The sequence below is a fragment of the Bombina bombina genome, chromosome 7 (genome assembly GCF_027579735.1).
Source record: "Bombina bombina isolate aBomBom1 chromosome 7, aBomBom1.pri, whole genome shotgun sequence".
Taxonomy (NCBI): Eukaryota; Metazoa; Chordata; class Amphibia; order Anura; family Bombinatoridae; genus Bombina; species Bombina bombina.
In genome coordinates this window covers 252121981-252194069 of record NC_069505.1, presented here as the reverse complement: position 1 = coordinate 252194069, position 72089 = coordinate 252121981, and positions in this window count along the sequence as shown.

Here is a 72089-nt window from a genome sequence, read left to right as displayed (position 1 = left end):
TTTCGGACCCCCCCTTTCCGGCCTGCTCACGTAGGCTGGTCACCTCCACTTTCCTTTTTCCCTTCCAACAGGTCGTACCCCCCCTTCCCCGGGTCCGAGGGGGAATATCCTATTTAGCCATAGCTTAGGTCTTCCATCATAAACCATAGGAAAATAACAGCAGGCTCCACTGGGCCCCTGTCCCCGCGTGGGTCGTGAGTTGTGTAGCAGCGTTCTGCTCCTGGGCGCCGCCATGAGGAGATAGAGGTCATAAGTGGACGGTCGGCCCCACTCAGTCATGTAATACCAATCTGCAAGTGTATTCTTTTTTTTTTTTTTCTTCTCCATTTTTTTTTTCTTTTTTACTCAAGTTGTCAACTTATAGGGCCTACACTTCTCCTTAGCAATTTCTAAACACCAGTTTTGCCTGTCAAGATTAGGTTATTCTTGCCTGATTTGAAAATGCCTAATAATACCAAAAGACACTCGAAAACACTAGGCCAGGGGCAGAAAACCGTCCGAGACCACTTCACACATCCAAATAAACTCCGGAAGGAAGATCCTCTCGAGGATCAGAGTGACTCTGAATCTCTTGGGGATGGATCTCAACCTGACCTTACACCTCAGGTCAGATCACAACACCTGATAACTGAGGACACTCTCAAAAGAATGTTAGCAAACCAAACTATCTCCATAACTAAGGAAATTCAGCGCAATCATGCTGAACTCCGCAAGGACATCTCTGAGATTGGGGACAGAGTGGACTCCCTGGAAAGGAAACAGGACGATCTTGCCACCGATCATACCAACCTGTTGGCATACTCTGAATCTCTGGCAGACCAGATCAGCCAACTAGAATTTAAACTGGCTGATGTAGAGGATAGGTCTCGTAGAAACAACATAAGATTCAGAGGAATTCCAGAAGATGTCCAACCTGCAGAACTTCAAACTTTCCTGAAGGACCTATTTAGGGACCTGCTGGGCCCAACAGACGGAGTTAACGATACCATGGAAAGAGCTCACAGAGCTTTACGACCTAGAACTGTCTCACAGGAGAAACCGAGAGACGTCATAGTCTGCTTTCATAGCTTTCCATTCAAAGACAGGCTCATGCAGGCGGCCTTCAGGAAACCGCAGATCTCAGAAAGGTTCAAAGAAATACAGTTGCTGCCCGATCTATCTGCACACACTCTTCAACATCGTAGATACTTTCAGCCGGTCACACAGATTCTCCGTAGAGAGAACATCAAATACAGATGGGGTTACCCTACTAAATTAATAATTACAAAGGACAACAAGTCATTCACGGTAACCTCTCTGTCTCAGGGTACGACCCTCTTGGGTCAGTGGGGCCTTATGGCAGTGGACCCCAGGGGACCCCCCGCGACCCAATCCAAGCTGAGAGCCTCGGCCCCTGAGTGGTCGGTGAAAGAACAAGGACTGAAGAGACTTAAAACATCGCAGCCCCCAGATCTTACCCAATTGGAGTCCCGGCCCTCATGATAAGTGACACTTGTGGTTTTCCACACCTCAGGAACCTGACGGGTTACAGGAATGCCCACTTTGGCCTACCTGCTAAGTTTTGCTATTGGGCAGAGAAATTGTGACGGTTTGGCCTCTCATATGCCCCTTCCAAGGTCTCCCCGGCCATTTCTTATGGATTCACATATGCTAGGGTTAGGTGTTTAGAAATGTAATTACGATCTCTGTACTATTTTGACAGACCTATAGGCCCAACGTATTTTACAGGCCTAATGTGATTAGACAAGTATACCTCGCCCTAGCTAGCTCTATCCTATGAGATCATCAAATGTGGTGAGGAATATGTTGATAAATGTGACTACTAACTGTATGGGTCCGCGTTCCACCGCCTCACGACAGGCCTGGGTACTTTCTACCCCCTTTATGACCAACGCAATTTACCTGGCCTTCGTATTTTTTACGCCAGGGGCCCCTTGGCCGTGATGTGGTGGAACGTCTTTCCCTTTTTTCCCACCCCTATTTTAGAGGGTTATACCAATGCCATAGTGAGTGGGGCCTACATTGTCTTAAATATGCATCTATATATTCATATGTGCCTTCACTCCATTTTATATATTATGTTTATGTGTTTAGACCTTATTGCATTTTCTGTTCCTTGTCAGGTTTCCATGTTCAACTTGAAGTTTTTGTTTGGGTTATGCCCTTAACGGGTATATAGGTTCATACCCGCCCACTTGCACTTTTGTTTACCTCCTTATAGATTACCTATATAGATAATGGAGTGGGGCTGGACTTTCCAGCTCCCCTCGTCACATATTAGCTCTTAGCTCCCCCCCCCCACTGGTTAACCCACGCCAGGGTTCCAACTTGGTGGACTATTTCCACCTGTGCTGTCAGTACATTTTCTTCTCACGTGCTAACCACTCACCCCAACCCCTTACCCCTTCACACTTCCTACAGACAAGAGGATCTAAGTATCCTAAAAATTTCTCCGGCACACTAATTTCCCTAGCCAGGAGGTAGAGAATGTCCCACTTACGACTATGCACACATAACTCCAGAGGCTTAAATTCCCCCTACAAGAGGAGTTTACTTTCACGAATGTTACGTCACCACAACCCCGACGTAGTGTTTCTACAAGAAACACTAACGGCTAGATTTGGAGTTTGGCGGTAAAAGGGCTGTTAACGCTCCGCGGGTTTTTTTCTGGCCGCACCATAAATTTAACTCTGGTATCGAGAGTTCAAACAAATGCTGCGTTAGGCTCCAAAAAAGGAGCGTAGAGCATTTTTACCGCAAATACAACTCTCGATACCAGAGTTGCTTACGGACGCGGCCGGCCTCAAAAACGTGCTCGTGCACGATTCTCCCATAGGAAACAATGGGGCTGTTTGAGCTGAAAAAAAACCTAACACCTGCAAAAAAGCAGCGTTCAGCTCCTAACGCAGCCCCATTGTTTCCTATGGGGAAACACTTCCTACGTCTGCACCTAACACTCTAACATGTACCCCGAGTCTAAACACCCCTAACCTTACACTTATTAACCCCTAATCTGCCGCCCCCGCTATCGCTGACCCCTGCATTACACTTTTAACCCCTAATCTGCCGCTCCGTAAACCGCCGCCACCTACGTTATCCCTATGTACCCCTAATCTGCTGCCCTAACATCGCCGACCCCTATGTTATATTTATTAACCCCTAATCTGCCCCCCACAACGTCGCCGACACCTACCTACACTTATTAACCCCTAATCTGCCGACCGGACCTGAGCGCTACTATAATAAAGTTATTAACCCCTAATCCGCCTCACTAACCCTATCATAAATAGTATTAACCCCTAATCTGCCCTCCCTAACATCGCCGACACCTACCTTCAATTATTAACCCCTAATCTGCCGACCGGAGCTCACCGCTATTCTAATAAATGTATTAACCCCTAAAGCTAAGTCTAACCCTAACACTAACACCCCCCTAAGTTAAATATAATTTTTATCTAACGAAATAAATTAACTCTTATTAAATAAATGATTCCTATTTAAAGCTAAATACTTACCTGTAAAATAAATCCTAATATAGCTACAATATAAATTACATTTATATTATAGCTATTTTAGGATTAATATTTATTTTACAGGTAACTTTGTATTTATTTTAACCAGGTACAATAGCTATTAAATAGTTAAGAACTATTTAATAGTTACCTAGTTAAAATAATTACAAATTTACCTGTAAAATAAATCCTAACCTAAGTTATAATTAAACCTAACACTACCCTATCAATAAAATAATTAAATAAACTACCTACAATTACCTACAATTAACCTAACACTACACTATCAATAAATTAATTAAACACAATTGCTACAAATAAATACAATTAAATAAACTATCTAAAGTACAAAAAATAAAAAAGAACTAAGTTACAGAAAATAAAAAAATATTTACAAACATAAGAAAAATATTACAACAATTTTAAACTAATTACACCTACTCTAAGCCCCCTAATAAAATAACAAAGACCCCCAAAATAAAAAATTCCCTACCCTATTCTAAATTTAAAAAGTTACAAGCTCTTTTACCTTACCAGCCCTGAACAGGGCCCTTTGCGGGGCATGCCCCAAGAAGTTCAGCTCTTTTGCCTGTAAAAGAAAACATACAATACCCCCCCCCCCAACATTACAACCCACCACCCACATACCCCTAATCTAACCCAAACCCCCCTTAAATAAACCTAACACTAAGCCCCTGATGATCTTCCTACCTTGTCTTCACCATGCCAGGTTCACCGATCCGTCCTGGCTCCAAGATCTTCATCCAACCCAAGCGGGGGCTAGACATCCACTGAAGAAGTCCAGAAGAGGGTCCAAAGTCTTCCTCCTATCCGGCAAGAAGAGGACATCCGGACCGGCAAACATCTTCTCCAAGCGGCATCTTCTATGTTCTTCCATCCGATGACGACCGGCTCCATCTTGAAGACCTCCAGCGCGGATCCATCCTCTTCTTCCGACGACTAGACGACGAATGACGGTTCCTTTAAGGGACGTCATCCAAGATGGCGTCCCTCGAATTCCGATTGGCTGATAGGATTCTATCAGCCAATCGGAATTAAGGTAGGAATTTTCTGATTGGCTGATGGAATCAGCCAATCAGAATCAAGTTCAATCCGATTGGCTGATCCAATCAGCCAATCAGATTGAGCTCGCATTCTATTGGCTGATCGGAACAGCCAATAGAATGCGAGCTCAATCTGATTGGCTGATTGGATCAGCCAATCGGATTGAACTTGATTCTGATTGGCTGATTCCATCAGCCAATCAGAAAATTCCTACCTTAATTCCGATTGGCTGATAGAATCCTATCAGCCAATCGGAATTCGAGGGACGCCATCTTGGATGACGTCCCTTAAAGGAACCGTCATTCGTCGTCTAGTCGTCGGAAGAAGAGGATGGATCCGCGCTGGAGGTCTTCAAGATGGAGCCGGTCGTCATCGGATGGAAGAACATAGAAGATGCCGCTTGGAGAAGATGTTTGCCGGTCCGGATGTCCTCTTCTTGCCGGATAGGAGGAAGACTTTGGACCCTCTTCTGGACTTCTTCAGTGGATGTCTAGCCCCCGCTTGGGTTGGATGAAGATCTTGGAGCCAGGACGGATCGGTGAACCTGGCATGGTGAAGACAAGGTAGGAAGATCATCAGGGGCTTAGTGTTAGGTTTATTTAAGGGGGGTTTGGGTTAGATTAGGGGTATGTGGGTGGTGGGTTGTAATGTTGGGGGGGGGGTATTGTATGTTTTCTTTTACAGGCAAAAGAGCTGAACTTCTTGGGGCATGCCCCGCAAAGGGCCCTGTTCAGGGCTGGTAAGGTAAAAGAGCTTGTAACTTTTTAAATTTAGAATAGGGTAGGGAATTTTTTATTTTGGGGGTCTTTGTTATTTTATTAGGGGGCTTAGAGTAGGTGTAATTAGTTTAAAATTGTTGTAATATTTTTCTTATGTTTGTAAATATTTTTTTATTTTCTGTAACTTAGTTCTTTTTTATTTTTTGTACTTTAGATAGTTTATTTAATTGTATTTATTTGTAGCAATTGTGTTTAATTAATTTATTGATAGTGTAGTGTTAGGTTAATTGTAGGTAATTGTAGGTAGTTTATTTAATTATTTTATTGATAGGGTAGTGTTAGGCTTAATTATATCTTAGGTTAGGATTTATTTTACAGGTAAATTTGTAATTATTTTAACTAGGTAACTATTAAATAGTTCTTAACTATTTAATAGCTATTGTACCTGGTTAAAATAAATACAAAGTTACCTGTAAAATAAATATTAATCCTAAAATAGCTATAATATAAATGTAATTTATATTGTAGCTATATTAGGATTTATTTTACAGGTAAGTATTTAGCTTTAAATAGGAATCATTTATTTAATAAGAGTTAATTTATTTCGTTAGATAAAAATTATATTTAACTTAGGGGGGTGTTAGTGTTAGGGTTAGACTTAGCTTTAGGGGTTAATACATTTATTAGAATAGCGGTGAGCTCCGGTCGGCAGATTAGGGGTTAATAAGTGTAGGTAGGTGTCGGCGACGTTGTGGGGGGCAGATTAGGGGTTAATAAATATAACATAGGGGTCGGCGATGTTAGGGGCAGAAGATTAGGGGTACATAGGGATAACGTAGGTGGCGGCGATTTGCGGTCGGAAGATTAGGGGTTAATTATTTTAAGTAGCTTGCGGCGACGTTGTGTGGGGCAAGTTAGGGGTTAATAAATATAATATAGGGGTCGGCGGGGTTAGGGGCAGCAGATTAGGGTACATAAGTATAACGTAGGTGGCGGTCGGCAGATTAGGGGTTAAAAATTTTAATCGAGTGGCGGCGATGTGGGGGGACCTCGGTTTAGGGGTACATAGGTAGTTTATGGGTGTTAGTGTAGTTTAGGGTACAGTAGTTAAGAGCTTTATGAACCGGCGTTAGCCAGAAAGCTCTTAACTCCTGCTTTTTTCAGGCGGCTGGAATCTTGTCGTTAGAGCTCTAACGCTCACTGCAGAAACGACTCTAAATACCAGCGTTAGAAAGATCCCATTGAAAAGATAGGCTACGCAAATGGCGTAGGGGGATCTGCGGTATGGAAAAGTCGCGGCTGTAAAGTGAGCGTTAGACCCTTTAATCACTGACTCCAAATACCAGCGGGCGGCCAAAACCAGCGTTAGGAGCCTCTAACGCTGGTTTTGACGGCTACCGCCGAACTCTAAATCTAGGCCTTAGGCTGTTATCTTCCCCCACTAGATTCCACTCCAGATCGTACACGACCATTGAGTGCTCCTCATTTATAAAAAAAGCGAGAGGGACCGCTATCATGATTCACAGGAGGATAGCCTATGAGGAAATCCAGGTACTTCGGGACCCCCAGGCCAGATTCACAATAGTAGTATGTAAACTAGACCACATCCCGCACACCCTTGTCTCGATTTACTTGCCCAATTCCCGACAGCCTGCCTGTCTCAGGAAAATTCTGAGGTTGATTGACCATCATAAACAGGGCAGAGTCATAATTGCAGGGGACTATAACATGATTTGGGACGTCGACCTTGATCGTAAGGCATTAAACCCAAATAGACCCTCCCCCCAACTGACCCTTCTCTCTACGAGATTTAAAGCAATCATGTCTGAGTTTGGATATTATGATATCTGGCGATCTCTACACACTACAGACAGAGACTTCACTCACTTCTCTCAGGTCCACAAAACCTATTCTAGGTTGGACCATATTTTTTGCTCGTCTGGGACCCTGGATTCAGTACTCCAATCCAACATTCCTCTATGCCCATGGTCTGACCATGACCCGGTGCTTGTTGATTTACAACTTAGTGACCCTTGTCCCCATAAAAGCAGATGGTCTCTCCCACGTAACATTCTAGCGGACATCCCTTTCAGGGAAGACCTACGAAGAGATCTTATAGATCTCATCCAACTCAATGATAATAGCCAGACTGCGGATGACACACTCTGGGGAGCCATTAAGGCGGTTACCAGAGGCTACATCATCCGTAAGCAAGCCCACATCAGGAAACTAGCTGGGCTCTCCCTAGCCCAAGCCCACTGTAAACTAAGACTATTGGAGTCTGCTAACAGAACCACAGTCACGGAAGCGCTATCTTCCCAGATCTCTGAGGTGCGCTCGCATATCAACCATCTTGAGTTGAGACGCACTCAAGAGAATCTCACCAGGCTCAAACAGATGTTTTATTATAAGGGCAATAGGGCAGATACACTGTTGGCGAATAAACTACGCCAACGGAACAGTACGTCCCGCATTCACCAAATCTTTTATAACAACCAGACTCACAAACTCCCCTCACAGATAGGGGACTGCTTTTCAGACTACTACTCAAAGCTTTACGATCTTGAGGGTAATGAGATCAAGGCCCCTGCCTCCACTCAACAGATTAGAGACTTTCTCGATTCCTTAAATCTACCCTCCCTTTCGACGGAACAACAGGAGTACCTGGCTACCCCGTTCACTCAGTTGGAAGTCAAACAGGTCATCCAGCGACTCAAATCGCTTAAGGTCCCTGGTCCTGACGGGTTTCCTGCACAGTTCTACAAAACCTACAATCAAGAACTAGTGCCGCTTCTCCTTAGGTTTTTTAACAGTGCCAGGCAAGGAGGAAGCTTTAAAAGAGAATTTTTGGAAGCTGAGATCATTATGATCCCGAAACCAAATAAAGACCCCTCTCTTTGCCCCAACTATAGGCCTATTTCGCTTATAAATGTGGACATAAAAATTTATTCCAAGCTTATTGCGAATCGAATTTGCAAACTTCTGCCTACCCTGGTCAACCCAGACCAAGTGGGGTTTATACACAACCGGGAGGGCCCAGATAACACCAAGCGCCTTATTAACATAGTTTGTGAATCGACAAGAATGAACAAGCCTTTCTCGGTTATCTCTTTAGATGCCGAGAAGGCCTTCGATAGGGTTAGATGGAGCTACCTCTGGGAGACCCTCGAAGTCCTTAAATTCCCCCGTGAGATATGCCTCGCTATCCAAGCCCTATATTCCAACCCCACAGCTTCGGTCAGGGGAATGGGGTTCCATTCAACTCCGTTCCCCATCCGAAATGGCACGAGGCAGGGATGTCCTCTATCCCCACTTCTGTTCGCCCTAGCAATAGAACCACTTGCAGAAACTATACGCACTAACAAGGCCCTGATGGGTATTACACTCTCTGGCTCTAAACATAGCATTGCCCTGTTTGCTGATGACGTGACAGTGTTTTCAGCGGACCCTCTCCACACCATCCCTAAACTTCTGGATATACTTGAGGCCTTTGGCTCTCTTTCCTTTTATAAACTTAACGTCCCTAAAACAGAAATTTACTGGTGGGGCTTCCCCCAAAAATATATCTCGGCCCTCCAGAGGCAATTTGATTTTAAATGGTCTAGTAAAAATATCACACACCTTGGAGTCAAAATATCAAATGACCCGAAACAAATGGTCAAAGATAACTTTCCACCTTTGCTGGCAGACTTGCGAGCGCTAAAAAACACCTGGGACCATAAGAACATCTCTTGGATGGGCCGCATAGCCTCTCTCAAGATGTCCTTCCTCCCACGGCTCACCTATCTGTTTAGGTGCCTACCGATCAGGGTACCCTCCCATTTACTGTTGCAATTCCAAAGCGAATGCACCAAATTCATTTGGCAGAATAAAACCCCGAGGATAGCCCACAAAACGCTCCAGTTCCCGGTTCATTTGGGGGGGATTGGCCTCCCCATCCATACTTAAGTATTACGAGGGAGCCATGCTTACGCATATATCCCAGTGGGGAGTTTTACAATCTCAAGACAGGTGGAGAGATATCGAACAAGCTTCACTGCCCTTTGATATCTACTTAAAAGATTTAATCTGGACTCCGGCCCACAGCCGCAGATCCTTGAACATCCATAACCTAGTAATCATAGAATGCCTGGAGGTTTGGAATAAGATCCGGCATCGTAAGCTTATCGCGCCGCATCCCTCCCCAATTACTTCTATCCCCGGCCTCTTTAAGGGCCTCCCAGATACACACCCCAACACATGGGCCAGAATGGGGGTGTCACAAGTCTCGGACTTCTGGTCTACGGCCAGCGAAGATGGTTATATCAGTTTGTCTAGGGACAGTCTTGGTAAAGACGTCCCACCCCATCTACACTTTGAGCTTACTAGGATTAAGAGTTTCCTATCTAGCTGGGGTTTTTCCCCCTCCGCTACGCGCCCACTTACTCCATGGGAGTCTACTTGGAAGGGAGGACGTAGACTATACAAACCTCTGTCGAGGCATTACTGTCTACTTGAGGGCACTGTGCCCCCAGACCTGGCCCCGCATTTGAATAAGTGGGACACCATTCTCCACACTAAAATCCCGGCTAGTGCCTGGCAGGGATCTCTTACCCTGACTAGGAAATCCTTGCATTGTGTGACAATGTTTGAGACACACTATAAAGTTATCTCTCAATGGTACCTAGTCCCAGTCCGTTTAGCCAAGATGTTCCCGACGTCCTCCCCACAATGCTGGAGGGAATGTGGGGCCCAGGGGAGCATGATCCACATCTGGTGGGACTGCCCCAAGCTGTCTCACTTGTGGAACTTATGTTTCCGCACTCTATCTGCTCTTAAGATACAACTGCCCAAAAGCCCTGCCACAGCACTCCTACACTTGAACTTACATACCCTCCCCAAACACCAACAGATCTTTTGTATCTATCTTCTGACCTCGGTTAAAACCTGCATTGCTAGATGCTGGAAGAAAACCTCCCCCCCTGGATGGTCTGATATCCTTAGGAACATGGCCTACTTACAGACCATGGAAAGGGATATATTCTATAGTCTGGACAAAAGCGACCTGTTTGAGATGGTCTGGGCCGACTGGACGGAAATTCACGACACCACATGGCTCCCCCAGGTCAGGGTATAGTAACGCACATATCTCCCGCTCTTGACGAATTCTGATAGCTATTTTCCTTCCCCTTCCTCCCTCCCCACCCATAAGGATGACCCCTACCCCTTCATCCCCCCCCCTCTTTTCTCTTATGTAATATCTCATGTAATGTACTGACTTCTATCTTGGATACTTAACAATTTAGCTGTATCCTCTTCAACGATCTATCTCCCTTTTGTTTGATTGCATTTCATTCTAACAATCTAGGATTTGCTTTGTACCATGATATGCAGGGGATCTGCGAATCCCCAGAAAAAAAAAAAAAACCTCCCAATGTTTCCTGTGGGCCTTACAATGACTGGAAGAGGTGGAGTCACATGTAGTTGAAGCTGGTCATGGGCAGAGTTTTGCAGTATGTGTTTTTCTATAATAAAATTGGTATGAATGTAACTGAATACTTTTTGCATACAAAAAAAAAAAAAAAAAAAAAAACCACCACCCACACAACCAACCCTACTCTAAAACCCACCCAATCCCCCCCTTAAAAAAACCTAACACTAACCCCCTGAAGATCACCCTACCATGAGATGTCTTCACCCAACGGGCAGTAGTGGTCCTCCAGACGGGCAGAAGTCTACATCCATCCGGTGCGGAGCGGGTCCATCTTCAAGACATCCGACGCAGATCATCCTTTTCTGACGACGGCCGACGACTGAATGAAGGTTCCTTTAAGTGATGTCACCCAAGAGGCGCCCCTTCAATTCCGATTGACTGATAGAATTCTATCAGCCAATCGGAATTAAGGTAGGAAAAATCCTATTGGCTGATGCAATAGAATGCCAGCTACAGTTTAGGGGTTAATAAATGTAGTTAGGTTGCGGCGACATTGGGGGCAGCAAGATTAGGGGTTAATAAATATAATGTAGGTGTCGGCGATGTTGGGGGCAGCAGATTAGGGGTTCATAAGTATAAGTAGGTGATGGCGGTGTCCGGAAGAGGGCAGATTAGGGGTTAATAATATAATTAGGTGTCGGCGATGTCGGGGGCGGCAGATTAGGGGTTAATAATTGTAAGATTAGGGGTGTTTAGACTTGGGTTCATGTTAGGGTGTTTAGGTGTAGACCAGTGATGTGCAGTCACTACAGGCAGGTGAGGCAATGCTTCACCTCTCATATGGGCAAAAATAAATATTTTTTTTTTTATTGGCATTAAAAAAATAAAAAAAAAATTGCTATTTTTTCCCCAGCAATTTTTTTTTTCACAGCTACATGTTGTGCAATGGAGAGGCACAAGCAGGTCTGCCCACCATCTACACAACATGCTGCGTCATCTACTGGATTGAAAGTGGTTAAGATCATTGCATGGCCCATTATCTGCTTATTTGAGGCATGTCCTTATTTGGGCTGACCCAATTCAGTGAGAGGCATTAGTAAGTGGAATTTAGGGTTGGGGCTGGATGTTAAATCATATAAAACAAAACAAAAACGGAAAAAAATCAACTTTCATTTATTTTGTTATTGTCCTGTGAAGCTGACAGCTTTGCTGAAGTGAAAAAGAGAGTTCTGTTCTTCCCCTCTAAGTGCAGTGGAATGTGCCACTGTCACTTCCTGAATCCTTACAGAGCAGGGAAAGGGAGAGAGCAGAGAGAACAATGTTTCAGCCACATTTTATTGTAGTAAGTGCTGCAGCTGTAGATTTTACTGAAATGGATTCTGTTAGTGAAAATGATCATTTAATGAATGTGGTTTAGTGTTTTTGTTGAATTGTGTTCAGATACAGCTCATTAACAGGGGGGACAGTAAGTGAGCATAACCCAATACTGACAGGAAGTCAAAGGGTCAATTCAAATTTAAATCCATAATTTAAAACCCAGAGTTTGAAGTTAAGTGTGCAGTGTCCCACATTATTTAAATTAAAGTTTTTGACATTGAATATTGCTAAGCCCTCCTTTTTTCATGGTTATTTGATTAAATTAGGTACAAACTCCATATATGTTATGTCTGTTCAGTCAGAGGATGCAGTATCTATTTTTATTTTTCTCTGTGTCTCCATTTATTTAAAGACTCGCTGATAACTTGTAATTCACAAATCAATTGAAAGCTGTGTGCATTGTGTTTTTAGTATGTGCTGCTTTTATACAAGTTAATATTAATTAAAGGAGATAATGAGTCATTTAAAAAATATATGTAATTATTGCAGTTAAATGTTTTTAGAAATAATGCCACTGTAAAGTAACTGGTTAAACACATAGTCAAAGGGAGACATTTAAAATTAAACTTTCATGATTGAGGTAGAGCATGCTATTTTAATAGACTTTTCTAGTTATTTATATGTTGAGAATTAGCATCAACTGTTACTGGCCCCATGTCAAGCAAATCAAATTAGTTTTTGAAAGGAACATGAAAGTCATAATTACATTTCCATCATTCAGATAGAAATTGCACACAAAAAACAAAAAAAAAACTTTCTATTTTACTTTTATTATTATGTACTTCATTCTTTTGGTATCCTTGGTGTCCATTGTTGAAGAGCATACCTAAGTGGGATGTGTACGTGCATATGAACCCCATATTGCAGCAGCTGTGTTGGTAGTATTGATAACTTTGTGTAAAACTTGTATGGTAAATTATTTCTATTTTTACAATACAGTAGTGAGTAGAGAAGAGATTGTGTATCATTCTAATATGCTTAGTAACTGGCACTGTGCCACAGAATTGTGTGAGTGTGTATGTGAGCAGAGTGTGTGTGGGTGTCAGTGAGCAGAGTAAGTGTGCTTTATTCTCCAGGTAATCAATACATTTCCGATGAGCTGGTGCTTTAGTGCAGTGTTTCTCAACAAATGGTCCTCAGGTAGCCCCCAACAGGCCAGGTTTTCATTATAGCCAAATCAGTGCACAGGTGAAGTAATCAGCTGATCAGTAACTCGGTGGGTTACTAACTTGCTCTCACCCATCACATGATTATGTCACCTGTGCACTGGTTCAGCTATCATTTAAACCTGCCCTGTTGGGGTACTTGCGGCCCTCTGTACATGTGTTTCTCCGGGCGTATCATATCTAGTGCCTCACCAGCCGCTGACCTCACTGCACATCACTGGTGTAGACATAAATGTATTTCCCCATAGGAATCAATGGGGCTGCGTTAGAAGCTGAACGCTGCTTTTTTGCAGGTGTTAGTTTTTTTTTTAGCCGGCTCTCCCCCATTGATTCCTATGGGGAAATCATGCACAAGCACGTTTAGCCAGCTCACCACTAACGTAAGCAGCGCTGTTATTGAGGTGAGATGTGGAGGAAAATTTTGCTCTTCGCTCACTTTTTTGCGGCTAACGCCAGGTTTGTAAAAACCCATAATACCAGCGCTGTCTGCAAGTGAGTGGTGAGCATAAACTGCTCGTTAGCACCTCACCCCACTTAATGCCAAACTCGTAATCTAGGCGATTGTGCATAATCACTAGCGCTTTTATTTTTGCTCTCATATAACAAGTTAAAAGTAAGATTTAGTACTAAAGTGTGTCTAGGGTGTGCTATTATCTGCATGACGGATAGCGTGGGTGCAGTAAATGTCAGTGCGCTAACATCTGCATGGCAGATAACACAAGTGCACTAAATATCAGTGCGCTAACATCTGCATGACGGATTGCGCGGGGTGCAGTAAATGTCAGTGCGTTAACATCTGCATGATGGTTTGCACGGGTACCCAAAATTTCAGTGCGCTAACATCTGCATGACGAATAGCGCAGGTGAACTAAATGCCAGGTGCGCTAACATCTGCATGACAGATTGCACAAGTGCGCTAAATGTCAGTGTGCTAACATCTGCATGACATATAGTGTGGGTGCACTAAATGTCTGTGCACTAACATCTGCATGACATATAACACAAGTGCACTAAATATAAGTGCGCTAACATCTGCATGACGGATTGTGCAGGTGCACTAAATGTCAGTGCGCTAACATCTGCATGACAGATTGCACAGGTGCACTAAATGTCAGTGCACTAACATCTGCATAACAGATAGCGGGGGTGCACTAAATGTCTGTGCGCTAACATCTGCATGACTGATAGCACGGGTGCACTAAATTTCAGTGCGCTAACATCTGCATGACAGATAGCTCGGGTGCACTAATTGTCAGTGCGCTAACAAATGCATGACGGATAGCGCGGGGTGAACTAAATGAAAGTGCGCTAACATCTGCATGACAGATAACACAAGTGAACTAAATGTCAGTGCGCTAACATCTGCATGACAGATAATACAAGTGCACTAAATATCAGTGCGCTAACATCTGCATGACGGATTGCACGGGTGCAGTAAATGTTAGTGCGCTAACATCTGCATGACGGATTGCACGGGTACCCTAAATTTCAGTGCGCTAGCATCAGCATGACGAATAGCGCAGGTGAACTAAATGCCAGTGCGCTAACATCTGCATAACAGATTTCTCGGGTGCACTAAATGTCAGTACGCTAACATCTGCATGACATATAGGGCGGGTGCACTAAATGTCAGTGCACTAACATCTGCATGACGGATTGCGCAGGTGCACTAAATGTCAGTGCACTAACATTTGTATGACGGATTTCGCGTGTGCCCTAAATTTCAGTGCGCTAACATCAGCATGACGGATTGCGTGGAAGAACGAAATGTCAGTGCGCTAACATCTACATGACAGATAGCACCGGTGCACTAAATGTCAGTGCGCTAACCTCTACATGACATATAGTGTGGGTGCACTAAATGTCAGTGCTCTAACATCTGCATGACAGATAGCGCGAGTGCACTAAATATCAGTGCGCTAACATCTGCATGACAGATATTGTGGGTGCACTAAATGTCAGTGCGCTAACAGCTGCATTACAGATAGCGCGGGTGCACAAAATGTCCATGCGCTAACATCTGCATGACAGATAGCGTAAGTGCACTAAATGTCAGTGCGCTAACATCTGAATGAAGTTAGCGCGGGTGCACTAATGTTGGTGTGGCTAACATCTGCATGACAGCATGGGTGCACTAAATTTCAGTACGCTAAAATATGCATGACAGATAGCTCGGGTTCCCTAATTGTCAGTGCACTAACATCTGCATGACGGATAGCGTGGGTGCACTAAATGTCAGTGCACTAACATCTGCATGATGGATAGCGCAGGTGCACTAAATGTCAGTGCGCTAACATCTGCATGACAGATTGCATGGGTGCACTAAATTTCAGTACGCTAAAATATGCATGACAGATAGCTCAGGTGCACTAATTGTTAGTGCATTAACATCTGCATGATGGATAGTGCGGGTGAACTAAATGTCAGTGCGCTAACATCTGCATGATGGATAGTGTGGGTGCACTAAATGTCGGTTTGATAACATCTGCATGACGGATTGTGCGAGTGCACTAAATATCAGTGAGCTAACATCTTCATGACGGATTGCGCGGGTGCACTAAATGTCAGTGTGCTAGCATCTGCATGACAGATAGCACAGGAACACTAAATTTCAGTGCGCTAAAATATGCATGACAGATAGCTCGGGTGCAATATTTGTTAGTGCACTAACATTTGCATGACGGATTATGCAGGTGCATTAAATGTCAGTGCGCTAACATCTGCATGACAGATAGCACAGGTGCACTAAATGTCAGTGCGCTAACATCTGCATGACAGATATCGTGGGTGCACTAAATGTCAGTGCGCTAACAGCTGCATGACAGATAGCGCGGGTGCACAAAATGTCCATGCGCTAACATCTGCATGATAGATAGCGTAAGTGTACTACATGTCAGTGCGCTAACATCTGAATGAAGTTAGCGTGGGTGCACTAAATGTCAGTGCGCTAACATCTGCATGACAGCATGGGTGCACTAAATTTCAGTACGCTAAAATATGCATGACAGATAGCTCGGGTTCCCTAATTGTCAGTGCACTAACATCTGCATGACGGATAGCGTGGGTGCACTAAATGTCAGTGCACTAACATCTGCATGATGGATAGCGCAGGTGCACTAAATGTCAGTGCGCTAACATCTGCATGACAGATTGCATGGGTGCACTAAATTTCAGTACGCTAAAATATGCATGACAGATAGCTCGGGTGCCCTAATTGTCAGTACACTAACATCTGCATGACGGATAGCATAGGTGCACTAGATGTCAGTGTGCTAACATCTGCTTGATGGATAGCGCGGATGAACTAAATGTCAGTGGGCTAACATCTGCATGACAGTTAGCATGGATGCACTAAATATCAGTGCACTAACATCTGCATGACGGATTATGCAGGTGCATTAAATGTCAATGCGCTAACATCTGCATGACAGATAGCACAGGTGCACTAAATGTCAGTGCGCTAACATCTGCACGGCAGATAACACAAGTGCACTAAATATCAGTGCGCTAACATCTGCATGACGGATTGCGCGGATGCAGTAAATGTCAGTGCATTAACATCTGCATGACGGATTGCATGGGTACCCTAAATTTCAGTGCGCTAACATCAGCGTGACGAATAGTGCAGGTGCACTAAATGCCAGTGCGCTAACATCTGCATGACAGATTGCACAAGTGCGCTAAATGTCAGTGCGCTAACATCTGCATGACAGATCTCGGGTGCACTAAATGTCAGTAGGCTAACATCTGCATGACAGATCTCGGGTGCACTAAATGTCAGTACGCTAACATCTGCATGACATATAGCGCGGGTGCAGTAAAGGTCAGTGGGCTAACATCTGCATGACGGATTACGCAGGTGCACTAAATGTCAGTGAGCTAACATCTGTATGACAGATTCAGTGGGTGCCCTAAATTTCAGTGTGCTAACATCAGCATGACGGATAGCGTGGAAGAAATAAATGTCAGTGCGCAAACATCTGCATGACAGCGCTAGTGCACTAAATATCAGTGCGCTAACATCTGCATGACAGATAGCGCGGGGGCACTAAATGTCAGTGCGCTAACAGCTGCATGACAGATAGCGCGGGTGCACAAAATGTCCATGCGCTAACATCTGCATGACAGATAGCGCAAGTGCACTAAATGCCTTTATTACCCATTCACCAGTTTTGCATAACCAACACTTTTATATTAATAAACTTTTTACATCTGTGATTACCTTGTATCTAAGCCTCTGCAGACTGCCCCTTATCTCATTTCTTTTTGCAGACTTGCATTTTAGCCAATCAGTGCTGACTCATAAATAACTCCAAGGGGCATAAGCACAATGTTATCTATATGGCCACATGAACTAGTCCTGTCTAGCTGTGAAAAACTGTCAAAATGCCCTGAGATAAGAGGCCGCCTTCAAGGGCTTAGACATTAGCATATGAGCTTACCTAGGTTTAGTTTTCAAAGAGGAATATATCTAACAGCGCTGAAAAGAGTGTCCTATAGCTCCTAAAGAGAAATGGGTCCTTAGCCACCCAACATTGACACACCCATCGTATGATATTGTTTTTATATTCTTAATTGTTTTAATTAGCATGTACTTGTGATATTCTATGTGATATTAAATATATTTTTACTAAGTATTATAGTACCCTATCTTTACAGTTTTAACCTTTTAGTCGCTCTTTATTTTTTGTGAACACACAATTTTATTCTTATTAGATCCTTTTAGGAGTACTGGTTAACTTTAGATACTCGAGTACTAGTCCTTGCCTCCAGAGAGGCGCTCCTTTTGAACCATTCTCTAGGTTTAGTTTTCAACAAAGAATATCAAGAGAACAAGCAAATTTGATTATAAAATTAAATGGCAATGTTGTTTAAAATGACATGCCCTATCTGAATCATGAAAGTTTAATTTGGACTAGACTGTCCCTTTAATAGACACTCAAAAGACTTTCTGCTGTAATATATGCAAAAGTTGCTTCCACAAAGTTTTAATTAGGTAGGGTGTGCAGACTTATACTTAGATGTGTTTTTCCTAATAATTAACTTTTTTTTTTTTCTCTGAATTTTTGTTTGTTAGAAAATCCAATTACAGATGGAAGAATTCTGACATTTACATTGTTGTTATTTCTGTCTTTACATTTCATAAGGGTGTAGACTTTTTATATCCACTGTAAATTTTTACATTTCTTGCATTGTGGGTGTTTTTTTTTCATATTTCAATGAGTATCTGATTCTTCTTATCTTTCTAGGGAAACATTATTCATCATTCCTTTTATTCCACACAACTTAATTATAGGGACAATACAGTCAAAATTAAACATTCAGATAGAGCAGCAATTGTAAACAGTTTTCCAATTCAATTATCTAATTTGCTTTGTTTGCTTGGTATTTCTTTGTTGAAAAGCATATCTAGGTAGGCTCAGGAGCTGAAATGTACTTCTGTGAGCTAGCTGCTGATTGGTGACTGCGCATATATTGGCACACCTGATGTGCTCAGCTAGCTTCTAGTAGTGTATTGCTGCTGTTCAACAAATAATACAAAGAGAATGAAGCAAAATTGAAATCAGAAGTAAAGCTGGAAAATTGTCTTTAATTGCTCTATTTGAAACATGAAAAAGTTGGGTTTAATAGTCCTTTAACAAATCAATAGTTATATCAGATGTCGTCCCCCCCACACACAGATTAAAGGGACATATATTTTTTCTTTCATGATTCAGATAGAATATACCATTTTAAACAGCTTTCCAGTTTACTTCTATTATCAAATTTTCGTTGTTTTCTTGTTATCATTTGTTGAAAAGCAGGGATGTAAGTTCAGGAGCGTGCAGATGTCTGCAGCACTATATGGCAGTGGTTTCACAACAATGTTATACATTAGCAAGAGCCCTAGATGGCAGCAGTTGTACAATGTTATACATTAGCAAGAGCACTAGATGGCAGCAGTTGTACAATGTTATACATTAGCAAGAGCACTAGATGGCAGCAGTAGTACAGTGTTATACATTAGCAAGAGCACTAGATGGCAACAGTTGTACAATGTTATACATTAGCAAGAGCACTAGATGGCAGCAGTTGCACAATGTTATACATTAGCAAGAGCACTAGATGGCAGCAGTTGTACAATGTTATACATTAGCAAGAGCACTAGATGGCAGCAGTTGTACAATGTTATATATTAGCAAGAGCACTAGATGGCAGCAGTTGTACAATGTTATACATTAGCAAGAGCACTAGATGGCAGCAGTTGTACAATGTTATACATTAGCAAGAGCACTAGATGGCAGCAGTTGTACAATGTTATACATTAGCAAGAGCACTAGATGGCAGCAGTTGTACAATGTTATATATTAGCAAGAGCACTAGATGGCAGCAGTTGTACAATGTTATATATTAGCAAGAGCACTAGATGCAGCAGTTGTACAATTTTTATACATTAGCAAGAGCACTAGATGCAGCAGTTGTACAATGTTATACATTAGCAAGAGCACTAGATGGCAGCAGTTGTACAATGTTATACATTAGCAAGAGCACTAGATGGCAGCAGTTGTACAATGGAATACATTAGCAAGAGCACTAGATGGCAGCAGTTGTACAATGTTATACATTAGCAAGAGCACTAGATGGCAGCAGTTGTACAATGTTATACTTTAGCAAGAGCACTAGATGGCAGCGGTTGTACAATGTTATACATTAGCAAGAGCACTAGATGGCAGCAGTTGTACAATGTTATACATTAGCAGAAGCACTAGATGGCAGCAGTTGTACAATGTTATACTTTAGCAAGAGCACTAGATGGCAGCAGTTGTACAATGTTATACATTAGCAAGAGCACTAGATGGCAGCAGTTGTACAATGTTATACATTAGCAGGAGCACTAGATGGCAGAACTATTTCCTGTCATGTAGTTCTCCAGACATGCACACGCTACCTATCTAGATATCTCTTCAACAAAGCTTAACATGTGAATAAAGCAATTAAGGTAATATAAGTAAATTGTAAACTTTTTTAAAATTGTATTCTCTGTCTGAATCAAGAAAATTTTGGGTGTCATGTCCTGCACTAAAGTTAGTGTGTTTAGCCTGCTGTTAGCGTGGCCAGGGCTCTGGTAAGAAGAGAATCAGATTAGCGTGATCTCCAGTGTGCAAAGGGTAAATATAAAGCTACAGGTGAACTTTTAACTAAAATTCAGTATTTGTTTTGTTAAATGAATACAGAATAGTGCAGCCAATGAATATTCAGGAAAACAAATTTTCCAAATATTCAGTCTGAAAAAAAAAATCAAAACAAATTTTTCCTGGCTTCACAAGTCCAATGTCTACTGCCTATGTGAACATGACCAGTATTTCCCATGATAAATACAAACATCACTGGCCTTACCATTACTAGCTGTTATATACATATCCCAGGATGTGAAGTTGCTAACGCCTTAATACCTGAACCCATTGGCCTCTAGTTATCAAGTTGTCTACTTACCTGCATTCGCCGGCCCAATACGCTCGCCTAAGCTCGCCTTACATCGCCGCTGAGGACCTGAATACGTTCGCCAAAGTTATCAAGAAAGCTGTCAAGAAGCCGCGCACCAAGTACGGAGCGATGAGCAGCGGACTGTTGTTAACTGACAGTCATCGATCTCGCTGCTCATCGGCTTCTTCACAGCTTTCTTGCTAGCCTGTCACTAAACACCCACACTAAACTATACTGTTTTACCCCCTAACCCGCCACTCCCGGAGCCCCCCGCACCTAAATAAAGTTATTAACCCCTAAACCGCTGCTCCTGGGCCTTTTGCGGGGCATTGCCCCAAAGTAATCAGTTCTTTTACCTGTAAAAAAAAAGAAATACAATACCCCCCAACATTACAACCCACCACCCACACACCCCTACTCTTAAACCCACCCGACCCCCCCTTAAATAAACCTAACACTACCCCATTGAAGATCACCCTACCTTGAGCCGTGTTCACCCAGCCGGGCACCACTGGTCATCCGATGCGGCAGAAGAGGACATCCGGACCGGCAGAAGTCTTCATCCGATTGGGGCAGAAGAGGTCCTCCATCTGGCAGAAATCTTCATCCAAGCAGCATCTTCTATCTTCATCCTTGCGGATGTAATCAGCCAATTGGATTGAAGTTCAATCTGATTGGCTGATTGGATGAGCCAATAGAATTGACCTCGCATTCTATTGGCTCATCCAATCAGCCATTCAGCCATTCGGATTGAACTTCAATCCGATTGGCTGATTACATCAGCAAATCGGATTTTTCCTACCTTAATTCCAATTGGCTGATAGAATCCTATCAGCCAATAGGAATTCGAGGGACGCCAGTCATTCATCGGGTAGTCGTCGGCCAAGGAGGATGTTCCGCGCCGGAGGTCTTCAAGATCGATCCGCTCATCACCGCAAGGATGAAGATAGAAGATGCCGCTTGGATGAAGATTTCTGCCGGATGGAGGACCTCTTCTGCCCCAATCAGATGAAGACTTCTGCCGGTCCGGATGTCCTCTTCTGCCGCATCGGATGACCAGTGGTGCCCGGCTGGGTGAACACGGCTCCAGGTAGGGTGATCTTCAATGGGGTAGTGTTAGGTTTATTTAAGGGGGTATCGGGTGGGGTTTTAGAGTAGGGGGTGTGTGGGTGGTGGGTTGTAATGTTGGGGGGGGTATTGTATTTCTTTTTTTTACAGGTAAAAGAGCTGATTACTTTGGGGCAATGCCCCGCAAAAGGCCCTTTTAAGGGCTGGTAAAAGAGCTGATTACTACTATTTGTAATTTAGTTTAGGATAGGGAATCTTATTATTTTGGGGGGATTTTTTATTTTATTAGGGCGCTTAGATTAGGTGTAATTAGATTAAACTTCTTGTAATATTTTTTTATTTTTTATAATTTAGTGTTTGTTTTTTTGTAATATAGTTTAGTTTATTTAATTGTATTTTATTATAGATAATTGTAGTTAATTATTTAATTAATTTATTGATAGTGTAGTGTTAGGTGTATTTGTAACTTAGGTTAGGATTTATTTTACAGGGTAATTTTGTAGTTATTTTAGCTAGGTAGCTATTAAATAGTTAATAACTATTTAATAGCTATTGTACCTTGTTAAAATAAATACAAAGTTACCTGTAAAATAAAAATAAACCTAAAATAGCTATAATGTAATTATTAGTTATATTGTAGCTATCTTAGGGTTTATTTTATAGGTAAGTATTTAGTTTTAAATAGGAATAATTTATTTAATTATAAGATATTTATTTAGATTCATTTAAATAATATTTAAGTTAGGGGGGTGTTAGGGTTAGGTTAGACTTAGGTTTTGGGTTAATTCATTTAATATATTGGCGGCGGTGTAGGGGGGGTAGATTAGGGGTTAATCAATGTACTGTAGGGGGCGGCGGTGTAGGGGGTGCAGGATAGGGGTTAATAAATGTAATGTAGGTGGCGGCAGGGTCCGGTGCGGCAGTTTAGGGGTTAAACAATTTATTTGCAGCGGGGTCCGGGATCGGCAGGATAGGGGTTAATAACTTTATGTAGGTGGCGGCGTTATAGGGGTGGCAGATTAGGGGTTAATGGGTATAATGTAGGTGGTGGAGGGTCCGGGAGCGGTTGTTAGGTGTTAATAAGTTTATTATAGTTGCTGCGGGGTCCGGGAGCGGCGGTTTAGGGGGGTAATAAGTTTATTTAGTTGCGGCGGGGTCCGGGAGCAGCGGTTAAGGGGTTAATAAGTATAAAGTAGGGCCGGCGGTGTAGGGGGAGCAGATTAGGGTGGTTTACACTCGGGGTAACATGTTAGGGTGTTAGGTGCAGACACTTCCCATAGAAATCAATGGGATATCGGGCAGCAGCGAACATAAGCTCTCGCTGCTGTCAGACTCCCATTGATTCCTATGGGATCAGCCGCCTCTAGGGCGGCGGATTGAAAACCAGGTATGCTGGGCCGGAATAGTGGCAAGTGTACATGGTAGGTATTTGATAACCATCAAAAGTAGTCAGATTGTGCCGAACTTGCGTTCGGAACATCTGTAGTGACTTAACCATCGATCTGTGTCGGACTGAGTCCGGCGGATTGTATGTTACGTCACTAAATTCTACTTTTGCTGGGCTGTAGGGCTTGATAACTACGGCGAATCAGCCTCCCCACAAATACGCTGCAGAATTCCAGCGTATTTGCGGTTGATGGCTTGATAACTAGAGGCCATAGTCTCCAATCATTGGCTTTTTCCTGCCAAGGAATAGCACAGAAGGGATACCAACTTTACAGGGACACTAAATAAGTGATAGGATAATGTATTTACAGCAAAGATTAGCCTTAAAATAATCTATACATGCATTTATTAAAATACATTAGTTTTTTTAAATATTGAAAATAAGGGTAACATTCTTATGTCCATAAAACTGTGTGCACCGCCATATTGTAACGTAGGTTTCTTTTTCTGCTAAGGCCAATTGGGACAGTTAAAAATGGCTTATTAGAGTGTGCAACCAATCACTGTGTAGAATACAGCTGTGTCTGCACTTTCACTTTTAACAGGGATTTGGAAATCCCACAATATTAAGAATTAAATTACAGGAAAAGTGAACAAAATAACTAGCAAAAGTATATTATCTAGAAACTTTTTCAGCTGCATGCTAATAGTTTGTAGTTGTACATTATTTACTAACAGCTATTAAACATTTTATATTAATACCTCAAAGTGTTTAATGAACCTTTAACTATGTTTTAACCTATTTACATTTAGTAAAAACATATTATTTAATATTATTGTCTAATGAATTAAATAATTGTTTTATTACACTAGAATGTCACTGTCATAAAATAATTAATATGGTATTTTATTTAGCATTAAACCATTGTAGCTCTAAATCTATTAATATAGACCAAAAGATTGTGCTCTCACATATTTAACACAGATATAGTGCATGAATGGTGCATTTGCATGAATGATGACCACAGTTCTTTATGAAGATAAATCCTTGTCTCTCCATCTGTTCATTGTTTACATAATGTCATGTATTTAGTTGTAGCTTTATTGTAATATCACATATAAAACACACTGCTCTTTGCTCTGGCTTTTTTGATACACTGTGCACTAATGCTTAATGTTTCATTATGTACACAATGTAGCTTTTACTGAATGGCTTGTTTAGAATAGAACCATGTACAGAGAATCTATTATTTCACAAACAAAAGAAAGGCATTTTTATTGTAAACACCTGACTCCATTTCCCTCAACAGTGCACCTGGTATTTGTAGAGAGTGTATACTAAGAATTGAAACAATTATAGTGTCAACATGAAGTCAACTGCTTGCTGTCTGTTTATTAATGCTCCATGAAATGGTTAGTTCATTAAGACATATATGTAATATTGTGACTATCTGCCCTTTTATAGACCCTACCTGGCTTTATCCAAGTTGTAGAGTTTAACTGTCCTTTTGTGTGTTATTACAATTTATAATGACACAAAGATGGGGGATGTTGTACTGTATTTTTTATCTTTGAATATGAAAATATTTAAAAATAATACAAACGTTTTATAGGGCTTAAAATTAAATTAGAGATTTAATTTGTTTGTTTTTTAAAACACCTCTTACTATGCTTTCTCTTTAAAATATAACAATGTTATATAAATTTTGGCCTAAATTACAATTGGATTGCAAAAATATCTCTCTAGTGCAATCATTAGTGCGTCTGTTCTTGAGCTCATATTACAAGTCCAAAGTTATTATTTTAAGCTCGAGTAATCGTGTAGGTCACCTAACACACGTACCTTGGATAGCGCTTGTGTGATGTAAATCCTTCACATAATAGATTTCTGTGGGGGTGTGCTGTAAGATTCATGTCAGATATATCCCTCAAGCGCTAAGCTGATGGTGCGCTAAGAAGATTGTGCACAAGTAGTAAATTTCTTTATGTATTTCTGTGCTGTACTTTAATAATAATAGTTTACTTCAGTTCTAATAAAATTCTACAATTTACAGTAATATTTTAGATTACACTCGAGCACTGCACTTGTAATGTGCGCACAATAAGCGAGCTAATAGCACTACCTGCACTATCCATTATTATTGTTGTTATTCTTTGTGTGATATTGTGCAAAAGATAATGTACCCTGCACTATTGATTTTGCTCCACTTGTAGTTAAGCCATTGTTGTTACAGTTGTTTTCATTTTAATCTGTTTATTAGACAATTTAGAGGAGCTGTGTATATTATGTGTTGGAAGACAGATGCTCTATGGTTGGATGATTGATTAATGAACTTCTCTTCTAAGCTTAACAAACAAAGGTATAAAAATCTAACATCACTTCCTGCTATGCACTGAGTAAATGAGTATCACTGTGTAGGTTATGTGAGTTCACACTAAGGACCCAATGACCTAAAGGTCTCTGGGCTGGCGAGATTATAAAAGAAAGCTCGCTAGTACCTCTATTTCCCTGGTGGAATGATCTAAAGTCACATTTTACCCTGAAAACTGTGTGTTTCCCTAAGGGGCGTATACTGCATTTTCATATGGGGGGGGAGATGCAGACAAAAGTGCACAATAAACTTTGTATTTTAAAACTCTTAAAAAATGAATAATTGAACCATTCACACAAAAATAAGCAGGACAATTTGTATTATTAAGGTGCATCAAAAAACTTAACATAATTCATCACCAAAAAGTGTATTTTATGTAAATTACAATAATTTGTATAAAATATTCTCAGTGTAAATCATAATTTAAGTACACTTGGGGGCCGATTTACTATGCCCCGAATAGGGCCAACTCGCCCTGTTTCCACGCGAGCCTTCAGGCTCGCCAGAAACAGGAGTTAAGAAGCAGCTGCTCCTTAACAGGTCTATTCATCTGGTTGATTGACACCCCCTACAAACAGCCGATTGGCTGTGAATCTGCAGGGGGCAGCATTGCACAAGCAGTTCACTAGAACTGCTTGTGCAATGCTGAATGCCAACAGCATATGCTGTCCGTATTCAGCAATGTCGTGTTGGACATGATATGCTGCAGCATATCATGTTGGACAGACATTGTTAAATCGGCTCCTTGATGTGAAAAAAATCACTGAAAAAAGGCGTATTTGTTGTTTTTTAGTAAAATGGGCTGAACTAGGGTGTATATGAAATTGTCTCTCTAATCCCAGAGTCATTCTGTAAATATTTTGGCACTGCAGATCTTGTTTTTTTCTCACAAACAAAAAGGTTTTGAGCTTTTCTCAAAACACTGACAATACTTAATACCCTAATAAAGAAACACATACAGAGATTGAAACATATAGGTGATTGTAAGATGCTATACACAGAAAGCAGCGCAATGTTTGAACTTATGAGGAGTCGATCATCGGGCCCTAAGTCATACAATTGATGCAGATGCTGTGAAGCTTCTATTTGCTGCTCAAATCAAGTAGTATAATTCCTGCCACTTACATCTTAAAATTATTTCTAAAATGTATCACTTACACAAGATGCAACTAAGATTCACTTATTTATATGCTACATTGACTACTGCAAGATACCGTCTGTCTCCTATCCCATAAATACATAAAAAAAGGCTGTGAAAGACTCATATTCCTTTGGCTCCTCATCCACAGCACCTCTACTCCCTCCAATGACTATTAACATCCCCCTAACCTTCAAACATCGTAATCATCCATTAATCTATCCAATCCTAAAGCTAATTATATGTCCTCGCCCAGAATAACTCAACCTCTTCATAAGCTATGATATCAGTACACTTAGAAGGAGAAAGTCCCATAGTTTATACAATCCTTAGGTTTATTTAATCTGAGCCATAGTGTGCAGAGGTGTGCTCCCTATTATCTGACGCATTTCACACATGCGTACATGCACTTCATCAGAGATAATTTCCCAACCTACAATAGGACCTTAAGTATAATACAAGAGCCAATGGAATTACAGTTATCCATAATTGGAAAATTGCTTACTTGTTGCTTACTTGTTAGGTCTTTATGCTCATTTGCTCTCTTTGATACAAAGTTGTAAGTGCTTACTATGTGTATGTAAGCTTTTGTACTTTGCTAATCTGTGACTTCACACATATTTGTTACAGTAATGCTTGTGAGCTAATAGGTAATGGGAACTATAGTTAAAAAGAAAAATAACAATAATAAAAATTAAATTTAAAAAAAATTCTGCTTAGTTAAGGAAATGAAGTAGAGCTACTAAAATAAAAAAAGTTAAGAAAAAGTGAGAATAGAGTTGAAAACTAAAATGAGAATATGAATAAGAATGAAAATAAAAAATGGAAATGGAAATAATGTATGTTATCTGTGAATAGATAAACTTGATACAGGTAAAAAAAGAAAAATAACAGTCGGCTAGATTACGAGTTTTGCGTTAAGCTGAAAAAGCAGCGTTAACAGGTCCTAACGCTGCTTTCTCACTACCGCTGCTATTACGAGTCTTGCAGGTTTAGGGGCACCGCACACTTCTTTGGCCTTACCGCAAAACGACTTATGTAAACATCGTAAACCCTTTTTTCTATGGGACTTCCATAGCGCTGGTATTATGAGTCTGTCCTGGGAGGCCAAAAAGTGAGCGGTAATCCATAACGCATTTTAAAGTCAGTAGTTATGAGTTTTACACTACAACGCCATAGCATAAAACTCATAACTAAAGTGCTAAAAAGTACCCTAACACCCATACACTACCTATTAACCCCTAAACCGAGGCCCTCCCTCATCGCAAACACTAAAATATTTTTTTAACCCCCTAATCTGTCGCTCCGGACATCGCCACCACTAGAATTAACATATTAACCCCTACACCGCCGCACTCCCGCCTCACAAACACTAGTTAAATATTATTAACCCAAAATCTGTCACCCCTAACATCTCCGCCACCTACATTATACTTATTAACCCCTAATCTGCCATCCCCAATGTCGCCACCACTATATTAAATGTATTAACCACTAAATCTAAGTCTAACCCTAACACCCCCTAATTTAAATATAATTTAAATAAATCTAAATAAAATTACTATAATTAACTACATTATTCCTTTTTAAAACTAAATACTTACCTATAAAATAAACCCTAAGCTAGCTACAATATAACTAATAGTTACATTGTATCTAGCTTAGGGTTTATTCTTATTTTACAGGCAAGTTTGTATTTATTTTAACTAGGTAGAATAGTTATTAAATAGTTATTAACTATTTAATAACTACCTAGCTAAAATAAATACAAATTGACCTGTAAAATAAAACCTAACCTAAGTTACAATAACACCTAACACTACACTACAATTAAATAAATTAACTAAATTAAAAACAATTAAATAAATTAAATTAAATTAGCTAAATAACAAAAAACAAACAAACACTAAATTACAGAAAATAAAACACCAATTACATATCTTTAAACTAATTACACCTAATCTAATAGCCCTATCAAAATAAAAAAGCCCCCCCCCCAAAATAAAAAAACCCTAGCCTAAACTAAACTATCAATAGCCCTTAAAAGGGCCTTTTTGCGGGGCAATGCTCCAAAGTAATCAGCTCTTTTACCTGTAAAAAAAAAAATACAAACATCCCCCCAACAGTAAAACCCACTACCCACACAACCAACCCCCCAAATAAAATACTAACTAAAAAAAACTAAGCTCCCCATTGCCCTGAAAAGGGCATTTGGATGGGCATTTAGCTCTATTGCAGCCCAAAGCCCTAACCTAAAAAATAAACCCACCCAATACACTAACCCTCTGAAGATCGACTTACTGTTCTGAAGACCGGACATCCATCCTCAAGGAAGCAGCAGGAGTCTACATCCAACTGGGCCGAAGTCCTTAATGAAGCCCGGGATAAGTCTTCATCCAAGCTGTGCGAAGTGGTCCTCCAGACGGGCAGAAGTCTTCATCCAGACATCAGCCAATAGGATTTTTTCTACCTTAATTCCGATTGGCTGATAGAATTCTATCAGCCAATCAGAATCTAAGGGACGCCATCTTGGATGATGTCATTTAAAGGAACCGTCATTCAGTAAGAAGACTCCGGATGAAAAGGATGCTCCACTTCGGATGTCTTGAAGATGGACCCGCTCCGCGTCGGATGGATGAAGATAGAAAATGCTGTCTGGATGAAGACTTCTGCCCGTCTGGAGGACCACTTCGCCCGGCTTGGATGAAGACTTCTCCCAGCTTCGTTGAGGACTTTGGCCCGGTACAGGTAAAAGAGCTGATTACTTTGGGGCAATGCCCCGCAAAAGGCCCTTTTAAGGGCTATTGATAGTTTAGTTTAGGCTATGTTTTTTTTTTATTTTGGGGGGGCTTTTTTATTTTGATAGGGCTATTAGATTAGGTGTAATTAGTTTAAATATCTTGCAATTTGTTTTTTATTTTCTGTAATTTAGTGTTTGTTTGTTTTTGTAATTTAGCTAATTTAATTTAATTTATTTAATTGTTTTTAATTTAGTTAATTTATTTAATTGTAGTGTAGTGTTAGGTGTTATTGTAACTTAGGTTAGGTTTTATTTTACAGGTCAATTTGTATTTATTTTATCTAGGTAGTTATTAAATAGTTAATAATTATTTACTAACTATTCTACCTAGTTAAAATAAATACAAACTTGCCTGTAAAATAAAAATAAACCCTAAGCTAGTTACAATGTGTTATATTGTAGCTAGCTTAGGGTTTATTTTATAGGTAAGTATTTAGTTTTAAATAGGAATAATGTAGTTAATGATAGTAATTTTATTTATATTTATTTAAATTATAATTAAGTAAGGGGGTGTTAGGGTTAGACTTAGGTTTAGGGGTTAATAAATTTAATATAGTACACACAAAGAGCACACACAAAGAGGAACTCCAGCACTCCAGTAATAGAAAAAGGCAATTTATTAAGCTTTATTAAGCAACGTTTCGGGGTCACAGCCCCTTCCTCATGCTATATCTTTATTAAACAACACACCACCATTTAAATACCCTCCTCCAGGCGCCAAAATACACCTGCATTGGGGAAATGTCTCCCTGTAGTGGTCCTTTATGGTTATTATACCAGATGTATATACTATCTCCTTAGTGATATATACTGCTAATTTAAAAACAATATACTATGTATACTACTGTAGAAAAATATAAGACAATATCAAAAATACATAAATGTATGAAAAATCTTTTCTACAAATGTATAAAAAAAATTTTTAACAAATGTATAAAAAATTTTTTTAACAAATGTATAAAAAATTTAATATAGTGGCGGCGACGTTGGGGGTGGAAGATTAGGGGTTAATAAGTGTAGGTAGGTTGCGGCGACATTGGGGGCAGCAGATTAGGGGTTAATAAATATAATGCAGGTGGTGGCGATGTTGGGGGCAGCAGATTAGGGGTTAATAAATATAATGTAGGTGTTGGCAATGTCGGGGCGGCAGATTAGGGGTTAAGTGTAAGATTAGGGGTGTTTAGACTCGGGGTTCATGTTAGGGTGTTAGGTGTAAACATAAAATGTGTTTCCCCATAGGACTCAATGGGGCTGCGTTACTGAGTTTTACTCTGCTTTTTGGCAGGTGTTAGACTTTTTCTCAGCAGGCTCTCCCCATTGATGTCTATGGGGAAATCATGCACAAGTACGTACAACCAGCTCACCGCTAACTTAAGCAGCGCTGGTATTGAAGTGCGGTATGGAGCACAATTTTGCTCTATACTCATTTCTTGTCTTTTAACGCCAGGTTTGTAAAAACCTGTAATACCAGCGCTGTAGGTAAGTGAGTGGTGAGAAAAAACTGCACGTTAGCACCGCACCCCTCATAACGCAAGACTCGTAATCTGGCCGAGTGTAAATAAAAGTAAACTAATAAAATATAAATAAACCATTTTTTTGAGAAAACTAAAATATTCTTACAAACATGCACTCTTATAATAACAACTATTTTTCTTTTTCTTAACAGAGGGGTTAATAATTATAAATAAACATCTACTATGTAGTTTATATCTTTTAACTCTGTGTGTGCTAGTCCCTGATAGTATGATACCGGTAAACCCACATCTCAGCATCTCCAGAGTTTGCCAGTGGCAAGATTTTGGCATCTAAATTCAAGTAGCAGTATTTGCCAACACAAGTGAGTCTGGATGCCATTTAACTTCTAAAATAAATCTTGATACAGAGTAATATTTATCCTCTCTTAAAACGAATTTGTTGCTATTTTAGATTAATAGTATCAACGGGCATTAGCTGTAAAACAGATGGAAACATTAAATCTATATTAGAGATGCTCTTGAAGGAATAATGTATATATTTTTATTGTTTAATTTTATTGGCAAATTAATTATTTACTTCCCCCAATGAGATATTTGTTATGTAGGAAACATATATCATTATTTTACTCTTTTTGTTTCAAGACAGAAGATTCTCAAGCTCAAGCGATACCCACATTAGCACTAGAAATATTACCAAAGTGTAAAGCGTAAGTAAAGTCATTGTGACTGCTCATACTGGCCTCTTAGGCTTTATGTTCACCCTTTTCAAGACCTTTTATAAAGATCATTTATTTTGTGCATATAAAAATGTCATTTTTCTATGTACTTATGTACAATGAACTGTAAAATTAGTTTTCCACTGGTATGTTTGCAATGACTTGTTATACTAGCTTCAGGGTTTAAAATATATAGAAAATTGCTCAATTTTGTATATTTTGTATATGAAATAGCTGTCTGCTAATTGAAATCACAAATTGGCCAAGCTTGCAGGGAGAGAAGATCTCATTATCTTATCTTTATATTTACACAAAATCCTCCTTAACTTTTATCTCACTGTATACACAGTAAGACCAGTACTTTGAGAGAATGATTGAAAAATTACAATTTTATTGTCTGTGAAAGAATCAGCTCATGTGTTCGAATAGTAGAAACTGTGCCTTTTTACAAAGCACTTTTTACAATGGGAGAACTGTTACAAAAGGCGCTATGGTGAATGGGAAAAGTCGTGGCCATATTTTTATGCAAGCTATTAATATCCTGTTCCATTATTTCTGTTTGTAAAACCAAGAAAAATACCAAAATAAATAAACTGAGGAAAAAATATATAAAGAACAGTTTTACAATATCTCACAAATGGCAGAAGAAAGAGGGGGCGTACAGAATGGAACCGAGATTATAGGTTAATATATCATACAAACCTACTTACAATAGGGCAATACTTATTAAAAATAAAGTATATATGTCCAAAAATGGGAATCAGTGCTGTGCACTGTTCAAGGTGTATGGGCACTCCCACAGGTAGCAGGTGGCTGCTCACCTCCTCTCAGATGATCCTGAACAAAACTATAAAATGAAACACAAAGCAGAGGGTTATGTTTAGTGTTTCAGTTTTACAATATAATGCATATAAATTACACATCATATAAATAGTAATACAAGTGTCTGCAATATACCTGCAGTAGCAGTTTCACATGTACACTATTTACACCATAAATTTCATGCAAAATACTGCTCCCCTTGCAATCAAGTCCTTTAAGGGGAATACACATTTTGAGTTGAATATCCCTTTAAAGAATGGAATAAAACAGTGTCACAAACATGATAGTACGCCATATTACCATGGTTTTGAAGTTGAAGAGTAAACACATTGTGCTCATTTGCATAGTTCTCTCTTACATACAATTTAATTTATAAGTGCCATGTTCATTACTTTCGTTATCTGCTTTTGCTCGCAAGCTTATCTTAAACTAAATGATACTCCAAGAAACATTTTTTTACTGATATTTACACTCTACTATGTGTGTGCTGTTCCCTTATCACTTATCACTAAGATTTTTTAAGGTAATATCATATAATTTTAGTGTGGAAATAAAACAAATTCAGTTTGATTTATCCCAGCACTGTTGTTACTAAACACCTGTAATCTAACACTTACTTTACAAAATAAATTATCCTGAGTGATGGATCTGATATGGGGGTTAGAATTTAGCTGGGAAAGTAAACATAAGGATTTTAGTGCTACTTTTAATGCACGTATCAATTTATGTTGTAACGTGTTCCAAAAACAAATGTAGCACATAGCTCAACTATGTGATGACATAATATCTTTCTTTTTTTTTACCAATCCATTTCAAGTTCACTGATCTGGTTCAATCAAAATTTCAGTGATCCATTTCTAAAAATGTACAGGAGTATTTTATATGATGGAACTAAATTCCATGATTTTATCACGTCTATGAAGAATCATGTTTAAGCATGTTTTCCAATGACTGCTTCAGAAAACATACTTTTCAAATCTCCTTATGTTTGGTTTTGTAAAGTAACTAATGGAAATTGTTTTAATACATTTGTCATAAAATACTCCATTATAGAGATTAAGTAAAGTTATTTTAACTATCACTGCTTATATTATTAAAATACCAGTAGTTGGAATTTACATAGCACTTCTGATAACCAAACAAACAAAATGAATATACATTATTAATAGCATTTTATTTAATATATGCACAATAAATAAAGAAAATAAAAATAATGAATTAAACTAACTTGCCATAGGAAAAAATATGTTGTTAATTAAGTTGGAATATATTGCTATGTATCATTTTAAAGTTTTATTTTAAAAGAATCTTATATATATAAAATGTTATAGGTATCTTCTTTGACTTTTTATAGATCTATGTGTTTGTTTGTTTCTTGTTAGTTTTTTTTAAACAATGATAGAAGAATTAAGAAATTTATGCATAACCAACAAGTCTAAAAATCTACAATACATAATTTGGCCAGGCTAAATCGTTGTCATGTTGACCAAGAATAGACCCATTCCATGCCACCCAAATTCTCTAGGGATGATCCTCCTTGGCTTTTTGTAGTTTTTTTTATTTTTATTTTTTTAAATGAAAGCCAAAAATTTGAAAATGATAGCCTACTTCTTACAGGTGTTTTAAATGCGTTTGGGACACCGAAACCTCTACAAACATTTCATAGAGATAATTTGACACCAGATTTCCAATCCATCAATAAACATTTCCAAAAGATTATCAATGGGTTTTGGCACCTTTTCAATTTATGAATTCATTTTCCTGTTTGTATTGATGCAACTTGGCTTTCCATTCAACTAGAAAAAAAAATGCTGTGGGCCCCACATCATTTATAAAACATAGCCATAAAGGGTAACAAACTAATGGTGTCTATGGGGTAGATTTAACAAATGGCAGGCGGACATCGATAAATGTCGACAGCATATGCTGTGAAAAACAAAGAAAATTTGATAATAGGAGTAAATTAGAAAGTGGCTTAAAATTTCTGCTTTATCTGAATTAGGAAATTTTCTAATAAAACCCCCCAAAAAATTTCATGATTCAGATAGAAAAATAAATGTTAAACAACTTTACAATTTACTTATTTTATTAAATTGTCTTTGTTTTCTTGTTATCCTTTGTTGAAAACTTTATGTTAAATGCCTCTCTATATTGTGTTCCTTGTGAGTAGAGCACAAATGTATGGTCTTCAAAAATGTCTTCCAAACGTGCACTGAAATTTGATTAAAGAATTAAAATATCTATTTACAATTGGCTTTTTAAATTCATTTCCCATGGCAGAAAAAAAAACTTTCCTCTTTATTTTTAAGTGGAAAAGACATATCTCATCTAATCAGATTAGCTACAATTAACAGTCTAGATATATACACTAATCTTAATAACCACATATACAATGAAATGAACAAGCCAAGTCAACTGATCCACAAATAACAGAGGGTTGATGACAAAAGCCAAACTGCAAATAAATGCAAACAAAGAGGATGTTTATAAACAGGCTAAAGAGTTTATAAATAAATGTTTTTGAATGCTCATTAACTAATATCTGCTAATAAAACCCATCACAGTTATCTGTTAACACACTGCACTCTAACCATGCAAATTACATTTATTCTGGGCAAATCCATAATTTTTATAATAGACGGAATGATAAATATTGCTTAGTAATGTGATGCATTTCAGGATTAGCTGGATATAATGTACCTGAAATGCACTGATGAAAGAAAAATATTCTGTTTCTTAAGGGATCAAATAGATTAACAAAGACAGTTATTGTGAATTATGTTTGTAAAACTTTACTCTGAGTTTACTGCCAAGGAGGAACTGCCCTGAACAAATAGAAGTCACAATTTCACTCATTCTTCTTAAATAATAATAATAATAATTGTAAAAGTGTAAATGGAGGAATTGAGAAAATAAGTGGTAAATTTACCCTATGTATAAATAAGCTATATAACTGTTTGTCTAACCAATACATTATTCCTGGCAGCTAAAGGGTAAATAAATTGCAGGATATTTTAGCATACAGGTTTCACTTATTTCCTCAGTTTTGCCATCCATAGTTTTACAATATTTTTTTATCTAAATTAAAAAATATATTATGACTCCCATGAACTTTAACCCCTTAATGACCAGCAACGTACCCTATATGTCGCTAGTCTTTCTATGGGGGGGTGTATTTCAATAGCGCGGTCTCGCTGTCAGCAACGAGACACGCACTATTACAGCCAGACAATCCCTTAATGACCAGCGACGTTCAGGGTATGTCACGTGGTTTAGGGGTTAATTGCTAATAGGGTTTTGGCAAAATATGTATTTTAACAGCACTACAATACACTCAAGATGCAAATAGAACACTTTCTATGAAGATAGTGTAAGCGTATGTGTATATATATATATATATATATATTTATATATACTAAAAAAGGATACTACATTTAAAATGTTTAATGATTTTATTAAAAATTTTTTTATTGAAAAACGTTTCAAAAAGGGTTTAAAAGAGATTTGGTATATGTCATGGGGCCCAATTATCTAAATCTCGCCAGATCAGATGTGGTTTTTCTTGCCGAACCTCACAGGAGCTACCCTGGTGGAATTGTTGTAAAAAAAGGGCAGTCCTTGGAAGTGGCGAGATGTCTCCAATTTAAAGTAATGGAGCTCGCTGAAAAGGGACATGTCACTCTGTAGAGCGAATTTAGCAGTGAGCAGGAAGCAAACTTTAAAAATTAAATCCTGCAGCCAATTTAACTATGCTGCTTTCTGCGCATAGCAAACTACAATTGCCTATATTTTTATATGCATGTGTTTGTCTATTAGGGCTATACGTATTTTGAGTTATTTGAGAAAAGCTCAGCACCTTTTAGTTTAGACAAAACAATGAGATCTGTAGTGCAAAAATCTTTACAGCATTACACTGGGATTAGAGAGACAATTTCTTATAAGTTCATGGAACACCCATGTTCAGCCCATGTTACGAAAAAACAATAATTACACTTTGTATCTTGAGATATAAGCAGTGTTCTCTCTAAGACCAGTTTTATATATATATATATACATACATACATCCATCTTTAGAAATGTATCTATATGTATCTCTATATTAAAGCCCTTTGCAGACTTTTTTTTTCTAACACCTGAGACCCCATATCTTTGAGCCCTTATAACTTTTTATTGTCATTTTTTTAAACATAATTTTATCAGACAGTTTTTAATTATGAGTGTAACTGTACTTTTAAATGTATTTTTGATGCATTTTGTGCAACTGTTAAGTTGAGCGTAACAGATAACCAGACCTCTGAAGTCACGATATTCTGACACATGTTAAAGGGACATGAAACCCAAATGTTTTCTTTTATGATTTAGAAAGAGCATGCAGTTTTAAACAACTTTCTAATTTACTTCTATTATCTAATTTGCTTTATTCTCTTGATATACTGTGCTGAAAAGCATATCTAGATATGCTCAGTAGCTGCTGATTGGTTGCTGTACGTAGATGCCTCGTATGATTGGCTCACCCATGTGCATTGCTATTTCTTCAACAAAGGATAGCTAAATAATGAAGCAAACTAAAAGTAAATTGGAATGTTATTTAAAATTGTATTCTCTACTTGAATCATGAAAGAACATTTTTGGGTTAAGTATCCCTTTAAATTCAATTACGCTCAAGCAAATGCGTTTACTTTTAACTTGTAATACGCGTGCTACTTCCGTCATGTGCAAAGAGCCAAAATAAACCACTTTTTGCTCACACGTAAAAGTGTGCCACTTGTAATCTAGCCCAAAGTGTTAGAGGATTTATATTAGTAGCCTAACACCCACGTAGATCTAGTCTATGATAACATGCCAGGCCTGCAACACAGTTGTTTGATATCCATGCTGTATTTGTTAAGTGACTGACATACAATTCATTTTATTTTTAACATGACGCTGAACTGGTTTTCTATCTGTTGGAAACATTGACCCCTTAAGGATACCATACTGATAGGGGCTTCCGTAACAGCAGTGTCTCAATGTTAGATGATTACCTGTGAGGAGGGGACCCACAGAGTGTAATTCCGGAACAAAATGTATGGTTAAGTCCATGGTTGAATGATAATTGTACTGAAAAGTTTAAGGGATATGAAACCAAAAACTTTTCTTTCATGATGTAAATAGAGCATAAAATTTTAAACAACTTTCTAATTTACTTCTATTGTCAGTTTTTCTTAATTTTCTTGGTATCTTTTGTTAAAAAGCAGGGCTGTATGCTTAGTAGCCGTCCCATTTCTGGAACACTATATGGCAGTAGTTTTACAAGAATGTTAATTATTTGCCAGAGTACTAGAGGGCAGCACTATTTCCTGCCATGTAGTGCGTCAGGTGCCTACCTAGGTATCTCTTCAACATAGAATATCATGGGAACGAATGATAATAGAAGTAAATTGGAAAAACATTTTAAAATTGTATGTTCTGTCTGAATCACAAAAGAACATTTTTGGGTTTCCTATCCATTTAAGATAAGCCGACCAGTATCCTGTCCAGTTGTAAGTTGCAACTTGGTGTGCGTAATCATTGCCTATACAATTTGTTACACATCACTCTATAACTTGTTAATTAATTACAACAGTTCTTACATGAACTGAATCATTTCCCTGCTTGCTTTGTATTTAGTGCTAACTTTCTTTTTCACTTACCACCAAGTTAAAAAATCTTCCATGAAACTGTAATAAAAAGAACATTTTCTCAAAAAAGAACACTGACTTTTGATGCCAATTCCGGAGCAAGTATTTGTATGGATGAAGATTTTTTTGCAATTTTATAATACTCAAGATGCTTACTTTATGGCGTTAAATATAATCTTTGGGATAATGTACTCCTCATAAGTAAAGGATAACATTTTTTTACTTCTGTCATAAAAGCAGCATGCTTACACATACCTATCACATGTTTCTTTATGGACATGTGAACAGACCAAAAATTAATTTCGGATGAATCATTTCATCATAGAGGGAGATTTTGAGTACAGTAGCTTCAGCCTCTCTATGCTTAAACTCTATGGTATATTAATCTTGTGCTGTATAGCCATGAGCACTGTTTAAAAAAGACTTAATAAAAACTGAGAGTGCATCTGTTTTGCCCAGGAGATACCCACACAGTGTGTTGTAGTATTAAGTGTAGGCAGAGCTGTGGTTGTTCCCTGCTGTCACTCAGCCCTGCCTGTTACACATCCCTCTACAGTTTGATTGTGTATTGTAACAGTGCTACATACACTGCAGTTTTATACTACTCAAGACACGTGCATTATCCTGAGCCTTTTAAGATCAAGAGGAAGATGTCAATTACCTGGTTTTTAGTGGTATAGTGATCAGCTACATCCTAGAGGGACAGGTTCCCCTCATTTGAAAAAAAAAAGCATTCTCCTCTTTCAAATGATAAATCACTTGTTTCCCTAACACAAACAGTAGAGGGACAAACTTACCTCATAGCAAACAACACTTTAAGTGATGCTGCAGTTTACTGACATTGTTTTAAGGGACTATGTGCATACCCTAGGGGCATATGATTATATGCAACCTATGGGGGCATGTGATTATATGCATCCTACAGGAGCATGTGATCCTAATATGAGTAAGCAGAAACCCTTATTTCAAATGAAGGTTCTCTTGTCTGTGAATGGTCTGAGGGCAAGATATTGGAGCTGATTTTTCATGACCCGAATGGCGTGGTAAACCCCTGTTTCCGCACGAGACTGCTGCTCCTTAACTCATACTCCTCCTCTGAGGCAACAGACATCAATCCACCCAATCTCATACGATTGGGTTGATTGACACCCCCTGCTAGCGGCAGGGGACGGCATTGCACAAGCAGTTCACCAGCAATGATAAATGCTGACAGCGTATGTTGTCAGCATTTATTGATGTCTGGCAGACATGATCGATACAGCTGATCATGTCCGCCAGACACTGGACAAATCGGCCCCATTGTCTTTAAAAGCTCCTCCCCAGTTTCAGCTTTACAACAAGGAAATCCCTGCAGCTCTGGCTTCCTCTCTCTCTTTAAATTCCCTTGAAACATCAGTTGATTAAAATCATATAAGCCGCTCAAATTCACAAAAAGGTATTACTCTTAGTGCTGCATTTGCTTAAATCAATATGGAATAACTATTCAGACAACAGAGAAAAGATCACAATAAGAAGTAAGATCAATTTTAATTTAAATTTGTGGTTAAATTTACAGTCACATACAAAGGAAGTGCCCTGCGGAACATTAAACTCAAAATTACATTCCTTACAAAATATTTAATAGAGCATAATAAAAAATACAATGAATTTTACATTCATTATTCATTTTACCTGTTATTTTTTGAACTGTGTGATTTTTCCACTCACCAAGAGGCTGTGGTGCATCTGATATATTTATGTTTGCTGCATTTGAATTGACCCTGCTATTCGCTACACAAATGAGTGCAAGAGCTTTTTTTTTGGTCTTGTTTCTTATTAAACTCTTAAGAAAGCGCCAAACCATGCACCTAAGTTCAGGGAGGGGGCAATATATTAGTTGAGACACAAAGGTCAGGAATCAGTATGACCATCAATAACTAGGCATTAAAGCAAACGGTGAAGGCTAAAGCATAATCCAAAGTACAGCTCCAGGACAACAAGTTTCATAGTTAAAAATAAAAGAAAGTGTCAAAGATATAATCCAATGCACGGGATGGGGACAAAACAAGGGCCAAGCCAAATATGTAATCCAATACACAGGGTTGTGTAAAACCTGGAGGGCAGATCAGGAATAAAAATGCCAGGACTTACATAAAGGATTACCCAGCATAACATGATGTAATCAAAGGCCTTTTAACACATCCTCTGCAGGTCTGGCACCTATTCTGCCACAAGGTCAATTCCAAAGTTAATGGTACAAATAACACTGTACTTAGCGCACTCCTCTGCAGCTGAATATAACATCAGAATACACAGTGCACCTGGGGTCAACTGCACTAACTACCCCGTAATCAAGCCACACTCAAATCCTTCTTATTAGCACAGCCCTACACTCCAGCCACACTCATATTCATTTTAGCACTGCCCTACACTCCATCCACACTTACATCCTTCTTCTTAGCACAACCCTACACTCCAGCCACTCTTATATCATTCTTCTTAGCACAGGCCTACACTCCAGCCACACTAACATCTTTCTTCTTAGCACAGCCCAATCACTCCAAACACACTCACATCCTTCTTCTTAGCACAGCCCTACACTCCAGCCACACTAACATCCTACTTCTTAGCACAGCCCTACACACCAACCACACTCACATCCTTCTTCTTAGCACAGCCCTACACTCCAGCCACACTAACACCCTACTTCTTAGCACAGCCCTACACTCCAGCCACACTAACACCCTACTTCTTAGCACAGCCCTACACTCCAACCACACTCACATCCTTCTTCTTAGCACAGCCCTACACTCCAGCCACATTCGCATCCTTCTTCTTAGCACAGCTCTACACTCCAACCACACTCGCATCCTTCTTCTTAGCACAGCTCTACACTCCAGCCACACTCACATACTTTTTCTTAGCACATCCCTACACTCCAGCCACATTCACATCCTTCTTCTTAGCACAGCCCTACACTCCAGCCACACTCATATCCTTCTTCTTAGTGCATCCCTACCCTCCAGCCACACTCAAATCCTTCTTCTTCACACAGCCTTAAACTCAAGCCTCACTCAAATTCTTCTTCTTAGCAGAGCCCTACACTCCAGCCACACACAAATCCTTCTTCATAGAACATCCCTACATTCAAGCCACACTCTCATCCTTATTCTTAGTACAGCCCTACCCTCCAGCCACACTCACATTCTTCTTCTTAGCACAGACCTACACTCAAGCCACACTCACATCCTTCTTCTTAGCACAGCTCTACACTCAAGCCACACTCACATTCTTCTTCTTAGCACAGCCCCACACTCCAGCCACACTCAAATCCTTGTTCTTCGCATAGCTCTACACTCAAGCCACACTCACATCCTTCTTCTTAGCACAGCCCTACACTCCAGCCACACTAAAATCCTTCTTCTTAGCATAGCCCTACACTCAAGCCACACTCACATCCTTCTTCTTAGCACAGCCCTACACTCCAGGTACACTCACATCCTTCTTCTTAGCACAGCCCTACACTCCTGCCACACTAACATATTTCTTCTTAGGACAGCCCTATACCACAGCCACACTCATATCCTTGTTCTTAGCACATTCCTACACTCCAGCCACACTCACATTCTTCTTCTTAGCACAGCTCTACACTTTAGCCACACTCAAATCCTTCTTCTTAGCACAGCCCTACACTCAAACCACAATAAAATTCTTCTTTTTTAGCACAGCCCTACACCCCAGCCACACTTAAATCCTTCTTCTTAGCACAGCCCTACCACCCCAGCCACACTTACATCATTTTTCTTAGCACAGCCCTACACACCCAGCCACACTCAAATCCTACTTCTTAGCACAGTCCTACACTTCTGCTGCACTCATATCCTTCTTCTTAGCACAGCCCTACACCCCAGCCACACTCAAATCTTTCTTCTTACCACAGCCCTACAACCCAGTCACACTAATATCTTTTTTCTTAGCACAGCCCTACAACCCAGCCTCACTCAAATCCTTCTTATTAGCACAGCCCTACCACCCCAGCGACACTCACATCCTTCTTCTTAGCATAGCCCGACACTCAAGCCACACTAACAACCCTCAACTAAGTGCAGCCCTGGCTGAGCACAGGTTAAACCTGCCTGACAAGGTGAAAGGATTTTCATTAACAAACTAATTCTAAGCAAACCCATGAGTGAATATCGTATTGAAAAAAAAACATTTTTTTATATGATGGACTTCCAAACTTCAAAAATTTAAACTTGTTATACAATATTTAGTGATTTTTTTTTTAAAAAAATGGTGGGGGTAAATTGTAATTCCTAAAAAAAAAAAATACCCTAAATTAACTGCATTTTTAAAGTAAATGTTCATACACAAATATTAACATTATCCCATTGTATTTTTTCTTTTAACATTGTACTTCCCATACTCAATTTGTTTTTTAAGTTGATTTTTGTTAGACATATAAATATTTCTCTTTGATCTCATCATTATTCTATATCCCATAGGAAATACCACAATTCCTGTCTGACGTTTATACTGTGTATGTAGTCTAAATATGCCAGTTATTGCCTATTGACATCATTTGGACAACCATACAAGCACATAAACACCAAGCAATTACTTTTTTGACATATGAATTTATTTATTTATTTACTGAGTTAACTTTATGTAGACTTTTGTTTGTTATCCATTAATGTGTTTGTTACACACAAAAGAACGGCATATTGTAAAAATATATAAAAATGTGTAAATGTTGTGCTTAATATATCAGTTAGATACGTGCATTTTGCAATTAATACCTTATAATAATGAAAGGGACAATATTATTAATCAAATATTTATTTTGCATTAAAATATTGTACCAAGAAATGCCAAACCTTTATTCCTATATTCTTATACAAAGGGATGATTTTCTAAAGTTTTTCTAGTATGGAAAAAAATCAGCACACCAATCCCATGATCAAACCTCACTCAATTCTCTTAAAAAGGGGTCAGGTTTGGGAAGTGGCAAACTACCTCCCTTGGAAAGTTGCATGGGGATAGTAAATGTGACAGGGAATAAAGAACTAAAGGTTTGATTACCTATGCCTATTATGTTCTGGCATAATTATCTAAGACACCTTGGGGCTGACATGATTCGCTGTAGCAAATCATGTCCACTGACAGTGATAAATGCCGACAGCATAGGCTGTCAGCATTTATCATTGCACAAGTATTTCTTGTGAAATGTTTGTGCAATGTATGTATGTATGTATTGGGTACTTGTAAAGCGCTGCTATTCACCCGTAAGGGTCTCAAGGCGCTGCTCATTTTATCGACCTTGGAAGGATGAAAGGCTGAGTGGACCGCTCCGGGGATCAAACCTGCAACCCTTGGATTGCTACAGAGCTCAGCCACAGTGCCTTAGCATGCTGAGCTATCTGTCCGGCTATCCACCCCCTGTACATTTGCAGCCAATCGGCCGCTAGCAGGGGGGTGTCAATCATCTTGATCGTACCTCAGAGGTGGGGGATGAATTATGACCGCTGCTTCTTAACTTCTGATTCCGCCGAGCCATAAGACTCATGCAGAATGAGCAGCATACACTGCTTAATAAATTGCCCCCCTTGTCAGTATTAAGAGGTCCATCAAAAATGTATAGAAAGGTAAGTTGTAGCTGCTTATCTCACTATGCAGAACTCTGAACGTAAATAAGACACACACATTGCATATAAAAAAAAGATCCCCAAAGATTTTATGTGGCTTCTCTCCATGCCCGAGAGTTTTTGATCATCAAGTCTTCAATTACAAGTTATACACAATCAGTAATGGTGCATTTTCTTTTGTGCTATCTCACACATAGAATAATACACAATCCGGTGAGTAGAAATGGTGAGTTAAGTTTTGCACTTGAGCACAATCCAAAATACTGCTCTATAATTCAAAGCCCTTTAAACCCTTAAGTGAAAAAATATTATAAATAGTATAGAAAAAAAATGACATGAATAATTCTACTATTTGCAAACCCTGTGCCTAGCAAGGCAATAATATTGATAAATATATTCATTTTCAGGCCCTATTTTATATGAATCCATTGGTTTTCTTGTGGCTTAGAGATCATATTAGAGGGACATGAAAGACTAAAATAAACTTTCACAGTTCAGACAAACTATGCAATTTTAAATGTACTCTTGATATCCTTTGTTGAAGAGTATAACTAATTAGTCTCAGGAGTGTTCACATATGTTTAGCACTCCATAGCAGCAATATTTGAAAATCTGTGTAATAATGTGATACATTTTGCAAATATTGCTGCCATTTAAAAAAAAAAAAAAATACAAATTTGTTGTTCTCTTCTATCTTAAAGGGCCATTCCAGCCAAAATTAGAATCCACATGGATGCATTTCAGTTGTGAATAGAAGCATTTTGTAACATATGTATTGCTGCAAATATTTCTTATAAAATCTATAGATGTTTTAAAAGTGTATTTAAGTATACATCTTCTATCAAAAAAAAAATCATATTGGCTGATGCAATCGGAATTTAAGGGATGCTATCTTGGATGACGTCACTTAAAGGTACCTTCATTCCAGAGGAAGACGACGATTGAAGAGGATGCTCCGCGCCGGATGTCTTGAAGATGGAGCCGCTCTGCGTCGGAAGGATGAAGATAGAAGATGCCATCTGGATGAAGACTTATGCCCGTCTGGAGGACCACTTCTGCCCATCTGGAGGACCACTTCTGCCGGCTTTGTTGAGGACATCTTGTCACTTGGATGAAGACTTCTCCCGGTAAGTGGATCTTTGGGGCTTAGTGTTAGGATTTTTTTAGGGTTTATTGGGTGGGTTTTATTTTTAGTTTAGGGCTTTGGGCAGCAATAGAGCTAAATGCCCTTTTAAGGGCAATGCACATACAAATGCCCTTTTCAGGGCAATGGGGAGCTTAGGTTTTTTTTAGTTAGGGTTTTATTTGGGGGGTTGGTTGTGTGGGTGGTGGGTTTTACTGTTGGGGGGTTGTGTGTATTTTTTTTTACAGGTAAAAGAGCTGATTTCTTTGGGGCAATGCCCCACAAAAGACCCTTTTAAGGGCCATTGGTAGTTTATTGTAGGCTATGGTTTTTTTTTATTTTGGGGGGCTTTTTAATTTTGATAGGGCTATTAGATTAGGTGTAATTAGTTTAAAGATCATGTAATTTGTTTTTTATTTTCTGTAATTTAGCTAATTGTATTGGATTTATTTAATGTATTTAATTGTAGTTTAGTGTTAGGTGTGTCAGGTACCAGTCAGCATGTATATTGCTTTAAGCACACCTTATATTAGGCTACTCCTCCCCCTTCCACCTGCCAATTAATTTGTTTGAGTTTACTGTTCAAGCTACCTTGATGCAGCTACTCCTAACCTCTGGCTAAAGCTAAAGTTATCAACTTTAAGGACTATATCCTTAGCACTACGTTTAGTGCTCTCTACTCCAACCTTATTCCAACAAAGGTTTATATCAAGACTTTTCTTGCATACTATTTCAGCAGTGTATGATTCCAAGCAGCCTCCCTTTCAAGGCAACCAAGGGTTACAAACAGCTCACTCCGCTGTAATTGCAAAGGATAACATCCTACGTTCATCTGCAGACGCATACCTGTGCAACCTAACTACTGAACTTTTTACTTACGGCTTGTGTTCTCTGTGCCATATCCAGAATCTCAGTGTTCCTGTTTACAAGCCGTGCTGTGAGCACTCTCCGTCTACACAGCCTGTCAGCATTGCCAGCGTCCTGATTGGACGAATCACGCACACCCTCCACAGGCTCTGCGTCTGCATCATACAAGGCACTTCTCCCTCTACAGAATACCGGAACGGACTACTGATCACCCGCTGCTGAGACAGCGCTTCAGGTACTCTAACTCTCCTACTCTTGCCATAAGGCCATAATTAACGAACTGTTACTAATCTGTTCTGCATAAAAGGACTCTCAGCTCTCAAGTAATCTCCATACGATATTGTATACAATACTCACTGTGCTAGCATTGGAAGTATACCACTGTACTACGACAGATCTCTAGTCTCCTTTCAGCCAATATCCACTACCAAAGCTTCTCCTGTAACAAGATAGCAGGAGTATCTCTCTCAGAACCCTATTTCCATATTTTTCCATTTGGTCTGCAGTTGTGATTCACTACTCTGAACTCTGTTACTAACATATCCTGACATATTAATTGGCCCCACTAATGGATCCAGCAGACCTTCCCAACATTGTGTATAGCCTCACACAACACGTTGATCAGCTGTCACAGGCATTTATAGAGCTCCAATTACAAAATGACAGCCTAAGGGCAGCTTTAAGTGATAACACCCCAGAACCACAGGTCTGCCTACCTGAAAGATTCTCAGGTGACAGGAAGTACTTCAGACAATTCAGGAATGCCTGCTACCTCCTTTTCCAGATGCGCCCTAGGACCTACCATACAGAGAGACTCAAAGTCATGACAGTTATATCTTTCTTGTCTGGAGAAGCTAGGGTATGGGCTGACAATCTATTCGAAAATAACGATCCAACTCTTACTTCCCTGACTGATTTTTTCATGCAGATGAGCTTACTATACGAAGATACACAAAAACAGCTTACTGCAGAAGCCAAGATGCGTTCCCATAGACAAGGCAGACGCCCTGTGGAGGAATATCTCTCTGAATTCAAACTCTACATTAAAGATTCTGAATGGAGTGAGATTGCTTTGCGCAATCAATACCGATTGGGCTTATCAGATACCTTGAAGGACGAGTTAGCCCGTACGGAACTACCCAGCACCTTGGAAGGTATCATGAACTTATCTATACAGATTGATCGGAGGATCAGAGAAAGACGCTCTGAATGCCAACAGACAGACATCCCACAAAGATTCACTTCAACATCCCAGGGATTAAAAGAAACAACTGTGCCCATGGAGATTGGCTTCACTAAAGGCCCACTGACACTGGAAGAGAGACACCGCCGACAGCAGAAAAACCTCTGTATGTATTGCGCATCTCCTACTTATCCTGTAAAAGAATGTCCCTTGCTTAAACGGCAAAAAAGAAGTAAGTCTAAAGTCATTAGAAATTGTTTAACTAACAAGGTGATTGATGTTGCTTACTGTACTCTCCCTCTATCCATACAGTGGGACCTCCAGGCCCTTCAAGCGGAAGCAATCATTGACTCTGGAGCATATGCAAATTTCATTGATCTTTCCCTTGTAAATAAGAATAAAATTCCCATGTGTGTGAAAGCAGTTCCTGTCTCCATACGTGTCATTGATGGTACTCTTGTGAGCTCTGGTGCTATGACGCACCACACCATTCCTCTCAAAGTCACTATAGGTAAGGGGCATACTGAGTTCTTGAGTTTTGATGTCATACCTTCTCCTTTATTTCCTATAGTGTTGGGATTGTCCTGGTTGCAACAACATCAGCCTTCTATCTGATGGCAGACATTGCAAGTGGAATTGGATTCTGCATATTGCGGAGATACCTGCTACCCCCAACAACACTTATTACATCTATCCAAACCTGGAATTCCTCATGAATATCAAGATTTCCATGATGTGTTCGACAAAAAGCAGGCATAGTCCCTGCCACCACATCGTATCTACAATTGCCCCAACGAATTATTACCCGGTTCCAATATTCCCTACGGACACATATATCCGCTCTCACAGCCTGAATTGGATCACCTGAAAGACTACCTAGACGAAAATCTAAAGAAGGGATTCATCAGACCCTCTACATCCCCGGCTGGAGCTGGGATTTTCTTCGTGAAGAATAAAGAAAATACACTACGTCCTATAATAGACTACCGTGAGTTAAACAGGAGGACCAAGAAAAACAGGTACCCCCTTCCCTTGATCTCTGAACTAGTGGAACGTTTCAGTAAAGCAACCATTTACACCAAGCTAGATCTTAGAGGTGCTTACAACCTGATTAGGATCAGGGAAGGGGATGAGTGGCTCACCGCTTTCCGCACACGATATGGACTTTATGAATATTTGGTGATGCCATTTGGGCTTTGCAATGCCCCTGCTACGTTCCAATACTTTATCAACGACATCTTCAGAGATTTATTGGACGTATGCGTGGTCATCTATTTGGACGATATTCTGATCTACTCAAACTCCTTGGATGAACATAAAAAACATGTACGTTGGGTTTTAGGCAGATTAAGGACCCATCAATTATATGCTAAGTTGGAAAAATGTTCGTTCCATTCCAAAGAAATAACCTTTCTAGGTTACAACATCTCCTCGTCCGGGGTCAAGATGGAAAATGAGAAAATTGAGACCATCCTCAACTGGCCTACACCCACCTGTAAAAAAGAAGTTCAACGCTTCCTCGGTTTTGCAAACTTCTACCGAAAATTCATCAAAGGGTTTTCCAAGATTGCAAAACCTCTCGGTAATCTTACCGGGTCCCATACTCATTTCCTTTGGACTCCTGAATCCAATAAAGCTTTTTGTTTCCTCAAACATAGTTTCACTACTGCTCCCATTCTCTGTTTCCTTAACATGAAACTTCAGTTCATTCTTGAGGTTGACGCTTCGGAGTATGCTTTGTTAACAATTCTGTCACAGCGGAAAACTCCCACTGAACCCTTACATCCCGTAGCCTTCTACTCTAGGCTCATGACACCTGCTGAACAAAATTACGCTATTGGAGAGAAGGAACTTCTGGTGATTAAGTCAGCCCGAGAGCATTGGAGGCACTTGCTAGAAGGAACCGTCTTCCCGATTCTCATATATACCGATCACAGGAATTTGGAATACCTCCAATCTTGTAAGACTCTCTCTGCCCGACAAGCTCGGTGGAGTTTGTTCTTCACCAGATTCAATTTACTGATTACCTATCGGCCTGGAAGCAAAAATGGGAAGGCAGATTCTCTCTCCAGACACTTACACCGTCCAGATCAAAATACGCAACCTCATCATATCTTGTCACCCCAACATTTCCTGGGAATCTCTAGACTTGCTTCCTCCACACTCCGTTCTCACCAACAAGCGGACACCACCTTATCAAAGGACCTCCAGCACCCTGATTCCAGAGGCATCACTCACGTTCATAGCAAGATCTACATACCGCCTACATTAAGAGAGGAAGTTCTCAGAGAACACCATGACTCTCCACTTGCAGGCCACCCAGGAATTCGTAAAACTAGTGAACTTATTGCAAGAAATTTCTGGTGGCCAAATATCCAGCGATCTGTGGACACCTACATTAAGTCTTGTCAAGTTTGTGCAGTCTCTAAGTCAGAGAGATCCAAACCCTTTAGCAACCTCAAACCACTTCCCATACCAGAGAGAGTGGGAATGGACTTTATTGTGGAACTACCCATGTCAATCATTCAAACACTATCATGGTGGTGGTGGATTTACTCACAAAGATGGCACACTTCATTCCTCATCATAAACTTCCCACTGCTTTAGAAACCGCAGCTCTCTTCTTAAAACATGTAGTACGTCTACATGGGTTACCTTCTATTATTATATCAGACAGGGGCTCACAATTCACTTCTAGGTGTTGGAGACATCTATGCTCTGTTCTGAAAATTGACCATAGCTATAGTACAGCTTTTACATCCACAAACAAACGGACAAACGGAGAGAGTAAACCAGTGGATAGAGCAATATATACGCTGTTATTGTTCCCACCAACAAGATGATTGGGAGACTAACATACCCATGGCAGAGTATGCCTACAATAACACACTAAACTCTTCCATAAAATGTTCTCCATTCTATGCTAATTACGGATTCCACCCAACCTTCCACCTTTATCCACATCTCAACACCACTTCCCCACAAGTAGACGATACTTCAAGGACCTTATCAGATATCGTTGTATTTCTCAAGAAGAACATTCAGCTCGCTCAACAAAAACAAAAACAGTACTACGACTCCAAGAGACGAAAACCCCCTCTCTACCACTTAGGTGATAAGGTATGGCTCTCAACTAGACACATAAAACTAAAAACATCTTCGCGGAAATTCTCACACTTATTCATAGGACCTACGAAATAATTAAAAAACTAAACGAAAATGCTGTCACTTTGGCTCTCCCTCCAGAGATTCCTGTACATCCCACCTTCCATGTCTCACTTTTAAAGCCCTACTTTCCTACCAGACAACAGACATCTATTCAGTCAACCCCACCTGTGGTCGAAGATGAGAACATCTATGAAGTCTCTTCTATATTAAATTCCAGACTTCATCATGGATGATTGCAGTACTTAATCAGATGGAAAGGTTATTCCTCAGAGGAGGATTCTTGGGAACCTCTCGCTAATGTCAACGCTACTCGTCTGATCGCTCGATTCCATCAAGACCATCCGGATAAACCCGGACCTAGTGCTTCTGTGCAGCTCCTTTGACGGGGGGATCTGTCAGGTACCAGTCAGCATGTATATACCTTTAAGCACACCTTATATTAGGCTACTCCTCCCCCTTCCACCTGCCAATTAATTTGTTTGAGTTTAGTGTTCAAGCTACCTTGATACAGCTACTCCTAACCTCTGGCTAAAGCTAAAGTTATCAACTTTAAGGACTATATCCTTAGCACTACGTTTAGTGCTCTCTACTACAACCTTATTCCAACAAGGGTTTATATCAAGACTTTTCTTGCATACTATTTCAGCAGTGTACGATTCCAAGCAGCCTCCCTTTCAAGGCAACTGAGGGTTACAAACAGCTCACTCCGCTGTAATTGCAAAGGATAACATCCTTTGTTCATCTACAGATGCATACCAGTGCAACCTAATTACTGAACTTTTTACTTACGGCTTGTGTTCTCTGTGCCGTATCCAGAATCTCAGCATTCCTGTTTACAAGCCGTGCTGTGAGTGCTCTCCGTCTACACAGCCTGTCAGCATTGCCAGCGTCCTGATTGGACGAAGCATGCACACCCTCCACAGGCTCTGCGTCTGCATCATACAAGGCACTTCTCCCTCTACAGAATACCGGAACGGACTACTGATCACCCGCTGCTGAGACAGCGCTTCAGGTACTCTAACTCTCCTACTCTTGCCATAAGGCCATAATTAACGAACTGTTACTAATCTGTTCTGCATAAAAGGACTCTCAGCTCTCAAGTAATCTCCATACGATATTGTATACAATACTCACTCTGCTAGCATTGGAAGTATACCACTGTACTACAACAGATCTCTAGTCTCATTTCAGCCAATATCCACTACCAAAGCTTCTTCTGTAAGAAGATAGCAGGAGTATCTCTCTCAGAACCCTATTTAAATATATTTCCATTTGGTCTGCAGTTGTGATTCACTACTCTGAACTCTGTTACTAACATATCCTGACAAGGTGTTAGTGTAACTTAGGTTAGGTTTTATTTTACAGGTAAATTTGTATTTATTTTAGCTAGGTAGTTAGTAAATAGTTAATAACTATTTACTAACTATTCTACCTATTTAAAATAAAGCTATATACAATGTAACTATTAGTTATATTGTAGCTAGCTTAGGGTTTATTTTACAGGTAAGTATTTAGTTTTAAATAGGAATTATTTAGGTAATAATGGTAGGTTTTATTTAGATTTTTTTAAATTATATTTAAGTTAGTGGGTGTTAGGGTTAGGGTTAGACTTAGTTTTGGGGGTTAATACATTTAGTATAGTGGGGTTGACATTGGAGGCGGCAGATTAGGGGTTAATAAATGTAGATAGGTGGCGGCGATGTTAGGGGCAGCAGATTAGGGTTTAATAATATTTAATTAATGTTTGTGATGCGTGAGTTTAAGGGTTAATAAGTATAAGATTAGGGGTGTTTAGACTCGGGGTTCATGTTAGGGTGTTAGGTGTAAACATAACTTTTATTTCCCCATAGGAATCAATGGGGCTGCGTTACTGAGTTTTACGTTGCTTTTGGCAGGTGTTAGACATTTTCTCAGCCGGCTCTCCCCATTGATGTTGATGGGGAAGTCGCGCACGAGCACGTACAACCAGCTCACCGCTTACTTAAGCAGTGCTGGTATTGGAGTGCAGTGTGGAGTTCAATTTTGCTCTACGCTCACTTCTTGCCTGTTAACGCCGGGTTGATAAAAACCCGTAATACCAGTGCTGCAGGTAAGTGAGTGGCGAGAATAAACTGCAAGTGAGCACCGCACTCCTGTTACCGCAAAACTCGTAATCTAGGTGTATGAGAGGCAAAAATAAGATGAAGACAGTGATTATGAAAATAACCTTTATGGATAAAGCAGTAGAGGTTTTTTTTACATTTTGTGTTTCAGACTCATATTTTTATTTATATCTTCTTTAGTTAATGAATCACTGGATATTTTTTTTTTTTTTTTTTACAATTTGACATTAATGGGTCTTAATTGATATAACAATCATTTTGCCTTTTGTGGGAACAAGTTGTTTCTCAGAGAGGATAAAGCATTTTTTGCTGTGAGGAATTCTCTCAAGAGCTTATTTTGTTTGTGCAGGAGATAAATGTAATCTTCTCTCTTGTATTAAGGGTGTGTTGTCGTTCAGATTCACCACTGGAAAATTTACTTCAAAAGCCACAGTGAATATTTTGTTGTTAGAATGGTTTTGTATTCAAACTTAAAATGTTATGGACACTGAAATGTGTTTACCTTTGGGTATTATCAAAAACCTCTTAAACAAGCAATTTGCTGAAAAAATGCTTCATAATATTCATTAGTCAAGTAAATGTCTCTAATTCCTAATTTGTTCTGTGGTGATAATTCACTAACATATGATGACAATCTGCAAATCTTAACATTCACAAGAAATAAGGCTAGAGAAGATGTTTTTCTCTGAAGAGATGTTTTCAAAATGTGGAGAATAAAAAAAATAAATAGACATTACATTTTGTAGCCAAAACAAAACAGTTATTTAATTGGTGCATTTTGTCATCCGTTGCCATTATGTTCCAGGAAGTGAATAGTCCTAAAGACATAGGGCCAGATTTCGATTGGTGCAATAACAGTTACACACGAGCAATATCGTGTTTACTGCAGCTGTTTTTGCATGCGTCGGATGTAGCGCTCATATGACAAGTTGAAAGTAAACAAGATCAATTGAGCAGAATTCAAGTCAACTCTCATTGGGATAGCGGGATCTCAGAGATCTGGTTAACTGTTTCGCAAAACAAAACAATGTCACAAAACACATCAAAAACACATTATAAAGTACAGTTACATTCATAATAACACTATCTAATACAAATTATTTAAAAAAATGTTGTACAAAAAAAGTTAGATATGAGATCTCAGGTGTTAGAAAAAAAAATACTGCATATGTATATATACGCTTAGATGTGTGTACATATGTATTTTTTATGTGTATATATGTATTTATAGACATATTTACACATATAAACTCATAAATACATTGGGATAAATATATAGACACACACACACACATACATATATATATATATATATATATATATATATATATATATATATATATATATATATATAAATATATATATATATATATATATATATATATATATATATATATATATATATATATATATAAGTTTATTTGGAGTCCTTTGCAGTCCAGTAGATGAAAACATTAAAGCATGTTTATGCAATATTTTTATTTGATATTTAACAAATGTTATACTGTGTATTTACCTTAAATATTTCACATTTTAATGTTCTGCACATAGCAGAATATGTTATAAGTATTTTTAAATAGATATTCCTATTAATATATCTGTATATATCTATAACATATGTATAATCATCTATATATAGGTATAGATATTGTACCAAAACACCATCAGATATATGTAAAAATATGTATTTATGAATAAATAAAAGATATCCTGCTATGTAAAGAAAATTAGAATGGGAAATAGTCATATTTTCATGTATGGTTAGTGCACTTGAGAATATGTGGTTAGATTTGTGTGCAAGTTGGGTGTTTTTTTCCACTTTATTTTCTCTATTTATTTGGGGGAATATGTTAATATTTTCACAATATTCTAACTTCAACCTTTTGAGTGCATTACTTTCAACTTGTAACATGAGCGCTACCCGACGCACACAAAAAATTTACTTCTAGTCAGTGACGTGCAGTGAGGTCAGAGGCTGGTGAGGCACTAGATATGATACGCCGGAGAAACACATGTACAGAGGGCCGCAAGTACCCCCAACACGGCAGGTTTAAATGATAGCTGAACCAGTACACAGGTGACATAATCATGTGATGGGTGAAAGCAAGTTAGTTACCACCGAGTTACTGATCAGCTGATTACTTCACCTGTGCACTGATTCAGCTATAATGAAAACCTGGCCTGTTGGGGGTACTTGAGGACCATTGTTGAGAAACACTGCACTAAAGCACCAGCTGATTACCTGGAGAATAAAGCACACATACTCTGCTGACTGACACCCACACACACTCTGCTCACATACACACTCACACAATTCTGTGGCACAGTGCCAGTTACTAAGCAATTAGAATGATACACGATCTCTTCTCTATTCACTACTGTATTGTAAAAATAGAAATAATTTACCATACAAATTTTAAACAAAGGAGAAGTTATCAATACTGCCAACACAGCTGCTGCAATATGGTGTTCAAGAAACGCACGTGCAAATCCCACTTAGGTATGCTCTTCAACAAAGGACACCAAAGGATACCAAAAGAATGAAGTACATAATAATAAAAGTAAAATAGAAAGTTTTTTTTTTATGCAATTTCTGAATGATGGAAATTTAATTATGACTTTCATGTTCCTTTCAAAAACTAATTTGATTTGCTGACATGGGGCCAGTAACAGTTGATGCTAATTCTCAAAATATAAATAACTAGAAAAGTCTATTAAAATAACATGCTCTACCTAAATCATGAAAGTTTAATTTTAAATGTCTCCCTTTGACTATGTGTTTAACCAGTTACTTTACAGTGGCATTATTTCTAAACACATTTAGCAACTGCAATAATTACATATATTGTTTAAATGACTCATTTTCTCCTTTGTATTAATATAAACTTGTATAAAAGCAGCACATATTAAAAACACAATGCAACAGCTTTCAATTGATTTGTGAATTACAAGTTAACAGCAGTCTTTAAATAAATGGAGACACAGAGAAAAATAAAAATAGATACTGCATCCTCTGACTGAACAGACATAACATATATGGAGTTTGTACCTAATTAAATCAAATAACCATGAAAAAGGGAGGCTTAGCAATAGTCAATGTCAAAAACTTTAATTTAAATAATGTGGACACTGCACACTTAACTTCAGACTCTGGGTTTTAAATTATGGATTTAAATTTGAATTGACTCTTTGACTTCCTGTCAGTATTGGTTTATGCTCACTTATTGCCCCCCCCCCCCCTGTTAATGAGCTGTATCTGAACACAATGTGTGAATCACAAGAGATGTTGACTACTACTTTACTCTTCTGCTTGGTGTCATCTGTTCTTAGGTTACCTCAGCTTCCAGTTGTGTCACATGACCCTGCTCACTGCATCCTCCTTCTGATTATTCTATATATCCTTCAATTGTTAGGAGGCATCAAGAAGGGTGCCTCCTATTGGTACCAATTTCTGCTGCTAATATATTGACAGAACACAGGTGGCGCTGCAGCACAGCTTTTCCTTTGACCCATGTACTGCAATGGAGAGAAGCGTTCCTGTACCTGCCTCTCCATAGCATTACATGGGGGGAAAATATTTTTTTGGGGACTTTTTTTTTAATTAAAATTTAATTAAGCTTTGGCCACATATGGCAGGGTAGGCACTGCCTCCCCTGCCTCCTATGAGTGCACGTCCCTGCTTCTAGTGGAGTTAGCGCACTAGCAGGAGCGTTAAATACCTCTCCACTTGTAGTCTGGCACAAAGAGTTTCTCATGAGTGCTACCAATTTTATGTCTTCTCTTTGACCGCTAGCAATGAGTTATGACTAACAGAGCATTGTTGTTCTAAAAAATTTTGCCTAAAGAGTCTTGTTGGTTGGTGATTTTGTTGCTAAGACCATGTCAAGGGGACACCAGTTTCCATCTATGAAATACACTTTACTTATGGTTTTCTCAGAAACTGATTAAGTATATTCTGGGATTTTATTCGTATTTATTATCACACATATTACATTAAAACTTAGCCATTTTTGGTGAGGGTAGCACAATTATTAGATTATTTAGGGCAAGATTAGTAGAGGAGCAGTTATTACCGCTCCTGCTCGATTGTTAACATTGCTATACGTTGACTTTTTCCACACATTGGGTAGTGCTGGTATTACAAGTTGAAAAAAAAAATGTTGCACTACCACAAAATCTGTCACATGCAAAATGTTAACCAGAGGATATTGCACTAAATGTTGCACTAGCACAAAATCTGTCACACGCAAAATGTTAACCAGAGGATATTGCGTTTGCGATATCACAGTAACTAATGTTTTAGTAGAAGATTTATGTATTCAAACACTTAATGGAGTGTGCTGACAAAAAGCAAGACTGTACATTTATTTTTCATTAAGCGGATTAGCTTACGATATTGCCTTTAGTAAACAGAGGCTTGTTCGCATTCCGCTATTGGATAGGTCAGTGAGCAACCAATCAGAAGTGACGACCGGATGTAAATAGCAACGCACAGGAGCGTGCTATACATCATCATTTCCTCTTGAAAAAGTCTGGAGAGCGCAGACGAAACGCATTGGGGGTGGAGCTAAGGACAGCTCCAATATACTAAGACTGTGTGGAAGTAATATTGAAGATAGAGAACTGGGACCCGCTTCTTTTTTCCCTATGAAGGGATCAATGCGATAAATTTTAAACTGTTTGTAAGTGCATTACTTTTGTGTATTGAATAAATTTGTGGAAACTGCTACCTTGATGTGGGGTTGCACTGTCTCTTCTTTTCGCCATAGGATCTACAAATAAAGAGAGCGTTTGGAAACAAGCCTCTGGAAGTAGCTGCACCTCATTTTCTAAAGACAGTGATTAGGAGCTGGCATTACAAACCACCGCAACAATCATTATTCTATGTGAACACTCCTAAGGACACTTCCCTGTAGTGGGTAATATCTATTCAGATAGATCAACTGCTTTTTAACAATTTTTATTGCTTTTTAAGTATTGATATTTTTATATATGAATTTATATTAACTTGTATGTGCATTTCCTATTTAATATTTTATTGCTGTATATTTGCTGCAATATTAATTTAATATTTTAACTATTCTAATATCCCTCTTATTTTAACGTTATTATCCCATATCCACTACTCTACCAAGTTGCGCTGTTAATACTTCTAGTGTGTTTTGTAACAGCAATGTTAAATGAAACCTAACACCTACACTTGCATGTTAACCCCTATCGCAATAAGCCCCCTACTCTAATAACCCCTTAACTGCTACAACACCCACCACAATAAACTCCCAACAATAGTGACCACTAAACCACCACTTAGCCCACCGCAAATTTCTCCACTAATCTATGAACCCCTAAAACACCACATAGCCCACCACTATAAACTCCCTATACTACTAGCCCCCTAACACCATAACCCCCATCACAAAATATCCCATAACCTCTTAACAGCTACAGCCAAGACCTAAAACCCATTAAGTAACAAAAAAAACAAAAAAAAACACTACCATTACACAAAATATAAAACAAATTATTACCAATTTAAAACCCCAATAAGGCATATAGTAAAACTAAAGTCCCCTTTAAAAACAAAAACTAAACTAACACTAAAACCTACTCTAAATATTGCCTGAAAATGGCATTTGTCAGGCAGTGCCCTAGTTGAAGTGATTAGCTCTTTTATATAAAAGCTAACTTTAACCAGCTTACACTATGCAATTTGGTTGTAACACATGACTTTACAACTGACTTGCAATTGTAACACATGACTTTATAACTGACTTGCAATTGTAACACATGACTATACAACTGACCTGCAATTGTAACACATGACTTTAAAACTGACCTGCAATTGTAACACATGACTTTAAAACTGGCTTGCAATTGTAACACATGACTTTACAACTGACATGCAATTGTAACACATGACTTTACAACTGACTTGCAATTGTAAGATATGACTTTACAACTGACATGCAATTGTAACACACGACTTTACAACTGACTTGCAATTGTAACATATGACTTTACAACTGACATGCAATTGTAACACAAGACTTTACAACTGACTTGCAATTAGACACTGATCTTCAATTAACTTTTATACCTAACTACAAATTAGTTAAGGCGATACAAGAACTTTGTGAAATAAACCCCAGGTTTTTAGCTGTACTACCAATTGTCTGCATGCCTTAAAGTGACATTAAACTCACACTTTTGTTCATGATTCAGATAGAACATTCAGTTTTAAACAGCTTGTTGAAAAGCAGATAGCTAAGTTCAGGAGTGTGCACGTGTCTGCAGCACTATATGGCAGCAGTTTGGAAAAATGTTACAAATTAGCAGTAGCACTATTTCCTGTCATGTAGTGCTCCAGATGTGCCTATCTAGAAATCTCTTCAACAAAGAATAACAAGAGAACAAAGCAAATTTGATAATATAAATAAATTGGAATTTTTTTTTTTTTTTTCAAATATATGCTCTATCTGAATCATGAAAGAAAATTTTTGGGTGGGACCAAAATGTGAGTTTCAGTTATCATGAAGATTTTTAAGAATTCAACAATCACATTTGTGGTCTTTGGAAGAACAGAAGATGCCTTTTTACCTAAAAAATGCATCGGCTACATATCAATTTATCACAACTGTCTAGAATAAGGGTTAAAGGGACACTGTACCCAAAAATTTTCTTTTGTGATTCAGATAGAGCATGCAATTTTAAGCAACTTTCTAATTTACTCCAATTATCAATTTTTCTTCGTTCTCTTGCTATCTTTATATGAAAAAGAAGGCATCTAAGCTTTCTTCTAGGTTCAGAACTCTGGACAGCAGTTTTTGATTGGCGGATGCATTTATCCACCAATCAGCAAGGACAACCTAAGTTGTTCACCAAAAATGGGCCGGCATCTAAACTTACATTCTTGCATTTCAAATAAAGATACCAAGAGAATAAAGAGCATTTGAAAATAGGAGTAAATTAGAAAGTTGCTTAAAATTGCATGCTCAATCTGAATCACAAAAGAAAAAATTTGGGTACAGTGTCCCTTTAAATAAATAAGGTGTGTTGTCCGGAAATAAAAAAAATATTGGGTAGGTATTAAAGGGACAGTCTACACCAAAATTTTTATTGTTTTAAAAGATAGATAATCCCTTTATTACACATTCCCCAGTTTTGCATAACCAACACAGTTATAATAATATACTTTTAACCTCTGTGATTATCTTGTATCTAAGCCTCTGCAAACTGAACTGCCCCTTTTTTTAGTTCTTTTGACAGACTTGCAGTCTAGCCAATCAGTGCCTGCTCCCAGATAACTTCACGTGCATGAGTACAGTGTTAGCTATATGAAATACGTGAACTAACACCCTCTAGTGGTGAAAAACTGTTAAAATGCAATCTGAAAAGAGGTGGGCTTCAAGGTCTTAGAAATTAGCATATGAACCTCCTAGTTTAAGCTTTCAACTAAGAATACCAAGAGAACCAACCAAAATTGGTGATAAAAGTAAATTGGAAAATTGTTTAAAATTACATGCTCTATCTGAATCATGAAAGTTTATTTTGGCCTAGACTGTCCCTTTAATGTTTCAATCTTTTAATGACTCATTCTGCAGTTTCTACTTGCGAGGAAGGATTATTCAGCATGAGCACACGCTTTAGAAATTCCATTACAACAGTACAGCAGATGGTAATCACTGTAGGTCATCCCTACATGGAGTGGTATTTATATAAATAATGCATTATGCATTTCTCATAAATAGATGGTGAATCATTTCAAATCCATTTGCAGCAATCAAACATTGTCAGAATATTTCCTAAAACCGTAGCTCAATTTTTTTAAACATAAACCATTAATCCATTTTAATGGATTTATTTTTACAGAGAAAATATGATTAATAAAATGGTATTTTTTTCAAGCCTAAGACACATTTGCTTATTTTTACTTTGTACATTAAGAATCATGGCACTGTTGTCTCTGTTTGCCTGAACTAAAAATCTCCATAACAAATATAGGATTAGCAAAATATGGGCAGAACTCCAAATGGATATTGGACAGTTTCATACTAAAATGGTACATTTATGTACTATTAAAGGGACACTGAACCCAAATGTTTTTCTTTCGTGATTCAGATAGAGCAGGCAATTTTAAGCAACTTTCTAATTTACTCCTATTATCAATTTTTCTTCATTCTCTTGCTATCTTTATTTGAAAAAGATGACATCTAAGCTTTTCTTTTGGTTCAGAACTATGGACAGCACTTTTTTATTGGTGGATGAATTTATCCACCAATCAGCAAGGACAACCCAAGTTGTATGTCTTGAAGATGGACCCGCTCAGCGCAGGATGGATGAAGATAGAAGACTTCTGCCCGTCTGGAGGGGCTCTTTTTCCCGGCTTGGATGAAGACTTCTGCCCATCTGGAGGACCACTTCGCCCGGCTTCGTTGAGGACTTCGGCCCGGTTGGGTGAAGACTTCTCAAGGTAGGGTGATCTTCAAGGGGTTAGTGTTAGGTTTTATTAAGGGTGTATTGGGTGGGTTTTAGAGTAGGGTTGGGTGTGTGGGTGGTGGATTGTAATGTTGGGGGGTATTGTACTTTTTTTTACAGGTAAAAGAGCTGATTACTTTTGGACAATGCCCAGCAAAAGGCCCTATTAAGGGCTATTTGTTATTTAGTATAGGGTAGGGCTTTTTATTATTTTGGGGAGCTTTTTTATTTTATTAGGGGGATTAGATTAAGTGTAATTAGTTTATTATTTTCTGTAATTTTGTGTTTTTTTCTTTCGCACTTTAGATAATTGTATTTAATTGTATTTAATTGTATTTAGTTTAGTTAATTAATTTAATTATAGTGTAGTGTTAGGTGTAATTGTAACTTAGGTTAGGATTTATTTTACAGGTAAATTTGACTTTATTTTAACTAGGTAGCTATTAAATAGTTAATAACTATTTAATAACTATTGTACCTAGTTAAAATAAATATAAAGTTGCCTGTAAAATAATTATAAACCCTAAGCTAGCTACAATATAACTATTAGTTATATTGTAGCTATCTTAGGGTTTATTTTATAGGTAAGTATTTAGTTTTAAATAGGAATAATTAAGGTTAAGAACTGTATTATAGTGGTGGCGACGTTGGGGGCGGCAGATTAGGGGTTAATAAGTGTAGGTAATTGACGGCGACATTGGGGGCGGCAGATTAGGGGTTAATTTATATAATGTAGGTGTCAGTGATTTTGGGGGCAGCAGATTAGGGGTTCATAAGTATAGGGCTCGATTTATCAAACTTTGTTCAAGATCGCCGTTCCGTTCTCCGACAAGTACTCTGCATATCACCATCGGATAGGCGCACATGTGCGCCATTATTTATCCGGAAAGGGGGTCGTATTTCTAGGTTACTTTCCAAAGGCGAGATGTGGCGTGATATTGATAAATCTCGCCGTTATTCATATATTTGCGCCATATTTATTATTAAAAATGTGTTAAATTAAAGCGCATATGAGAAATAAATGTGAATTCTCATTGATTACTTTTTAATTTGTATTGTTCAGTTATCAATGTTACAAATTCGATGTATATATCTATAGTGCTTTTCAATAAACACAAACTTTATTTATATTTCCGATAATCGCTAAAAATGTATTAAAAATTTGAATATAATAATTGTGATCATATTATCACATTCTCTCACATATAAATCTTTGAAGGGATAGAAGTTAAATGGTAAGATTAAAATTTAATGCTGAAAATAACACCATTTTTTGATATCTACTTTATTATTTGTTGTATCAATATTTATATTATTTAAGAAAGCACATCAAGATCTCATTCCAAATTGTATTACAAATTTTATCTTTGTATTAACTTTTGAACTACTTATCTAAACATGAGCTTATGTATTTCAAAGATATAACCCAACCCTTTGATCTAACCCAACTCTTATATTTATATCCACCTCCCCCCTCAGCATTAATATAGGTTTTTTGGTTTTTTTTTACAATAAAATAATTCAATGTTTTGGATTAAATAAACACACACACACCTTTAAATTGTAAAATATATGGATTTATTGAAACCCAAAATAAATGTTATTTTCACATCCTAATATTTTTTTTTATTTCAAAATAAAAAGAAATAATGTTTTGCTTTATTGTTCCTAATTAAAACGATTGATATTTTTCTCTTAAGTTTTGCACTTTTATGTATGTCCTCATCAAATTATTTTCAACTTCCAGCAGGGTATCCAAAATTTCTTTTTTGTTGATAGTTATTTCTTGATCTTCAGGCACTATACCAATGAGAAATAGAAAAATAGTTATGTCATGAATTGAATACATTTCAGTTCAGTATTACAAGATAAATAGTGTTTTATCTAATGCTAACAAGAAACACAGACAAAAGACTAATATCTTGTTAGAAGGTTTTATCTACACCTCTGTTGTTATTTAAAAGCATGTCATCTTGATAATACTGTGTACACGAACATGCATCTTTTGTTACACACAATACTGAAAGCTAAAGATTGTTATGATACAAAAGAACTCACTCCAATCATAAAATTCCGTTACATTGGATGAATTTGATTGCAGTTCTTCTTCATGTTCAAGGTTCTGTCCTTCATCTTGAATAGCTGAAAGACATACAAAATAATTATAACAGGAATACTTATGTAATAGAACAATGCTGATTGAAATCCATATCTCTTTTCAATAATTATTCACTAAAACAAAAGTTCTATTTTATTGCAAATAATGACATATAAGGAGTGACTGAATAGACATATGAACCTACATATATTATTGTCTTGTTGTTGCTCGCTATTTGGTGAATCTTGAATCATATTATTATTTTCCTCTTCAACAATTATATCTTCAATGGCATTTTGGTTTGTATCTTCTTCAATCATGTCTATAATTAATATGATTATAGTAATTAAATAGAATAATTTTATTTATTTGTAAGATATATGTGAATTAAATCTACCTTCATTGTCACATTCATCATCAATGATGGGCATTGGCCTTCTGCGACGTTGTCGCCTCTTTTTTTTTTCCCTTTTTGTAAAAATTTTGAATATATAAATGTTAATATCAATGATGAGTTATCTTAATATTATACATTTTAGTAACTATATTCATACCTGTTGTAATTATAGCCTCAGACTCCAGAAAAACAGTCGGTAGTGGATCACAATCAGCTTCTGGACTGGATGGATTCCATTTTATTGGGCGCAGATAACGGGGCCTTTTTCTATTTTTGACTGTAAAAAAGTGAAATACAATTGTATTTATATTGGTAATCGATTTTACAGTACAACATCAGACTGAAACAATTACATTGTTAATACTGTTTCACAAACCACAATAAAGCTGAAATGGATACAAAATTTGCAATTATATTTTTGTACAAAGTTCAAGATTATGTAAAAAAGTAACAATTAATGACAGATTACAAGGTTACAAAATTGATACACAACTATTACATCAATACTTACATTTCATAACATAGCTTCTTATTAGGGTCCTTAATTTAGATTGTCTCCGGATTAGATCATTATAACGCTTCAGGCACTGTTTTCTAGTCCTATTATGGCCAGACAGATGTCTGACCCGTCGCACCATCTCTGATAAAATTGGATTTCTTTTATCCTGTTCCAATGTGAATATCCCCTTCCTTTTTTTCGGAAAATACTTTTCCATTGTATAGGTGATTATCAGTAATTCACCAATGGAAAACTTCTTGGAACGATTCATCTTCAAATGTATGTATGTATCTCTCTAACCATAAAACTCCACCTAATAACGGAACTAATTGTTATTGTAATTGCGCATTAAAATATACCCATTTTAAAAATGATTTATGTTTAAAAGAAATAAGTAATCGAGTAGAAACTTATTTATTGATCAATATTAAAGAAAAACTATTAAACTAGTGACATCTTTTTGTATAAATATAGATTACATTTAAGTGCGCAATAACGTGCACTATATTTCTACAGTCGATACAAGATAACTGGCAATTGTTACAATGCGCAATAACTGTGACGATATTTCTACAGTTGATACATTTGTTTTCATAGGTTAAATTTATTTTTAGGGCTATGTTCGTTGTTACTTCAATTGATACATACAAATAGTTTTGAATTTTAAAAAAGGAATGCATATAAAAATAGAATGTATATAAAAATAAAGACACATCAATTTGAAAAAAATACACATTTGACCAATAGGAATAAAGTAAATTCTAATTGTGCAATCAAATTACAGTTACTAATTTTATTTAAATTATTCATTAATCTATTCATATAACGCCCCATTTCTGTAACGTTCTGGAACAAAAGTTGTTAGTGATAATTGTTCATTACTTTATTCTGACTTCGAACGAAGACACTATTCTTATTAGCGCCATTTTTTTATCTAAATTTGCGATGGCTACTGGACTAGCTGGAAAGACGAAAAGTGGCCGAAGTGTGATGTTTAGTCATCGACAGAACTGTATTTTAGTTGAAGTTGTCATCGAACATTATGATGTTATTATCGGCTATCAAGCAAAATCTGTCAACCCTCAAAGAAAAAAGGCAATTTGGGAACAAATTAGTCATGCTGTGTCAGCAGAGGGTAGTTTTCCGAAAGACGTCAGGGCCTGTCGGAAGCGGGTGAATGATATTCGTAAGAATATTAAAAGAAAAGTATGTAAGGAAAAGCAGTTATCAAAAGGAACTGGTGGAGGCCCCGCATATAGGGCTGAACTGCTCGACTATGAACAGATGCTGTATGCCAGGATGGGGGATGCTGTCGTGGTGGGACTTGATGTCCCATCAGATACCATGGATTTTCAAGGTAAATATCTAATTGATTGCTATTAAACGAATAGTATAGTATATTCTTAACTTAAATTTCATGATTCAGACAGAGCATACCCTGGTAATAATTTTTTTATATTAATATTTTATATTTTTTTATTTTAATATGTATTTAACAAAGTTTGCTTGTAAGCTTGGAAGCAGGACCATTTTTGGATGAGGACCTGGATACCGCTTGTTAATTGGATGGCTACATTTAAAAAGAAACCAATCCTCAAGCGCTAAACAGGTGTCACACCCAAAAATGGCCACGCTTCTAAACTTAGATTATTTTTTTTGGAAATGAAAGATAATCCAAAAAGAAGAAAATATAAAAATTATAATAGTATTGAATTATAAAAAATTTTGGAAATTCCATGCTCTATCAGAATAATGAAAGAATAATTTACACTATACTATTTCTTTAACATGTATTTTGTATATTCAGTTTTTCTATTTTTAATTTTAATTATTTTTTATTTTGTTTATATGTACTATAGAAGAACATGAACAGGCGTTTGAAAATGAAATAGAAAATGCCCAGGTGGACCTACCATCTGATTCTGAGTTGACTAGTGAACATCAACAACCCTCAACATCTTCATCTGGTATACCATGCAGGGAAGAAACTACCAGTAAGTAAAAGTATATTACAAAAATGTTAATATCATTTGTATTAATGAAAAGAATGGACAATGAAATGTAATTAATATGTATTAATACGTTTCTTACTTTTCTCCTGAAAATTCTGTTTATGTAAAGAAATTTTATTTAAAAACATATATATGAATATCAATGTATTTATTGTTACAGGTGTCAGGGGATTACTACAAACAATGCAGGATTCGTCAATTACATTATTTGATGGTAATTATTGACCTTTTTTTTATTTATTTTTTATTAATTTTTTTTTTTTTTTAATTTTATTTTTTTACATTCATAGATGAAATAGAAATCACATTACAACCACTTGTGACTGACACAGTTTGTCAGGAGGATGATGATGATGAGACACAAATAGAGGGACAAACATCAACACAACTTGAAACACCACATGTAGAGGAATCAGAATGTGAGGAAGAGATCGAGGATGCAGAACAATGTCAGATAGATGAACCGGAGAGACCAAATGAAGTTGAAAGATTAATAGATATGGCATTGTCTTTCAGAAATGAACAAAATGAATTTTTTAAACAAATGATAGAATTAGAAAAACAGAGAAATAATATACTTCAAGAACAGTTAACTGTGCAAAAGGAGTATTATCAGAAAAAGTTAGAGTTCTTGAATAGACGACATCCTGATTTATAATTCTATTGTTCATATATACCTTCAAGTTATGGATTCTAAAATATTTAACGCAATTATAACCTTAGTTAATGTTTATTCGAGTTCACTGTTTTGATGTTAATTTTTGGTGTTTAATAAAGTTTTTTATATTATGAAAAAAAAAAATTTTATTCAAAGTAAATAAAGAAACTTTTTTTTTTCAAAGTATTCATTTTTTATTCAAAAATAGAAAAAGATATATATAACTCTATTTTATATATATATATATATATATATATATATATATATATATATATATATATATGTATAAATAACACAACACAACTTTGGTAACAAACTATATAAATTCTATTTAAAAAAAAAAAAATTGTATTTTTATATATATATATATATATATATATATAAAAATGTATAAATAACACAACACAACTTTGGTATCAAACTATCTAATTTCTCTTATATAAAAATAAAATTATATATATATATATATATATATATATATATATATATATATATATATATATATATATATAATTCTATCTATTTTAATTATTAAAAAAAACCAAGGTATTTGAATCCAATCAGAAAATTTCCTGAAAAAAAGAAAAAAGGTGTAATTAATAATATAGAACAAACAATATTAACATGTTAATACAATTTTATTAAGTAGACTTACATCTAAAAAATCGTTCAATAATTTCAAGACGATTTTCCACTCCAGCTCTTGTGGTATGTCTTGTGACAATTTCCTGAGGAACATAAACATATTCTGGCACATCCTCCAGACACACCTCATCTATATTTATTTGGGAAATAGCTATATTATGCATTATGCATGACACCAGAATTATGTCATTACATTTCTCTGGGGAATATTGTAGATCACCACCAGAACGGTCCAACACCCGAAATCTCATTTTCAGTACCCCGAATGTACGCTCAATAGCACTCCTTGTCGACCTGTGAGATTCTTTGAACTTGATTTCTGACCGTGTATGAGGTATTGGTACAGGTGTCAAGAGCCAAGGCCTACAGGGGTACCCGCTGTATCCTTCAAAAATATAATACAATTACAAATTAGCGACATGTAACAACAGGTTTATGAGGTTCAAATATGACAGTTTATAAATAAATATAAAAATTTTAATATTCACCTAATAGCCAACCGTGTGGCATCTCTCCACGTTCAAATGCTGCAAATAAAGCAGACTGCTTTAATATGTGATAATCGTGGCATGACCCTGGAAAACCTGATCTTACTGCCCAAAACCGAAGGTTAGAGTCACATACTGCTTGAACATTGAGAGAGTGGAAGTGTTTACGATTTCGATATTGCTCCTCCCTTAAAGCTGGTGGTCGAATTGCAATATGTGTGCAATCTATTGCACCTAGGACATTTGGAATGCCGGCAACTTGATAAAAACCAGATTTTACTTGGTGCCATTCATGTACATTCCTTGGCACATATATAAATTTATTTAGATGCTTCAAAATCGCTTTTAAGACAGTCCTCAAATGTCTACAAAAAGAAGGCTGACTCATGCCAACCACTGCACTGGACACAGCCTGAAAAGAGCCCGTGGCTAGGAAATGCAAAACTGCCAATAACTTGAGCATTCCAGGTATTGCCCTTGTTCTTCTGGTCTGTGGCTCTAGATCATTCTGTATTAGAACATATAGATTTTGTATGCTCTCCCTGTTTAGGCGAAATCTTTTTTTTTATCTGATAATCAGATAATGCCTGTAGTCCACAACGAGGTAGAAAAACTCGTGGAACTCTTTGCCAGCTACGTATTGGCAAAATCTGTTCATTTCGTCGATTTTCATGGCCCCTTGCTAAAGAAATTGCAGACAAAATCAGGAAATAATCCATCTTCTTGCGCTGAAAATATGGAGTAAATTAGATGTTCTCCTATCTCTTCATGGAGAACATTAGTAGTCGTATTAGGAGGAGAACTTTAGGCTCTCCAATGGCGCAAAATAATGATAAATATATATTTTGGAGAGAAGTAGGTCGTATTCTTGAACATACACCCTGAAAAGGGCGTTTTAAAGATTTATTTTGGTCAAATGTGCGCCTAGGCGAGGGACATTGAAGGGCGAGAATTTTGCAGTCGTATTTGCACATTTTTCGGAGTATTTCTGATTGATAAATAGGAGATATATTACGACGGCGTGAATTAAGGCGCAAATTAAGGAGAATATGTTTGATAAATCGAGCCCATAATGTAGGTGGCGGCAGTTTCCGGAGCGGCAGATTAGGGGTTAATAATATTATGCAGGTGTCGACGATGTCGGGGGCGGCGGATTAGGGGTTAATAAGTGTAAGATTAGGAGTGTTTAGACTCGGGGTTCATGTTAGGGTGTTAGGTGTAGACATAAAAGTATTTTCCCCATAGGAATAAATGGAACTGCGTTAGGAGCTGAACGCTTTTTTTTGCAGGCGTTAGGTGTTTTTTTCAGCCGGCTCTCCCTCATTGATTCCTATGGGGAAATCATGCACAAGCACGTTTTATCAGCTCACCGCTACCGTAAGCAGCGCTGGTATTGAGGTGAGATGTGGAGCTAAATTTTGCTCTACGCTCACTTTTCTGAGGCTAACGCAGGGTTTGTAAAAACCCATAATATCAGCGTTGTCTGTAGGTGAGCGGTGAGGGAAAACTGCTCATTAGCACTGAACCCCTGTTAACGCAAAACTCGTAATCTAGGTGTTGGTTTGTTCAAATCTTTTGGAGTAAATATTTGCGGAAATAAGATTTCCCGAATACGCATCTGCTGCACTATTCAGCATTCTTTTTATTTGAAAGGAAATTAATTTGGAATATTCGAGGAACATTTACATTTGTATTTATTGAACAAATTTAAATGTTTAGGGAGACTAAAAACAGAAAAGAGAGAAGTTTCTTTGCTACAGGACCTTAACGCAGACTCTGGGATACGCCTTGCTAAGAAGTGATACAGTTAATAAGGTTATCAAACCTTGCTGTCTGCATTGTGTAGTGTTTGGTAACTGCAGGGTGTGGTTCCATAATTAACTGTTTTACTGCTGGGCTGCTCATAAAATCTGGCGTTAGAGGGAACACTGGTACAAAGCCTCCTATTAGCGCAGCCTGGGGGCTCTGAGAAGGATCAGGGTTAGCCCGGCTCTCCAGCACGCTAGAGGTAAGTATTTAACCTCTTAAAAGTCATTTAAAGATAGCTAATGAATGCTGACAAATTTTGTTAGCATTTTTTTGTTTTCTTTAAACTTTGTTGGTGTATTCATTTGGATATTTGTTTCGTAAAAACAAAACAAAATTTTTGTTTTTCATTACAAATTTGCATTCGTAGGGAAGCAAATGAACATCTTTTTAAAGAATATAATTATCAAAAATTGCTCTCTTTTTTCTCTCTCCTGTAAGTAACAATCTTCTCTGTCTGTGTCTTTGGTCTGATTTTTGTGTTCTAAAATACAAATAATATTCTATCTTCCTGATGGTACTATATACACAAACATACTTAAATTATATAAAACTACCTTTATTTTACATGTATAAGCTGTATTATGACATATAAATATTCCCTAAATGACGTAAGATGTTATTGTTTACACTTAGTTTCATCCCCTCGCCAAACTGTCCCATTTGCAGATAATATATTCCAAAATCCAAACTTTTACTAAATCTAAACATTTTCCAGTCCCAAGCAGTTTGGATAAAGGGTTTTATACCTGTATTTTACTTGCTTGTAGCAATAGCACTAGCTATCTCATTAACTTTTCCAGGTTCGGCTTTTTGTAACTACAACATTTTCATTACATACCGTTCTCAGTATTTTGGACTCTGTTTGTAATTGTCAAGAAAACGTATTTGGCTAGAAAACATCTACTACTTTTAAAGGGGCCTTAACCAGTATGATATGATGTGTTTCATTGCAAAGATTAACCTGACAATACTATTTAGTTGTTATTTTAAAATTGTATTATTTGTTTAAATATTGAAAAAATAAGTGTAAATTTTAGTTTCTATAAAGCACTTTGGTTTAAGTAATGGGTCACACCCTACTGATAGATTTATCTTACCTAATCGCTTCTGCTGATGACAATTAGGGACAGATAAAGTGCACAATGGCTGTGTGTAATGCTAAAGTAGCTATTTAACATAGTTTAAAGTCACTTTATCATTGCTATATGCCACACAGTGATACAATGTTCACCTGCTTTCAAAAAGTGCTTCTCTACACCATCTGCAGATACATGCTGAGTGGTAATCATATACGCTATTATTATCATCTATGACTTCTTAGTTATTAATAGGTGCTAGACATGTGCATTCAGATTCGGACAAATCTGTGCTCATCTGAATACTGCCTAATTTGTGCATTCGGCACAAAACCAAATGAATGAACGTCAGCCTGCACAAATTAAAAGACTAACAAATGAATTTCTTAACAAACACCTAGATTACGTGTTTTGAGCGCTATAGGGAAATGAACAAATGCAACAAAAGTTTTTAAGCTCCATACCGCACCAAAAACAAGCACTGTTCTGACGTGCTCGTGCATACTTTCCCCATAGACATCAATGGGGAGAGCGGGTCAGAAAAAAGTCTAACACCTGCGATCGCGGAAAGAAAAGCTCCATAACGCAGCCCCATTGATGTCCATGGGGAAAATGAAACTAACGTTTAAACCTAACACCCTAACCTAAACCCTACGTCTAAACACCGCAAATGTGCTGCCCCCAACATCGCCGCCACCTAAATAAAGTTATTAACCCCTAATCTGATGCTCCCGATATCGCCGCCACCTAAATAAAGCTATTAACCCCTAATCTGCCGCTCCCGATATCGTCACCACTATACTAAATTTATTAACCCCTATTCTGCCGCACCCCAACATTGCTGCCACTATATTAAAGTTATTAACCCCTATTCCGCCACTCTCCGACATCGTCGCAACTAAATAAAGTTATTAACCCCTAAACTGCCAGCCCCCCCATATCGCAACAACCTAAATTAAACTATTAACCCCTAAACCTAACCCTGATGTAACCCTAACATAGCTCTAACACCCCCTAACTTTAACATAATTAAAATAGATCTTAATTAAATTTACAATTATTAACTAAATAATACCTAGTTAAAACTAAATACTTACATGTGAAATAAAACCTACGCAAGCTACAAAATAACTAATAGTTATATTGTAGCTATCTTAGGTTTTATTTTTATTTCACAGGTAAATTTGTATTTATTTTAACTAGATAGACTAGTTAGTAAATAGTTATTAACTATTTACTAACTACCTATTTAAAATAAATACAAAATTACCTGTGAAATAAAACCTAAGCTACCTTACACTAAAACTAAAATTACAAAAAACTAAAATAACCTACCATTACAAAAAATAAAAAACTATCATTACAAAAAAACGAAATTATCCCCCCCCCAAAAAAAAATATTCCTATTCTAACACCCTTTTAAAAAAAAAAAAAACACCCCAAAATAAAAAGCCCAATCTAGAATAAACTACCAAGGGCCCTTAAAAGGGCGTTTTGTAGGGCATTGCCCTTAGTTAAACAGCTCTTTTACTACAAAAAAACAAACGCCCCATAACAGTATAAAAAACCCCACCCCCCAAACTACCAAGGGCCCTTAAAAGGGCCTTTTGGGGGGCCCTTAAAAGGGCCTTTTGTAGGGCATTGCCCTAAGTTAAACAGCCAATAGAATGAAAGCTGCTTAAATCCTATTGGCTGATTTGAACAGCCAATAG